At 39.3% G+C, this 69,546-nt stretch overlaps 1 protein-coding gene across 2 annotated transcripts; it reads right to left on the bottom strand.

Annotated features, from left to right (window-relative positions):
• Window positions 1–11,207: 11,207 nt before the first annotated feature.
• On the bottom strand, window positions 11,208–69,308 carry LOC133564479 (large neutral amino acids transporter small subunit 4-like). 2 transcript variants are annotated; one of them, XM_061918825.1, is made up of 15 exons: window positions 69,142–69,308; window positions 66,092–66,310; window positions 58,866–59,085; window positions 58,740–58,795; window positions 58,575–58,651; window positions 33,428–33,520; window positions 30,646–30,779; window positions 25,104–25,315; window positions 23,561–23,704; window positions 23,346–23,363; window positions 23,032–23,158; window positions 20,573–20,705; window positions 18,539–18,612; window positions 15,318–15,441; window positions 11,208–15,240 (listed from the first exon to the last, which is right to left on the bottom strand). In XM_061918825.1, exons 2-15 carry the CDS (start codon window positions 66,249–66,251, stop codon window positions 15,079–15,081), a joined length of 1,734 nt encoding a protein of 577 aa, XP_061774809.1. In that variant the 5' UTR covers window positions 66,252–66,310; window positions 69,142–69,308; the 3' UTR covers window positions 11,208–15,078. The 2 variants fall into 2 exon arrangements, with proteins under 2 accessions (XP_061774809.1, XP_061774810.1); XM_061918826.1 differs by lacking the exon at window positions 23,346–23,363 and having other exon boundaries at window positions 69,142–69,307.
• Between the last annotated feature and the right edge of the window lie 238 nt (window positions 69,309–69,546).

The following is a 69,546-nucleotide window of genomic DNA, read 5'->3' as shown; positions in this document are numbered from 1 at the left end:
CCACCACCCGGCGGAGGAAACTCTTTTCGGCCACTTGTACCTATGATCTGGTCCTTTCACTCATAACCCAAAGCTCATGACCATAGGTGAGGATGGGAACGTAGATTGACCGGTAAATTGAGAGCTTTGCCTTCCGGCTCAGCTCCTTCTTCACCAAAAAAGATCGATACAGCGTCAACATTACTGAAGACGCCACACCGATCCGCCTGTCGATCTCACGATCCACTCTTCCCTCACTCGTAAACAAGACTCCAAGGTACTTGCACTCCTCCACTTGGGGCAGGGTCTCCTCCACAACCCGGAGATGGAACTCCACCCTTTTCTGGGCGAGAACCATGGACTCTGACTTGGAGGTGCTGGTTCTCATCTGTGTCGCTTTACACTCGGCTGCGAACCAATCCAGTAAGAGCTGAAAATCCTGGCCAGATGAAGCCATCAGGACCACATCATCTGCAAAAAGCAGAGACCTAATCCTGCAGCCACCAAACCGGATCCCCTCAACGCCTTGACTGCACCTAGAAATTCTGTCCATAAAAGTTATTAACTATTAACTCGGGTCCAGACCTCTTCTGTTGGTTTGATATTACCACCACAGGTGGTGGAAAAGTGTATTACAAATGAGGACTGACAGATCTTTTTGGCGGCCCTCAAGGAGCCGATAATGTTTTTCTTTGTCAAAAAGAGAGTCAAAGAACATCTCCGCGACAGCACTCTTGTGTTTGCCCGACTCTGCCGTAAAAATGTGAGTATTACACAAGTTTGGTTTTTTTTAAACTGAACTCGCAGGCCACCAGTTTAAAAGCCCAAATGATAAAAAAAGAGAGGACCTAAAACCGATAGCCTGATGCGACAATACACGGGCACCTCGGTCTACGAGCTTAGCTGATTCTGTGACGGAGCTCTTACCTCAAAACAACATATTCCACTGAATCAATTGAATTAGAACTTGGCTCCCCAAAACCTCCAAATTGTAACACGATAACACGCCTTTCAAAGAAAAACTAACTGTTCGATAATATTTGTTGTTTAAAAACTATACAATAGAATGTACTACTACTGAAGTGAATAATATTTATATAGCGCTTTTCTCTAGTGATTCAAAGCACTTATACATAGTGAAACCCAATATCTAAGCTACATTTAAACCAGTGTGGGTGGCACTGGGAGCAGGTGGGTGAAGTGTCATGCCCAAGGACACAACGGCAGAGACTAGGATGGCGGAAGCGGGGATCGAACCTGGAACCCTCCAGTTCCCGGTACGGCCACTCTGCCAAATCTAGACTCCAAACATCCCAGAACAAGCTAGTCCGGTTACTTTTAGACCTCCATCCCAGATCACACCCCACTCCAACCCACTTCTCAAAAGTGGGCTGGCTCAGGGTGGAGGACAGAGTCCAACAACTTGCACTGAGCCTAGTCTATAAAATCCACTACAACTCCCTGATACCGAAGTACATGTCAAACTACTTCCTTAACGTAAATGACCGCCATAACTACAACACCAGGGGGAGCTCCACAAACCACGTTAAACCCAGATTCCGATCCAACAAAGGTCTTAACTCATTTGCTTTCTATGCCACATCAATGTGGAATGCACTCCCAACAGGTATAAAAGTAAGTGCATCTCTATATTCCTTCAAACCCGCTCTAAAACAACACCTCCAGGCAACTTCAACCTTTTACTAATACCCTCCTCCATTCACATGCCATCTACCAAGATTGTAAATAACCTAATGTAAATAATCAAATGTACTTCTAATGTATTTACTTGCTCTTATGCTATCTGAACCCACTCGCTGTACATATCCTACCAAGTAAGACCTACACTGTTTCAATGTCCATCTCTCTGTTGATGCAATTGTTGATGACTGAAGTACTGATATCAACCAAAGCTCCTCATCCCACCCCTCGGATTGTAAATAATGTAAATAATTCAATGTATTTACTATGATGATTAACCTGTGTGATGACTGTATTATCATTATCCATGCGTTTGTTACGTCTCGTCTCGTCTCGTCTGTAACGTATTATTTTCGGGTCTCCCCATGTCTAGCTTTAAAAGATTACTGTTGGTACAAAATGCGGCTGCTAGACTTTTGACAAGAACAAGAAAGTTTGATCATATTACGCCTATACTGGCTCACCTGCACTGGCTTCCTGTGCACTTAAGATGTGACTTTAAGGTTTTACTACTTACGTATAAAATACTACACGGTCTAGCTCCATCCTATCTTGCCGATTGTATTGTACCATATGTCCCGGCAAGAAATCTGCGTTCAAAAGGCTCCGGCTTATTAGTGATTCCTAAAGCCCAAAAAAAGTCTGCGAGCTATAGAGCCTTTTCCGTTCGGGCTCCAGTACTCTGGAATGCCCTCCCGGTAACAGTTCGAGATGCTACCTCAGTAGAAGAATTTAAGTCTCACCTTAAAACTCATTTGTATACTCTAGCCTTTAAATAGACCTCATTTTTAGACCAGTTGATCTGCCGCTTCTTTTCTTTTTCTCCTATGTCCCCCCCTCCCTTGTGGAGGGGGTCCGGTCCGATGACCATGGATGAAGTACTGGCTGTCCAGAGTCGAGACCCAGGATGGACCGCTCGTCGGGACCCAGGATGGACCGCTCGCCTGTGTATCGGGGACATCTCTACGCTGCTGATCCGCCTCCGCTTGGGATGGTTTCCTGTAGACGGGACTCTCGCTGCTGTCTTGGATCCGCTTTGAACTGAACTCTCGCGGCTGTGTTGGAGCCACTATGGATTGAACTTTCACAGTATCATGTTAGACCCGCTCGACATCCATTGCTTTCGGTCCCCTAAGGGGGGGGGTTGAGGTCCTCTCCAAGGTTTTTCATAGTCAGCATTGTCACTGGCGTCCCACTGGGTGTGAGTTTTCCTTACCCTTATGTGGGTTCTTCCGAGGATGTCGTAGTCGTAATGGTTTGTACAGTCCTTTGAGACATTTGTGATTTAGGGCTATATAAATAAACATTGATTGATTGATTGATTGATTGATTGATATTATGCTGATAGTATATATTTGTTCCATGAATTGATTAACATGGACCACGACTTAAACAAGTTGAAAAACTTGTTCGGGTGTTACCATTTAGTGGTCAATTGTACGGAATATGTACTGTACTGTGCAATCTACTACTAATAAAAGTATCAATCAATCAATTGAAAAAAAAACGCCCATAACAAATACAGTAGTTTTATGAAGTAATGTAATGATATGCAATTATTATTCACGGTATTGTCATGTCTGATCATGTGTTTGTATGGCCATACTACCCTGAGCATCCCCAATCTCGTTAAGTTCTCGGAGCTAAGCTGGGTCTGACCTGGTGAGTACTTGGATGGGAGACTGCCTAGGAATACCAGGTGCTGTTTGACCTTTGGACTCTTTAAGTTCCTGTTTTTTTCACTCCCTTGTTTTGTTTCCATGGTTACCCGTTGGTTTCACCTGATGCTCATTTTGACACACGCACCTGTGTAATCATGTCACTGTTACTTAAGCATGTCTTTTTCTGTTGGTCGGCCTGGCGTCATTGTGACCTTTTCTTTCTCTGTGCTGACTTTATTCCTGCCTTGCCATAGTTTCCTCCTTCATACCATGCCAAGTACGTTTTGTTTGATTTATGTTCATAGTCTGTTTATGCCTTAGTTTTGTTCCTTAGCCCAAGTTGTGCCTCCGCATTCATGTTTTTACCAAAACGCCATGTCCCGAGTAGTCCGTCTGCCTTCCTGGGAGAACAACCCCGCAGTAAGCTGCGACCCACCCATCCTGACAGGTATTTATTTCCAGCTGCTTCTCCCGTCAAACACACCATCAGGAGCTTCTCCATCTTTTTTTGATAAATGTCCACCGTTTAGACATCATTTTAACAACCATGGCTGCCGTCAAACTCATTCTGCTTCGGTAAGGTACAGACAAGCAGGGCTATGCTCAAACTGCCTGTTTTTGATTATTAATTTTTTTAATTGAAGGAATATCATCCGCTTATTCTTCTCATCACTGTCCTTAAAGGGGAACATTATCACCAGACCTATATAAGCGTCAATATATACCTTGATGTTGCAGAAAAAAGACCATATATTTTTTTAACCGATTTCCGAACTCTAAATTGGTGAATTCTGGCGAATTAAACGCCTTTCTATTATTTGCTCTTGGAGCGATGACGTCAAAACGTGACATCACCTAGGTAGTCAATCCGCCATTTTCTCAAACACATTAACATAAAGTCAAATCAGCTCTGTTATTTTCCGTTTTTTCGACTGTTTTCCGTACCTTGGAGACATCATGCCTCGTCAGTGTGTTGTCGGAGGGTGTAACAACACGATCAGGGACGGACTCAAGTTGATTTACGTAGAGTGTGCAACAATTAGCACGGCGTGCTAATCGATGCTAACATGCTATTTAGGCTAGCTGTATGTACATTTGTAGCTTTATTTGCATCCAGCCTTTCCATCCACCCACATTTAATGCCAAACAAACACTTACCAATCGACAGATTTAAGTTGCTCCAGTGTCACAAGATGCAAAAGTCCTGATCGTTTGGTCTGCACATTTTACCGGCAATGCTAACTAAGGCAGACATGGCACAGAGATGTATGGATATCCTGCAGATGCGTTTTCAACGATAAAGTCAACAAAATCACAAAGCTGAGTTTTGTTGATGTTATTGACTTATGTGCTAATCAGACATATTTGGTCGCGGCATGACTGCCAGCTAATTGACGTGTACATGCTATTTAGGCTAGCTGTATGTACATTTGTAGCTATATTTGCATTCAGTGTTTCCTTCCACCCACATTTAATGCCTAACAAACACTTACCAATCGACGGATTTGAGTTGCTCCAGTGTTACAAGATGCAAAAGTCCCGATTGTTTGGTCTGCACATTTTACCGGCGATGCTAAACAAGGCAGACATGGCACAGAGATGTATGGATATCCTGCAGATGCATTTCCAACGATAAAGTCAACGAAATCACAAAGGTCAGTTTTGTTGATGTTATTGACTTATGTGCTAATCAGACATATTTGGCCGCGGCATGACTGCCAGCTAATCGATGCTAACATGCTATTTAGGCTAGCTGGATGTACATTTGTAGCTATATTTGCATCCAGCGTTTCCTTCCACCCACATTTAATGCCAAACAAACACTTACCAATCGACGAATTTAAGTTGCTCCAGTGTCACAAAATGCAAAAGTCCCGATCTATGGTCTGCACATTTTACCGGCGATGATAAGGCAGACATGGCCAAATAGCGTCAATAGCTATTCGCTCACAGTTTCTTCTTCAATTTCGTTTTCGCCATCTGCCTCCATACCCCAACCATCCGTTTCAATACATGCGTAATCTGCTTAATCGCTTTAGCCGCTGAAATACGAGTCTGAATCCGAGCTAATGTCGCTATTTCTTGCTGTGCTATCAGCCATGTTTGTTTGTATTGGCATCGGTGGATGACGTCACAGGAAAATGGACGGTGGCTTCACAGATGGCGAAAATCAGGCACTTTAAAGCCTTTTTTCGGGATATTCCATGATGTGTAAAATTTTGAAAAAAACTTCGAAAAATTAAAAAAGCCACTGGGAACTGATTTTTATTGGTTTTAACCCATCTGAAATTGTGATATTGTTCCCCTTTAAAACTCACTTTTTTTCCTTCTCGTGGTCGGAAAAGCAAAGTTATGTCAATCTCTACCTAAGAGACCAGATGCTTTGGGCGAAACTTCACCAACTAATGCTGGGAATGCTCGTCGCTCCATTTTTTTTTTTTTTTTTTTGGACTTAAAGCATAACAATTACTCGAGAAACAGCTCTTATCTCGAAACACTCTTAAGTTGGTGCACTCTTAAGTTGAGGTACCACTGTATGTTGCGTAAAAGTAAGCATGAATGGTTGTTTGTTTACATGTGCTCTGTAAACTGGCAACCAGTCCGGGGCGTACCATGCCTCCTGCACAATGAAAAACCGGAATAGGCTCCAGGTTAGAACGTGGACGGATGGATGGATAAGTTCTGGTTCTCCGAGAAAGTGGTGTGACTAACTGAAACAGTTAAGACCAATGTGACCCGACTGGTTGGGGAACGGTAGGATCAGGCCCAACCTGTCGATGATGTCACCGTCACTTTGGAGGTTGTTACTCTGTGACCTAAGCCGTGTTGACCTGTGCGACTTCTATTCTATTGAGGCAAGGGCCTGTGTCAACCCTTTTGATACTTTTTATTTGTTATGCTGTCGGCACAGCGAGGCAGTTGCTTGAATTAATGATGAGAGCTATTATTAGATATTAAACTAATTTGCCTGTAAGAAAAAGCTTACATCGCTTAGCATTTATCGACCTACATTCGTTTTAGCATCTTGATTGGACAAAATTGCAGACAAAAATAAAAGTCCCCAAATACAGCATTACTTTTTCTGCATTGTGTTATGTTACAGCCTCATTCCAAAATGGAATAAGTTCATGTTTGTCCTCAAAATTCTACACACAATATCCCCATGATAACAATCTAAAAGGTTTTTATTTAAAAACTTTTTTTTTTTTAAATAGCCATTGTTTAATTATTTTGTTAATGCACCTTTGGCAGCAATTACAGCCCTTGAGTATTTTTGAATACGATGCTGCCACAAGCTTGGCACACCTACATTTGGGCAGTTTCGTCCATTCTTCCTTACAGCACCTCTCAAGCTCCGTCAGGTTGAATGGGAAGTGTTTTTTTGTTTTTTTAAATCACTTTGTACAACAGTTTTTTTATTTGTAATAAATTTGAAGCAAACCTTTTTACATTGTCAATTATGGGGTATTGTGTGTAGAATTTTGAGGACTCAAATGAATGTATTGTATTGTAGAAAATGGAAGCGCTGTGAATACTTGACAGACTACAGATGCACTGTAATATACAGGTATTTTACAAAAAAAGTTGGGTTAAAAAATAAAAAACAAATACATGAAATCATATTTAAATAATAATTTCATTATAACAAATTAATTTTCATAGATTAATATACAAATGAATTATATATATATATATATATATATATCTCTGTGATGTGGTGGTGACTTGTCCAGGGTGTAACCTGCCTTCCGCCCGATTGTAGCTGAGATAGGCAATAGCGCCCCCCGAAACCCCAAAGGGAATAAGCAGTATAAAATATAAATAAATATATATATTTATATATATATTTTGTATAGTTATCATACATCAATTTTCTACCGCTGGTCCCTTTTGGTGTTGCGAGGGGCGCTGGAGCCTATCTCAGCTGCATTCTGGCGGAAGGCGGAGTACACCCTGGACAAATCGCCACCTCATCACAGGGCATGTTTTGTATATAAATATAAATTACATTTGAAATGTTTACATAATTGTATAACACAGTGTTTGTCAACCACTTTTGAGCTAAGGCACATTTGTTGTGTTGAAATAAGCCAGAGGCACACTAGCCAGCAGAAATGATTAAAAAACAAAAGTCAGTTGACAGTAAAAAGTCGTCGCTATTGTTTGATATGACTTTAAACCATAACCAACCATGCATCAATTTAGTTCTTGTCTCAAAGTAGGTGTACTGTCACCAACTGTCACATCACACCCTGACTTATTTTGAAGTTTTTTAATGTTTTCCTGTGTGTAGTGTTTTAGTTTCTTGTCTTGCGCTCCTACTTTGGTGGCTTTTTCTCTTTTTTCTGTATTTTCCTGTAGCAGTTTCATGTCTTCATTTGAGCGATATTTTCCGCATTTACTTTGTTTTAGCAATCAATAATAGTTCAGTTGTTTTTATCCTTCTTTGTGGGGACATTGTTGATTGTCATGTCATGTTTGGATGTACATTGTGGACGCTGTCTCTGCTCCACAGTAAGCCTTTGCTGTTGTCCAGCATTCTGTTTTGGTTTACTTTGTCGCCAGTACAGTTTTAGTTTCGTTCTCCATAGCCTTCCCTAAGCTTCTATGCCTTTTCTTAGGGGCACTCACCTTTTGTTTATTTTTGGTTGAAACATCAGACACCTTTTTACCTGCATACTGCCTGCCGCTGTTTCCGACGTCTACAAAGCAATTAGTTAACGGCTGCCACCTACTGTAATGGAAGAGAATTACACGGTTACTCTGCCAAGCTCTAGACAGCACCGACACTCAACAACAACACATCATTTGCAGACTATAATTACTGGTTTGCAAAAATATTTCAACACTAAATTGGCCCTAGTATGTGAGTGTGAATGTTGTCTATCTGTGTTGGCCCTGCGATGAGGTGGTGACTTGTCCAGGGTGTACACCGCCTTCCGCCCGAATGTAGCTGAGCTAGGCTCCAGCACCCCCCGCCACCTCGAAGGGAATAAGCGGTAGAAAGATGGATGGATGGATTTTTAACCCAAATAGGTGAAATTAGATAATCTCCCACGACACACCAGGCGGTATCTCACGGCACACTAGTGTGCCGCGACACTGTGGTTTAAAAACACTGGTACAACACATGCATTTTTATGTCCAAACTTTAGGGACCGTCCTGTTAAATATTGCAGAAATGTGCATCTTTTTTTTTTTTTTTAATAATACACACGTCAGATACAAATAATGTTTTATTGTTTTCCTATATTCATAATGTTTCTCAAAACATGATTTTGAAAAAAAACAACAATGTCTCAGACCGCGATACAAGAATAAAACAAAATATACAACAATAAGATAAAAATACATTTTCGTAAACAAGTGAGGAAAAATCCCAACGAAACAGACACAAATGCTTCCATGTCAGCGGATGAACTGAAATCCCCATTTCCTGTCACATGGTTAGACAAGAAGCTGTGGAGAGATGGCACCTTGATCTATGCATCAATCAATCAGTTTGACTACAGAGTCATCAGGCTCAGTTAAATACATCAGACCGGGACATAATGGTATAGACCTGGGTGAGTGGTTTGGGATATACAGTGGGGCAAAAAAGTATTTAGTAAGCCACCGATTTGTGCAAGTTCTCCCACTTAAAATGATGACAGAGGTCTGTAATATTCATCATAGGTACACTTCAACTGTGAGAGACAGAATGTGAAAACAAAATCCAGGGATTGACATTGTAGGAATTTTAACTCGTCGTATTTGGAGGAAGAAGAATACTGAGTTGCATCCCAAGAACACCATACCTACTGTGAAGCATGGGGGTGGAAACATCATGCTTTGGGGCTGTTTTTCTGCTAAGGGGACAGGACGATTGATTCGTGTTAAGGAAAGAATGAATGGGGCCATGTATCATGAGATTTTGAGCCAAAACCACCTTCCATCAGTGAGAGCTTTGAATGGTTGACCAAATACTTATTTTCCACCATAATTTACAAATACATTATTCAAAATCCCTATAATGTGAATTCCTGGATTTTTTTTTTCACATTCTGTCTCTCACAGTTGAATCGTACCTATGATGAAAATTACAGACCTCTGTCATCATTTTAAGTGGGAGAACTTGCACGGTGGCTGACTAAATACTTTTTTGCCCCACTGTAACCTGACAACACATCACGTTTCAAGGCAAATTAAATAAAGAACAGTTTTGCCGTATAAAAACATGACTATCATAATAACCAACATGTTTCTGTGAAGTGTGGCGTGCATGTGACTGCTTTCCACACGTGATGTATGATACTCCTTAGCAGAGTACACGTCGGTTTGATGTGAATAACAGTGTAAAAATGACCCGTTGCTCCTTGTAGATGTAGATCTCGCACAACAAACAAGTGGAATTTCTCCGTAATCCAACTCTTTTTCTGCCAAGAATGAACAGCCTATGAATAAAAAGTGTACTAACTTATTCCATGCAGTTTCAGCATGGTATTAGTCCCATTCACTCCAAAAAAATTGATTTGTCTTTCATGGACATTCTTGAGCTGAGAGACAAGACTCACATTGTGTCCTGCACACAAACACAATGTAATGAGACATATGTTGTAAAAAAAAAAAAAAAAAAAAAAAAAAAAAGGATTTCTCTCTGCTGACATTCTAGTACAGCATCAGCATTGGTCTTTACAACTCAGAAATACATGAGTCGGGTCTAAAGTGCATCGCGTGCCATTCATTTCTAACAGAGTCATTTGTCAGAAGCATCCAAAAAAGGCCGAGATGTGTCTCTCAGCTCAGTAACCTGTCCTTTTTTTTTTATTTGCAGATGCACTTGGGTGGATGGAAAAGGAAGATAGACAATGTCTAGATCCACGTTTTCCATCATTTGGACACAGGAGGCACTCTTAGGATGGTGGCTGCCTTTGGAAGTGCCTGTGTGAGTTACTGGGTACTCATTTTTATCTCGACTATTCAGCCTTATTATATACGTATCCTACAGATTTATTAAAGTGTTCCCTTTTTTTTTTAATCACTGGAAAGGGGCTAAATCACATTGAGCAGAAATAAATGTCTGTGCTCACACTGTAAAAATGCTCATTGTCTATTCACCGCAAATAATTGCATTACTTTTACAGTATTTACTGTGAACTATCATTACAGCAATTTACTGTAACTCCAGAGCTATGATTTTTACAGTTAATTACAAGAAAGTTACAAATAGATGCTGTACCTTCACAATTGTAATGTCTAACCGTTTGAATTTATACTCATGCGTTGTGATATTATGGAACAGGGGTCCCCAAACTACAGCCCGCGGGCCGGATACGACCCTCCAGCGTTTAAAATCCGGCCCACAGGAAGTCCCAAGTTAAAAAAAAAAAAAAAGAAAAGTTTTTTTGTTAATTATTATTTTTTAAATCTGTCCTTTCTACTGTCTCCTAGCCACTCAGGCAAATCGTATTGTCTAAAAATTCATTTTACCATCAATAACATGTGCGCTATTTAAGTAAATTAGTGCGCGAGGAATATATATGTGTGTGTGTGTGTATGTATATAAATACATATATATATATATATATATATATATATATATATATATATATATATATATAATCTCTTGATTGGATTATCCAGAGAATAGTGCTCAATACCGTGGTAGAGCGCAATATGTATGTGTGGGAAAAATCACAAGACTACTTCATCTCTACAGAACTGTTTCATGAGGGGTTCCCTCAATCATCAGGAGATGATTGAGGGAACCCTTCATGAAGCAGTTATATATATATATATATATATATATATATATATATATATATATATATATATATATATATATATATATATATATATATATATATATATATATATATATATATATATATATATATATGGCCCCGTAGTCAAAAAGTTTAGGGATCCCTGTTATAGAGGGTTCTGATTGCAGTATTTTACTGTGAAATATAAAGGTATGTAATCTTCAGTCATTTGTTGTAATGTTGCAGTACATTTTAATTACCGGTACAACAAAGCTGTTGAATTTAAAACAGTCAAATTAGTGAGTGTGCAGTGTGTGGAAATGTTTAAAAACTACTCAAGAAAATGACATTTCTTTTTACTTCTCTCCATCTTAATTATTTCTCTAGCATGTTTTCTTACACCTACAATATTGCTCCCCAATGGATAATAATGAAAATGTTACAGTTACTGATCTGGAAGAGAGCATTATTTTGTTACTAAAACAAATGGACAGTCAAAGCGGAAGAGGAAGGGCTAACTCGAGTGGTTGCAATTCACATTGAAAAGGATTTGGGAGAATAAGAGGACTTGGGTAAACAATAAGCTGTGTCTCAAATCAGTCCTCTTTGGTGTGGTGTTCCAAATTCATCAGTGTCGTCGCACTTTCTACAGGAGATGAGAATTTTCAAGCTGATTACGATTCTTGGGGTTACAATTTGATCCAGAATCGATTCCCGATAAAAAGTGATCATCGCAATGTATTATTTGCTATAATAATCCAAATAAAACCTTTCAGTTTAAAAAACTTCCTTTTTCGTTGTTGACTTATGATATAGAATTGATTCAGAATTTTAAAAACACTTTTTTGTTTTGTTTTTATATCCATTTTTGAAAATTATCAATCGGAATGAATACAAATAACAATTTGGAAGTGACTAACATTTTTTTTTTTGGGAGCACGCCTACTATTTACCCGCTTTTCCGTCTTATGCTCCATTCCATTTGCACTGGAATGTCGGAATTTCCCAGTTCCTGGTCCGAAGTCAGCACACCACTTTCAAGAAGGGCTGCTCTGAGTGTCAATCGTAAAAAAAAAGCACCTGTCATCGCTGTTATTACCACGTTTGACTAGTTTTTGTTGCACAACATCAGGTGTATGCGTTACAATGTGGGAAATTTTTCTGGAAACAAAATTTTGCCATTTTGGTATGTGTACACTACATGGCAAACACTGACATATTTGTGTTTATTTTTACAACTTTCGTGAGGCCATCTCGATTTCTGACTTTCGTAACTTTGCTGTGACTTCATTCCCAGCTCCAACTTGCAAGGTAAATGGAACGCAGCATTAAAGTTAAGTTAAAAGTCAAGTCCCAATGATAGTCACACACACGAAGTGCGGTGAAATTATCCTCTGCATTTGACCCATCCCCATGTTCCCCCCCTGGGAGGTGAGGGGAGCAGTGAGCAGCAGCAGTGGTCCCGCTCTGGAATCATTTTGGTGATTTAACCCCAAATTGCAACCCTTGATGCTGAGTGCTAAGCAGGGGGGCAATGGGCCCCATTTTTATAGTCTTTGGTATGGGTTTGAACTCACGACCTTCCAGTCTCAGGACGGACACTCTAACCACAAGGCCACTGAGCAGGTCCTTATTTAGGTTACTGTATTTCCTTGAATTGCTGCAGAGGTCACCAACGCGGTGCCCGCGGGCACCAGCTAGTCCGTAAGGACCAGATGAGTCGCCCGCTGGCCTGTTCTAAAATAACTCAAATAGCAGCACTTACCAGTGAGCTGCCTCTATTTTTTAAATTGTATTTATTTACTAGCAAACTGGTCTCGCTTTGCTCGACATTTTTAATTCTAAGAGAGACAAAACTCAAATAGAATTTGAAAATCCAAGAAAATATTTTAAAGATTTTGTCTTCACTTGTTTAATTAAATGAATTCATTTTTTTTTTTACTTTGCTTCTTATAACTTTCAGACAATTTTAGAGAAAAAATACAACCTTAAAAAGGTTTTTAGCGTTTTTAAACACATATACCTTTTTACCTTTTAAATTCCTTCCTCTTCTTTCCAGACAATTTAAATCAATGTTCAAGTAAATTTATTTGTTTTATTGTAAAGAATAATAAATACATTTTAATTAAATTCTTCATTATAGCTTCTGTTTTTTCGACAAAGAATATTTGTGAAATATTTCTTCAAACTTATTATGATTAAAATTCGCAAAAAATATTTGTCTCTGTTAGAAATATAGCTTGGTCCAATTTGTTATATATTTTAACAAAGTGCAGATTGGATTTTAAACTATTTAAAACATGTCATCAAAATTCTGAAATGAATCTTAATCAGGAAAAATTACTAATGGTGTTCCATAAATAATTGTTTTTAATTTTTTCATAAAGATTCGAATTAGCTAGTTTTTCTCTTCTTTTTTTCGGTTGAATTTTAAAGAGTCGAAATATATTTCTAAAAATATTTATCTGTTTCTATATATATTTATTGTGAGAAATCATTAAGATTATCAGTGTTTCCACAAAGATAGATATCATTAATTATTAATAATACCATAGAGTTAAAGGTAAATTGAGCAAATTGGCTCTTTCTGGCAATTTATTTAAGTATGTCTCAAACTGGCAGCCCTTCGCATTAATCAGTACCCTAGAAGTAGCTCTTGGTTTCAAAAAGGTTGGTGACCCCTGCTGCATATAGTATGCGCCTGCCTTGAATTACTGCCGGGTCAAACTCGTGACGTCACGAGTGACACTTCCCCTGTCATCACTTTCAAAATGGAGGAGGCTGATTTCACTACCAATAATTTGAAATTGCATAAAGGGAAGAAGATTAAGAGCTATTCAGTAGGATTCAAGGTCCAAGCTTACATCACACTCAAATTTCTACTGCATGCCTTTGGTAAGTGCCGGAGTGAAAAGAGGTTTTAAAATAATTAGCGCATGCTTACTTTTACCGCATGCCTTTGGTAAGCGCAGGAGTGAGAAGAGGTTCTAAATTATTTAGCGCCCCGGCGGCAATTCAAGGAAATACGGTATTCTGGATTATGAATTGCAACCACCCGAGTTAGTCCCTCACATTACCCATGATGCCGACTATTGAGGATGGCTAAGCGTCTATCACTGCACACTCACCATACTTCTCCGTGTGAACGTACTTATGCACCCACAATGCCGAGTGGAAGTGCACAGTGTACTTATGACGTAAGTACTCGCTTTAAGCCTGATTGTGTCTGGCATCTCACAGAGGCACTTATTGCTACGGCTGAGCCTGCACGCTTCCAAATGACCTCCAGCGTCCACTTCTCTCAAAAGCCACCACATAGAAGCAGCATGTGTAAAAAGACATGTAGCACATACTAAGCGGATCTGGTGACGTTGAACAACTCACACACACACGCACACAGACAGAGAGGGCGTGCTGTGTCTATTCCAGCAGAGTGTATGAGCGGCATGCAGTGAAACCAGTTTCATACCCTCACACTGGACTAAGCCATCTTTGCTGATTTTCGCCACTGAATTGCTACTGATACTGACTTTATAATGCCCCTTCAGCACAAGCCACTACATCACTTGACGTCACCACTTGAGGAGAATGAACTCTTTGTGCTTGAAGTTCTGTACGAAAAGCACCGGTCCCGGACCTGAAGCGACAAAGTCTGTAACACACCTCGTGGTTTTTAGTCAGGCGGGACAATAAGGATGCAAAGCAGAATGTGATGGTGCAAAGAGTTCGGAGAAGGAAGTTGGCACTGTTGCTCTCTCGGTACTGCTCAGGTCAGTGACTCATTCGTTCCGGCAGAGGGCTCAAAATGTGTCTTAGCGTGTCCCTTAGTCACACAGTGGTGCAGGAAATCCTGATGGCAGTAACAAGTGTCGGTGAAGAAAGTGTGCGTGTCCAAGATGGAATGGAGTGACCTCTTCGACTCCTAACTACCATCTTGTCTTCTCTTTATCAAGTTTATGTAACGCATCCTCCTTCCTTGTCACGTTCTTGCTCTACACAAAGGCCTCGGTCTTGGTACCGTTGTCCATCTGGACATAGATCTTTGGGTCTTCGTCCATCTCATCTCTGAGGCGTTGGAGGGTGCGGCTGTGGCACAGCAAGTACAAGGGCAGGCAAAATCCCAGCATGCTCAGCACCAAAAGGCCCACGTTCACCTGAAGACAGGGTCAAGGTCACACTCGCGAACACACCACGCAGTTTTGTTCTTTTGCAAATATTTTGTCTTGCTTACCCATAAAGGGTCTCCCTCCAGGGGTCCCACCATAGCCATGAAGAGAGGCTGCTGGAGCAGGGCAAACAGAGCGCTGATCAGAGACTGCATGCCTGTCAGGCTGCCGAACTGAGAGGACGGGTACCTGCAGGAAGAGAACAAAGTGCATATTTACCACCGACACAAACTAACACCTTGTCTCAATTCCAGCACCTCCGTACGGATACTGTTTGACTGTATAACTTTATTACATTATTATATTTATATTTTTTATTTTCCTGAAGGAACTCTCCTGAAGGCATTAATAAAGTACTATCTAGCTACAGTGGGGCAAAAAAGTATTTAGTCAGCCACCGATTGTGCAAGTTCTCCCACTTAAAATGATGACAGAGGTCTGTAATTTTCATCATAGGTACACATCAACTGTGAGAGACAGATGGGGGAAAAAAATCCAGGAATTCACATTGTAGGAATTTTAAAGAAATTGTTTGTAAATTATGGTGGAAAATAAGTATTTGGTCAACCATTCAAAGCTTTCACTGAAGAAAGGAGGTTTTGGCTCAAAATCTCACGATACAAGGCCCCATTCATTCTTTCCTTAACACAGATCAATCGTCCTGTCCGCTTAGCAGAAAAACAGCCCCAAAGCATGAGGTTTCCACCACCATGCTTCACAGTAGGTATGGTGTTCTTGGGATGCAACTCAGTATTCTTCTTCCTCCAAATGCACTAACCCCTGTTCCACCGTGCAGTGAGTACCTTAATCCCACCCTCAATAATCACCATCTTGGCTTGGAAGGGGAGGGAACACTAAACAAAGTTGAGTATCATTTTAAGCAGGGGGTACACGCAGAAGTGAGAAAGGCATAAGAAATAGATTTTTAATTATTGTAAAGTGGCGTAAAAAGCTAGGCGGTATCATATCAGTGGATACACATGAGTGGTTGCGATTCACAATTAGAAGCAGGTAATGACAGAACTGGATTTGGAACGGCACCATATTGTCAAAATTAATTCCCTCAGGAACTAAGTACACTGTGTGTATACTATACTTATTGATGCTTACACATGGAAGTCTTTGATTTTAGATCCAGCATTTTGAGTGTGTTCAGAAGTACAGCAAAATGCACTACACTGTCAGTGCCCAAGTCACCATTGGAAAAGTAGAGCTCAGTGGATGTTTTGGTCTTTGAAATGTATTTTCAGGAATGGGAATTGAAAAACAAAAAAAACCTAAGCATTTTTCTTTTTTGGTATCAAAGACAAATAAATAAAACAATTTAAAAACAGTAAAATCAGTTTTATTTTCATTTGATATTTCCATCCATCCATTTCTATCGCTTGTCCCTTTTGGGGTGGTGCTGGAGCCTATCTCAGCTGCATTCGGGCGGAAGGTGGTGTACACCCTGGACAAGTCGCCAACTCATCGCAGGGCCAACATAGATAGACAGACAACATTCACACTCACATTCACACACTAGGGCCAATTTTTAGTGTTGCCAATCAACCTATCCCCAGTTGCAGGTTTTTGGAAGTGGGAGAAAGCTGTAGTACCCGGAAGGAACCTACGCAGTCGCGGGGAGAACATGCAAACTCCACACAGAAAGATCCCGAGCCCGGGATTGAACTCAGGACTACTCAGGACCTTTGTATTGTGAGGCACATGCACTAACCCCTGTTCTGCCGCGCTGCCCCTCATTTGATATTTGATATAGCAAAACTTAAATCACCAGTCAGTATGAATGAAAAAACACTAACTGATAAGGTCTGAGTACCATTTCGAATTCTTAAATGCAAATCAAAAAACTAATTTAAGGCAATTTTTTCTATTTTCATTTCTGAAAAAAGAGTTGGACAACTATTTAATGCCACTTTTTTTAAATGAAAAAAGGACTCCTGCTGAACAAAGATGTCATTATGATAAAAAGTTCTGTGTACCCTCCGTTCATTGTATTTCCAATTCTGAAAACGCAAATGAAAAAACAAAATATAGGGCCGTTTTTCAATTTTCATTATTTATGGCAGATTTTAAAAATAAAAGAAAGGGTTGATTTTCATAAAAATATTGCCATAAAATTGGATTTTGTGCTGTTTTCCCTTAATTAATTCAAATTTTTCCAGATAAACACAAAAATCGAATGTAAATTCATCCTGTATACAAAAATGTATGTTTATCTGTGTGATGACAAATTGAACCAGAAGCAGTATTTTAGCTTTTCCTTTGTGTTTAGCATGTTTTTAGCATAACGGTAACATCATAGTGTCATTAAATATTTGTCCAATTTTTCTTTCAAAAATGAAAATAGAAAAGATGGCCCGAAATTAGTTTTTTGATTTACTAAAAACATGCTAAACGCAAAGGAAAAGCTAAAATACTGCTTCCGGTTAAATTTGTCATCACACAGATAAACAAGCATTTTTGCATATATTCGATGTTTGTGTTTATCTGGAGAAATAAAAATCCATAAAAGGAAAACAGCACAACATCCAATTTTATGGCAATATTTTAATGAAAATCAACCCCTTTTTGTTTGTTTTTAAATCTGACATGTACAATAAAAATCGAAAATTGGCCTTAACTTTGTTGTTTTCATTTGCCTTTCACAATTGGAAATAGAATGAACGAAAGGTACACAAATCCGATAACTGACGTTTTTTCATATTTCAACAGGAGAACTGGGAGTTAATAGTTAAAAACAAGAGTATGGACTGGCCTGGAGGAAAAATTATAACCTTGTATCGTCCGTTAGAAAGATCTTAGATCAATATCCATCCATTTTTTACCGCTTGTCCCTTTTGGGATGGAGGTGCTGGAGCCTATCTCAGCTGCATTCGTGCGGAAGGCGGGGTGTATCTTTGTTATACAAACGCAGAATACAATGCTGTTATTGACTTTTCATATTTAGTTTTTAATTTTCCTTTGATGAAACGAAAATTCAATGACCAAAACATACACTGACTGACACATATATTGTGATTGTTATTTCTGGTAAGTGCGCAATGTCAGTAATAAATGTTCGGTGAGAGCATATATGCGAGTGACTCGCTGTGCTGACCCATGACAGGGAAAGTGAAAAACGTTAAAAAAAAAACCTACACTGCCAAAACACACCCAGGAAATAATTTTGCAGTGTAAATTGACATAAGTATTTGATTTGAGACACATTCATTTAAGTAGGTCTTAAAAGATGGTAAAAATACATTGTATATGTAACAAAACACACACTATATCATACACTTACACAGCAGCATAGAGGCCTCCAACAGCAGAGTGGATGAAGCCCCTCACAATTGTATGCAGTACGAAGGACAGAATCTGAAAATAAACAAACAAAATAACAATTACATACTAATAAATTAAAATAATATAGTATGGAAAGCAGTATAGTTAGAATACAATACACAAATATGAAGTGGCTCCCCTATTTAAGACATGGCTCTTGTTAGATCTTAGTTTAGATTTCAATGTGTGCTTATGCCACTAGGTGTCACTGAAATACAATGAAAAGTCAGAAACTCCCACGCATGCTAAGAGTAAAAGCTCTTTGTCTGAACAGTGACTGCAGTTTTGTCCATTCAACGTATAGAATGGCCAAAACTATTGGGACACCTGGAAATTACAAGAAACAAATGGAAAAAAGTAAAGTAAAGTTGGCTTTCTGGGAAGACTTTCTTCAAGATCTTGGAAAGTGTCTGTGGGACGTTTTGTCCATGTATGAGGTCTGTTCTACTTCCAGGCAAGAGGGAGACTATCAAATTGTTTCAAACCAAATAAATTAAAGCATGCTTCCTCAGTGTCTTTCTGAATAATGGAGATGTGTAGAGGAATACATTCGGACAGACAATTAATTAATCACCTTATTTAATTTTCATGTGAGCAGTGTCGCGTGTATCGGTGCCAACTGCAGTGCATCCGGAAAGTATTCACAGTGCTACCTTTTCCACATTTTCTTATGTTACAGCCATATTCCAAAATGAAATTAATACATTTTTGTCCTCCAAATTCTACAGAAAATACATGCGCAGAAGTATTAAAATAATTTGCCCAATACTTTGTTGATGCACCTTTGGCAACAATTACAGCTGCAATTAATTTGGCTATAACATAACAAAATGTAGAAAATATATTCCAACTGCACTGTAAGCGCTGAGCATAAAAAAATAGTATCATTTTTCTCCTTCAACCTTGCGGTGCCCCCTAGAGCAGACCTGGGCCAATTATGGCTCATCTAATTAGTTACTATGCTCACCTAATTAGTTACTATGCTCAACTAATTAGTTACTATGCTCATCTAATTAGTTACTATGCTTAACTAATTAGTTACTATGTTCATCTAATTAGTTACTATGCTCATGTACTTAGTTACTATGCTCATGTACTTAGTTACTATGCTCATTTAATTAGTTACTATGCTCATCTAATTAGTTACTATGCTCAACTAATTAGTTGCTATGCTCAACTAATTAGTTACTCTGATAAACTAATTAGTTACTATGCTCATGTAAATGGTTTCTATGCTTATCTAATTAGTAACTATGCTCATCTAATTAGTTACGATGGTCATGTAATTAGGTACTATGGTCATGTGATTAGTTACTATGGTCATGTAATTAGTTACTATGGTCATGTAATTAGTTACTATGGTCATGTAATTAGTTACTGTGGTAATGTAAGTCACAGCAGCTCAGACGAGGCACCGAGCAGTATGGGTGGGGAGTGTTTCCACAGAATCTGAAATGCGGGTGTCAGGGACAGACGTGGAAGGAGGTTTTTACAACAAAGTTCTACAGCATAGTGATATATCACATATATCAGATTGTGGTGGGGTTTTTTTTTTACCCTTGGCGTTTATATTTTGCTGTGTTTGTTGCATTTTAGTTGATTGTAAAATATGTGGATGGATAGGTGTAACGTTCTGATGTTGTTAATACTTTGTGTTTTATCCTTCATAGTTAATATTGCAACATTCTTTATTTTCATGTACATTCTGGGTGTCTCATTCAGTTAAAAAATGTGAAATTCCATTCTGTTTTTAAAGGCGGTCTGTTGTAACGTTTTTAGCATTCAGACATTTTTGTGAGGTTTTGTATTAGTGTTCCTAAAAATAATACCAGCCCCCAGACACATTTTTTTCTGTAAATTTGGCCCCCTAGTTAAAATAATTGCCCAGGCCTACCCTAGAGAATGCCGCCTGGGGCAATTGTGAATGTGGCCCCTCGCTAAATGTTGACCAAAAAAGGACTACCAGTATATCTACATGTGTGTAGGTGTGTACCTGAAGGGGAAGGTTGGGGACAATGCAAGTGCATCCAAAGACAACCAACAGTAGGTTAGTAAAGATGAAAGCTCGGGTGGAGTTGACGATTTTCTGAATCTTTTTGTCTGGGCGGCGAGGCTGACCAGGCTCCCTGATGGGAAAGAATAAAGTTGATTACACTTTTGATGGATCGATTGTTTTTCTGAAAATAACATTGATGTACAGCATCTGACAAAAGTGAGCATGCTTAATTATATCTTCTCTGCAAGCATCGTCTCTTGAGAATATACAATGTAATAGCAATGGGTTTTATTGATACCTTCAACATGGATATCCTGAAAGTATGCACAAATGTTGCAATGTGATTCATTTGAGCAAAACCAATCTCCCTTAGAGTCCCTTACCTTTTGACAAACCACCAACTAACGCACTTAAATGTTTTTATCAAGCTTTAAAATTAGATTATACATATATATATATATATATATATATATATATATATATATATATATATATATATATATATATATATATATATGGGAATGATAACTATTGACAATAATTCCAAATTGCACGGTATGTTTGATGTACCCCTTTCTTTGAGGCAAGCTAACCACGAGCTGGGGTACAGCACAGTGGAACCCCACTGACAGTGACATAAGCGGTTGTCGACTCAGCCCAAATCAAAACCAAAACTTGGAGACTGGGCAAAAGGAATCTTGAACAAGTTTGTTAAAATTGTTTTCTTCCATTTGTGCATATTTTTATTTAGATTCTTGTTTTTTCATATATTTTATACTCTTTAACAGACCTGCTGTGGTTATTTCGTTGTATTTCTTGACTATGATGATAAACACTCAGAAAGTGCAGACCTCTTCCAGGCCCCATCTTCTAATTGTAAACTATAATTAATAACATTTTTATGAATCAAGACGGCGATTCGAATCACCCCCAAAATTGGAAATCTTTTTTCTTATCCCACTTCTTGAAAGCTTAGTTAATATCTGTCCATAACCTTTGGAGCAATTTTGCTAACTAACAAACTAATTACTAAATAACTTACATAACAAAATAAGGTGGGCTTTTTCGATGGAGTAGACCATCCATCCATCCATTTTCTACCGCTTATTCCCTTTCGGGGTCGCGGGGGGCGCTGGCGCCTATCTCAGCTACAATCGGGCGGAAGGCGGGGTACACCCTGGACAAGTCGCCACCTCATCGCAGGGCCAACACAGATAGACAGACAACATTCACACTCACATTCACACACTAGGGCCAATTTTAGTGTTGCCAATCAACTTATCCCCAGGTGCATGTCTTTAGAAGTGGGAGGAAGCCGGAGTACCCGGAGGGAACCCACGCATTCACGGGGAGAACATGCAAACTCCACACAGAAAGATCCTGAGCCTGGATTTGAACCCAGGACTGCAGGACCTTCGTATTGTGAGGCAGACGCACTAACCCCCCTGCCACCGTGAAGCCCTGGAGTAGACCAGTGGTTCTCAAATGAGGGTACGCGTACCCCTGGGGGTACTTGAAGGTAGCCAAGGGGTACGTGAGATTTTTTAAAATATTCTAATAATAATAACAATTCAAAAATCTTTTATAAATATATTTATTGAATAATAATTCAAGAAAATATGAATGTAAGTTCATAAACTGTGAAAAAAAAAATGCAACAATGCAATATTCAGTGTTGACAGCTTGATTTTTTTGTGGATGTTCCATAAATATTGATGTTAAAGATTTCTTTTTTGTGAAGAAATGTTTAGAATTAAGTTCATGAATCCAGCTGGATCTCTATTACAATCCCCAAAGAGGGCACTTTAAGTAGATGATGACTTCTATGTGTTGAAATCTTTATTGATAATTGAATCACTTGTTTATTTTTCAACACGTTTTTAGTTAATTATATATCTATTTTTCCAAATAGTTCAAGAAAGACCACTACAAATTAACAATATTTTGCACCGTTATACTAGTTAATAAATCAGAAACTGATGACATAGTGCTTCTTTATCTCTTTTTTTCAACCAAAAATGCTTTGCTCTGATTAGGGGGTACTTGAATCAAAAAAATGTTTACAGGGGGTATATCACTGAAAAAAGTTTGAGAACCACTGGAGTTGACTCCAGGTAATAATACTGCACCATGCTTTTATTTTGAAGCCTACTGACCAGGAAGTCACTGTGCACATTTAAATGCTCTTTAACTAAAGAGTAGTACTATCCCTATTGTTGTTTTACACTGCTTTGTGATAATGATTAAATTAGAAATACTACAACAACACATGTCGACATAAATGGGCTTATTGTCCATTTAAATGTCCCCTTTGAGTCCCAAATAAGCGGTCGACCATGTATGTTAAAGTCGACCTAAGCAGGATCTTTTTAGCAATTAGAAGAACGCGGTGGATCAGCATCTGATGACTCGGTTGACTTAAACGGTGGCGGACATAAGCTTCAACTGTATCTCACCTCACAATACTCTTGTCCTTTTCATCCTCACAGTCTTTGAGCCTCCAGTCCATGACGTAGCCAATCACAGGGGAAGTTGCCAGACACAGTAGCTGCAGTACGCCAAAGATGGATGTGTATGTGCTGACTGAGACACAAATGGGGATAGCAAAGTATAATTATTTTGTGCTGTTGAAGCATATTTTGCTGCATTAGTGACTCTGTCATAAGGACTTTTAGGTTCACATTGTACTTTTTTAGTAAGACAGCCAAGGAAGGGGAGTGAAAATCAGTTGTATTAAAAAGTTTCGAATGGTTAGTTAAAGGTCCCTTACCCACTTGCATCCTTTCCACTGCAACAGCATGACAGCACAAAGAGGAAAGAGTCAGAGAGAAAAAGGAATCATGAAGGGTTGTTAACAAGAAGCAATAGGACAGTCCAGCTGAGAGAAAGAGAAGATTGTTGCATGCGAAGCGGTTAAATAGAATATTAAAAGTGGTTAGAAGCTAAAGCAGGAACACAACCACGAAGCGAGCTGGGTGCACACACCTGTTGTGAGGTCTCCCTCCGTCAGGGACTCTAGGATGGTGTTCATAGCACCCATATAGAAGATGAGGCGCAGCTGGGTCACACACATGGTGATAAGGCTCAAGAGGAAGATGGGGCTCAGCACGCTCTTCATGAATGATTGAGCTGCCGACAGGAAATGACAGGAGATCAAATCTTTGCTTTCTCTTCTTTACGTTTCTGATTACGGCCGGCACAGGACTGGAGTCGCATGTTTGACTAGAGTGCGTGAGGTTGTGTCCTGACTGGTGAATGGATGAAAGCTCGGAAGACAAGAAAACAACAACAATTTAAAATGTGTCTTTTTTTTTTTTAATATGAATTCAGCATTTTTCAAATAAAGTATTTTGAAGTATGCCTAAATAGGCACACTTTGCATATGCACTCAGTTTGTGTTTATTTATCCAAAATGATCATTCAGCTCTAACAAGAGCCATGACAATAAAAACACTTATCAGAATGTGTGGTAATACACAAAATTAAAATCTGAAACTTATGTCGGTAAAGAGACTATCATCCAAATATTCCTGCTGTCCTTTGGTTACCATGGTAACACTCTTCAACCTGCATGTTAAACCAATTGTCTTTCTTAGAGGGTTGAAGGGGAAAGTTGATCATTAATCTAATTTGTGAATATAGATGGAAAATGGACTGCATTTGCACTGCAGCCCATATGGTGAAGCACTAGACACACCAATTAAAGGTTAGTGCACAGATGGAGTTGGATTTTATTGCCCAGAAGGATCCATTTGAAGCTTAGTTACAGGATGCGTTTGGAAGTTGGTCATGCTTGCCAGGATATTTATACATTGCTTGGTTACTTAAGGCAACACGTCTCAAAATAATACTTTTGTCATTTTCACAATGTGAAGTAGAACTGCACACTAGTTTGATTAGTTCCTAGCTCAACAAAACTGTAAGCTACAACTACAAAAACTGCATACCGTACTGTACTTTTAGACAACAATAATGTGTATGTTTAACAAGGCATATTCATGTGGAGCACTTATAATATGTGTTTATAAGTAAAAAAGATGTCAATATGACCTTGTAAATACTTGTTTGCAGAAACATACAACACTTTCTAAATAATCTGAATAATGACTGGACTTGTTTGCACAATGATGTATATGTATATATATTCATGATGCTCAACATTTGACCCACAACCCTGCTCAACTTGTAACCAGAGCCTGGGTCCATTTGGTAGCAAAGAAGCCGAGTAGGAAAAGAACGTGTCCTACTAAGCTAAGTACGTAACCCCCACTGGAAGACCCTTCCACTCGTAACCTTAGGTATGTGCTTGTGCCCGATTTGGTGTCTATCTCGGCCAGGTTTCAAATATTTATAATCAGAGGAAAATCTTTGTTGTCAGAAAACTGTGGCATAAACCGACATCTTTGAAAGTCGTATTAGTATTCACACTAAACTGGCACACAATGAACACTTATGTCTTTTGCCAACACAGACACTACTCTGTTTAGTCTTAAGTGGCTCTAATTATGCCATTTCTGAGTTGACTCACTTTGCTGCGGGGACTTGCATGTCACCTCCAGGTCGACGGTGGACAGGCACACCTTGCTGGCGTCTTGAGAGGCGAGGGTTTTGGGCGGCAAGTATTGCTGCTTTTGCGAGTTGCCCACACTCAGACGACGCCCCACAGTCGTCACCTGCCGGTAAAACTGCTTCCCTGTGATCTTGTGGTCGAATCCCAACCAGCTGAACTTGATCTTTACTCTGAGGGGCAGATGGTCAAATAACAAAAGTGATTTAACCGTATTAAGGAGATAAAGTCAACAAGAAAGTGGAAACAAAAGATCAAGGTGAATGAAAGCAAATCCGAACAGCTTTCCTGTTTTTTTAAGTATTTCCTGTACCCCGAAAGGGAATAAGCGGTAGAAAATGGATGGATGGATGTCTTCAGGCCTTGGCAGAGTTGCACTGACATTAGTGTGCAGATGTGTGTGAGCATGAATATCTACATTTGTCATGTTGTGTATGTGTGTGGCGGATTGGGCAGCCTCATCAGAAGCTGGCAACGTAGTCATAACATACAGTATTTTCAACGGTTGAAATATGATAGCTACAGACTGGAAAACAGATATTTAGATCTAGTCTCATGTGTTAAGACCAGGGATTTGATTGCACCATTCATCTAATCCAGGGGTCTTAAAGTCAATTTACCTAGGGGGCCGCTAGAGAGGGATACTGGGCCACACAAAGTATTCAGTTGAGAATCACAATTTTAACCACGTGTCTAAATGTGCTAACTACTTCTACAAAGAGCTATAGTGACACTGAATTAGGGCAGGCCTAGTTAGCCATTCTAAATGTTAAATGGAATTCAGAACTTTTCACACTGTTTAGTTCCCTAGGCCAGTGGTTCTCAAATGGGGGTACGTGTATCCCTGGGGGTAATTGAAGGTATGCCAAGGGGTACGTGAGATTTTTTTAGAAATATTCTAAAAATAGCAACAATTCAAAAATCCTTTATAAATATATTTATTGAACATTACTTCAACAAAATATGAATTTCAGTTCATAAACAGTGAAAAGAAATGCAACAATGCAATATTCAGTGTTGACAGCTAGATTTTTTGTGGACATGTTCCATAAATATTGATGTTAAAGATTTATTTTTTTTTCGTGAAGAAATGTTTAGAATTACATTCATGAATCCTGATGGATCTCTATTACAATCCCCAAAGAGGGCACTTTAAATTGATGTTTACTTCTATGTGTACAAATCTTTATTTATAACTGAATCACTTGTTTATTTTTCAACGAGTTTTGAGTTATTTTTATATATATTTTTCCAAACAGTTCAAGAAAGACCACTACAAATGAGCAATATTTTGCCATGTTATACAATTTAAAAAATCAGAAACTGACGACTCCTCTCTGAGCTGCTACCTTACCGTGGTAGAGGAGTTTGCGTGTCCCAATGATCCTAGGAGCTATGTTGTCTGGGGGTTTTCATACCCCCTGGTAGGGTCTCCCAAGACAAACAGGTCCTAGGTGAGTGATCAGACAAAGAGCAGCTCAAAGACTTCCATGGAATTACAACGAAATGAACCCAGATTTCCCTCGCCCGGACGTGGGTCACCGGGGCCCCGCTCTGGAGCCAGGCCCGGAGTTGGGGCACGATGGCGAGCGCCTGGTGGTCGGGCCTGTTCCCATGGGGCCCGGCCGGGCACAGCCCGAAGAGGCAACGTGGGTCATCCCTCCAATGGGCTCACCACTCATAGGAGGGGCCATAGAGGTCGGGTGCATTGTGAGCTGGGCGGCAGCCGAAGGCAGGGCACTTGGCGGTCCGATCCTCGGCTACAGAAGCTAGCTCTTGGGACGTGGAACGTCACCTCACTGGGGGGGAAGGAGCCTGAGCTAGTGCGCGAGGTAGAGAAGTTCCGGCTGGATATAGTCGGACTCACCTCGACGCACAGCAAGGGCTCTGGAACCAGTTCTCTCGAGAGGGACTGGACCCTCTTCCACTCTGGCGTTGCCGGCAGTGAGAGGCGACGGGCTGGGGTGGCAATTCTGGTTGCCCCCCGGCTCAAAGCCTGTACGTTTGAGTTCAACCCAGTGGACGAGAGGGTAGCTTCCCTTCGCCTTCGGGTGGGGGGGCGGGTCCTGACTGTTGTTTGCGCTTACGCACCAAACAGCAGTTCAGAATACCCACCCTTTTTGGGTACACTCGAGGGAGTACTGGAAAGTGCTCCTCCGGGTGATTCCCTTGTCCTACTGGGAGACTTCAACGCTCATGTTGGCAACGACAGTGAAACCTGGAGAGGCGTGATTGGGAAGAATGGTCGCCCGGATCTAAACCCGAGTGGTGTTTTGTTATTGGACTTTTGTGCTCGTCACAGTTTGTCGATAACAAACACCATGTTCAAACATAAGGGTGTCCATATGTGCACTTGGCACCAGGACACCCTAGGCCGCAGTTCCATGATCGACTTTGTAGTTGTGTCATCGGATTTGCGGCCTTATGTTTTGGACACTCGGGTGAAGAGAGGGGCGGAGCTTTCTACCGATCACCACCTGGTGGTGAGTTGGCTGCGATGGTGGGGGAGGATGCCGGACAGACCTGGCAGGCCCAAGCGCATTGTGAGGGTCTGCTGGGAACGTCTGGCAGAGTCTCCTGTCAGAGAGAGTTTCAATTCACACCTCCGGGAGAACTTTGAACATGTCACGAAGGAGGTGCGGGACATTGAGTCCGAGTGGACCATGTTCCGAACCTCTATTGTCGAGGCGGCTGATTGGAGCTGTGGCCGCAAGGTTGTTGGTGCCTGTCGTGGCGGTAATCCCAGAACCCGTTGGTGGACACCAGCAGTGAGGGATGCCGTCAAGCTGAAGAAGGAGTCCTATCGGGTTCTTTTGGCTCATAGGACTCCGGAGGCAGTGGACGGGTACCGACGGGCCAAGCGGTGTGCAGCTTTAGCGGTCGCGGAGGCAAAAACTCGGACATGGGAAGAGTTCGGGGAAGCCATGGAAAACGACTTCCGGACGGCTTCGAAGCGATTCTGGACGACCATACGGCGCCTCAGGAAGGGGAAGCAGTGCACTATCAACACCGTGTATGGTGCGGATGGTGTTCTGCTGACTTCGACTGCGGATGTTGTGGATCGGTGGAGGGAATACTTCGAAGACCTCCTCAATCCCACCAACACGTCTTTCTTTGAGGAAGCGGTGCCTGGGGAATCTGTAGTGGACTCTCCTATTTCTGGGGCTGAGGTCGCTGAGGTAGTTAAAAAGCTCCTCGGCGGCAAGGCCCCGGGGGTGGATGAGATCCGCCCGGAGTTCCTTAAGGCTCTGGATGCTGTGGGGCTGTCTTGGTTGACAAGACTCTGCAGCATCGCGTGGACATCGGGGGCGGTACCTCTGGATTGGCAGACCGGGGTGGTGGTCCCTCTCTTTAAGAAGGGGGACCGGAGGGTGTGCTCCAACTATCGTGGGATCACACTCCTCAGCCTTCCCGGTAAGGTTTATTCAGGTGTACTGGAGAGGAGGCTTCGCCGGATAGTCGAACCTCGGATTCAGGAGGAACAGTGTGGTTTTCGTCCTGGTCGTGGAACTGTGGACCAGCTCTATACTCTCGGCAGGGTTCTTGAGGGTGCATGGGAGTTTGCCCAACCAGTCTACATGTGCTTTGTGGACTTGGAGAAGGCATTCGACCGTGTCCCTCGGGAAGTCCTGTGGAGAGTGCTCAGAGAGTATGGGGTATCGGAATGTCTTATTGTGGCAGTCCGCTCCCTGTATGATCAGTGTCAGAGCTTGGTCCGCATTGCTGGCAGTAAGTCGGACACGTTTCCAGTGAAGGTTGGACTCCGCCAAGGCTGTCCTTTGTCACCGATTCTGTTCATAACTTTTATGGACAGAATTTCTAGGCGCAGCCAAGGCGTTGAGGGGTTCCGGTTTGGTGGCCACGGGATTAGGTCTCTGCTTTTTGCAGATGATGTAGTCCTGATGGCTTCATCTGGCCGGGATCTTCAGCTCTCACTGGATCGGTTCGCAGCCGAGTGTGAAGCGACCGGAATGAGAATCAGCACCTCCAAGTCCGAGTCCATGGTTCTCGCCCGGAAAAGGGTGGAATGCCATCTCCGGGTTGGGGAGGAGACCCTGCCCCAAGTGGAGGAGTTCAAGTACCTAGGAGTCTTGTTCACGAGTGGGGGAAGAGTGGATCGTGAGATCGACAGGCGGATCGGTGCGGCGTCTTCAGTAATGCGGACGTTGTATCGATCCGTTGTGGTGAAGAAGGAGCTGAGCCGGAAGGCAAAGCTCTCAATTTACCGGTCGATCTACGTTCCCATCCTCACTTATGGTCATGAGCTTTGGGTCATGACCGAAAGGATAAGATCACGGGTACAAGCGGCCGAAATGAGTTTCCTCCGCCGGGTGGCGGGGCTCTCCCTTAGAGATAGGGTGAGAAGCTCTGCCATCCGGGAGGAGCTCAACGTAAAGCCGCTGCTCCTCCACATCGAGAGGAGCCAGATGAGGTGGTTCGGGCATCTGGTCAGGATGCCACCCGAACGCCTCCCTAGGGATGTGTTTAGGGCACGTCCAGCTGGTAGGAGGCCACGGGGAAGACCCAGGACACGTTGGAAAGACTATGTCTCCCGGCTGGCCTGGGAACGCCTCGGGATCCCCCGGGAAGAGCTAGACGAAGTGGCTGGAGATAGGGAAGTCTGGGCTTCCCTGCTTAGGCTGCTGCCCCCGCGACCCGACCTCGGATAAGCGGAAGATGATGGATGGATGGATGGATGGATGGAGAAACTGACGACATAGTGCTGTATTTTACTTCTTTATCTCTTTTTGTCAACCAAAAATGCTTTGCTCTGATTAGGGGGTACTTGAATTAAAAATCTGTTCACAGGGGGTACATCACTGAAAAAAGTTTGAGAACCACTGCCCTAGGTGAGGGCCAGAGACACCTCCGCTTGCTTACAAAATGTTGCTGTTTGTAATGCCCAATGTGTGTTTGTTGAGTATTGTTTGTGTTTGAACCATGATTGCAGTTAGTATTCTTTTTAGTGGAAATCAAGATTCCCATATTATTGGTAACTATCAGCAAGATGCAATTACACTCAACAATGAAGTTAAGTAAAGGGCCACGAAATATGGTCCGTGGGCCCCAAGTTTTAAGACACTGTAATGTACAGTCAAACCTGTGTATAGCACAAAAAGCAAGCGTGTCCAATATAGGCATCTGGCAACTATACACAGGTTGCCATGACAATCTCAAATGTTGAACACTATAAAAGAAAGCACCAAAAAATTTAGATTTAAAAATTTAGAGTAAACTAATAAATAACAACACGTAAATTTCACCAAGTGTGCTTGCATTGCGCCTACATTACGGCTGTGGAGTGGATATAATTTCCACCCTAATCATGAGTCAACTTCCATTCCATTACTCAGGGATGCCAAATATGTGCCCGCTGCAAACAAGGTTTTTCACACTACTTTTCGCAGCAGGGAAAACTTCAGTGGCTGCTAACACAGGTTTGACTGTATTTCAGAGGACAGCTGGAAGCATCTGCCTTTGAGTGTGTGTCAAGTTTTCTTACGTGAAGTCCATGTCCTCTGGGCCGGGGAAGGGCTCCAGAGGCCAGTTTACAAAACAGTTGAAGAAGACCAGGCAGGCACACCCAGCCCAAACCAACAAGATGGAGATGAAGGTGGCCCCCAGGTCATAGATCACCTAAAAGGCAATTTAATGATTACTTCGATGTTCTAGCACTACTGTTACTTGTGCTGCCAAATTATTATTTTTATCAGATTATTCACACTTTTGAATTTGGATTCATTGTGGTCTATCACAGTAAATTACTTGCTTACATAATTTTAAAAAAGACACCAAAATATTTTGACACAAATGCAAAAGAATGTCATGCACAAACCTTTTTTTTTTTTTATGTTTTACTTGAATGTACGTATAATTAATTTGCCCAAAACCTAGTAAAACTTTCATTTAAAGTCTGTCTGGGTTTATTTTGAAAAAAAATTGTGTGCGCGTATGCATTGAACTGACCATTTGTGGTTACTGTTAAAGAGCTCAAAATAAATTGACATAAAAATGATTTCAGAAAACTCAAAATATATTGCATGATTAATCTGCAACTATTCATACATATTGCAATATTTTTTGTGATTAATCACATGAGTTAACTTGTTATTCGGTCAGAATTAGTACTAATAAAAGCAGTTATATTCAAAACGTATAATGAGAAGCAAAACAAAATAAATATTTATGTTGTATAGTTTTGACTGACACTGTCTGAACACAGAACTGCTAAAAAAAAAGAAAAAAATACATTTTAGAACGTCATGTTTGTTTTCATCCATGTGTATTGTTGAGTATTATTACTTGGCCGCCTCCAGGTACATGGAGGACTGGGTAATACGCCAAGTACTACTTTTATAGTTAAAGTTAAAAGTAAAAGTACCAATAATTGTCACACACACACTAGGTGTGGTGAAATTTGTCCTCTGCATTTGACCCATCCCCTTGTTCACACTCTCGGAGGTGAGGGGAGCAGTGGGCAGCAGCAGTGGGCAGCAGCAGTGCCGCGCCCGGGAATCATTTTTGGTGTTTTAACCCCCAATTTCAACCCTTGATGCTGAGTGCCAAGCAGGGATATAATGGGTGCCATTTTTATAGTCTTTGGTATGACTCGGCCGGGGTTAGAACTCACAACCTACCGATCTCAGGGCGGACACTCTAACCACTAGGCCACTGAGTTGTAGTAGTTTATGGAATCGATGGTGGCCAGATCAATATCATTATGACTCAATGGCTAAAATCTGTCTTGCAAAGCTGGAAAAAGTTGCACTTGCCCATCAGTAAACTGCTTACTTCCTTATTTAAGACTTATTTAGACAGACATGACTTATAAACAGTGCCTAAGATGGCTTGAAAAAGATGCATTTTATCTGCATTTGACCCAAATTGAATAGATTTTGCTTTGTACCATGTACAACTCCTAGTAAGTAGTTTTTGCAAAATTCAACACCATACTTTTATGCTTTCTTGCTTGGGGATGATAATATACAGCAGGGGTCACCAACATTTTTGAAACCAAGAGCTACTTCTTAGGTACTGATTAATGCAAAGGGCTACCAGTTTGATACACACTTAAATAAATGGCCGGAAATAGCCAATTTGCTCAATTTACCTTTAACTCTATGTTATTATTAATAATTAATGATATTTATCTTTATGGAAACACTGATCATCTTAATGATTATTCACAATAAATATATACAGAAACAGATATAGATCAATATGCAACACTTTATTTTTATATTTTCTCTAAGTGCTCATTCTTCAAATTGAACATTTTCAAATGATCACTTCTAAGACAGTCTTGTGAAATCACAATATCCCATTTTAACTAGCTAGCCACTAACATTTTTTTAAAAAATCATGAATTACTTTGCACCATGTTTGTACAAATAATAACTCATGTAAAATACAAAAGTCAACCCTCAAATTTTTAAATAAATCATGTCACACTTTGAACTGGACACCAAATCTGTTATCTGTTTCTTTGTCAGTTAGTGGGAAGCCTGGCATTGCATGCTGTTAACTAGTGTGTTGTACACTGGTACCCTGACACTGCAACTCTGAGTGAGTCTTGCAGATGTGCATCAGTGAGGCGTGTTCTGTGTTTGTTCTTGATGAAGTTCATGTCAGAAAAGGCTGATTCACAACGATAAGTTGAACCAAACAGGCTTGCAACCTTCATAGCTGCTGTGCACACACCACTGTACTTTTCTGTGTCAACAAGGCACCAAAAGTTTGGTGGAGCCTGGTGGGCTTTGAGTTTTAAATTGTCAGAAAGAAGAGGAAGGAATTTAAAAAGGTTAAAAGGTATATGTGTTAAAAAATCCTAAATTCATTTTTAAGGTTGTATTTTTTCTCAAAAATTGTCTTTCTGAAACCTATAAGAAGCAAAGTGAATAAATGAATTTATTTAAACAAGTGAAGACGGGGTCTTTAAAATATTTTCTTGGATTTTCAAATTCTATTTGAGTTTTGTCTCTCTTAGTTAGAATTAAAAATGTTGAGCAAAGCGAGACCAGCTTGCCAGTAAATAAATAAAATAAGAAAAAATAGAGGCAGCTCACGGGTAAGTGTTGCTATTTGAGCTATTTTTAGAACAGTCCAGCGGGCTACTCATCTGTTCCTTACGGGCTACCTGTTGCCCGCTGGCACCACGTTGGTGACCCCTGATATACAGTCATATTCTTATAGCGTTCCATTCACAACTCAGATGACTCTGTTGATATTGCTGGTTTAGTGGTTAATACATTGCACAGGTATACATAAGGCAGTGTCCTGATTACCTTGATGCCGGGGAAAGTGACTGCAGAAGAGGCATAGGACCCGATCATCAGCGCAATGAAAGTCGACCTCAGGTCTCCAAACATGTTGGGAAGCTGACAAGAAAAGAAGACGACTCGATTAACAACATAATTCAGCGCTTGAAGGTGCAAAAAGTTAAATGTTTGTGTCACAATCGTGAATGTGTGGGTACCAATGTAATGGAGTATACGGGTGTGGTATCGATGCCATACAAAATAGATATAGGACCGGTATCGTTGATCCTGATACCACAAACGTTTCAAGCTCATTTAATGATCATGCTAACCACTGTTGGACACCATAATTTGTCTCTTTGCAATGTCTGTTGGATAAATTAGTTGCGTTTTTGACAGCCTTAGTGATATCAACAATATTAATAACAAACCCCTAAAAAAATGTATTTCTAAAAATAAACAGAAATGAGCTAGCATCAATCAGTTAATGATACTACTCACTATTTGGATGGATCCATCCACCCCTAATTAAGATAAATGAGGAGGTAAGTTGATTATAATTCATGGACAAATCATCAGATGAAACTGATACACTTTGATTTCTCCTTTCTCAGAACTGGTATCAGAATATTCTCGTGGATCAAAGTAAAGAACTGCCGTTCTAGCGTCCTTCCACTGCTTTAATTGCAGCATGAAGGGAAATATCTGCTTTTGAAACTCCTGGATAGAGACTCACCTGGCGTAACCCGCGTATCATTTCTTCAACAAACTATACTCAAACACAAACACAATTAAATCCCACTGCTCTACAATATAAACCAGTTGAGGGAAGATCCTTATTTAACGCATAAGAACCCAGACATATTTGTGTGTAAAGAGAAATGGTTGTGGATTTACATTACTTCAAGAGACCAAGTAGAACACACAACACGCACTGGAAAAAAGAGCTGTCCAAATAAAAGATCAAAAGACCAGATTTTAGAAAAAAATTAAAAAATATATAAAATCGAACTATAGCTGCATGAACAGATAATTTTACCTGATAAGACATCTTAAATGAAGATTTGTATATCTGGAAATTAGCAAGACTTTTACAATACAAAAACAAGCATTATTCAACTTGCAGTTCTTAAGTTAAACATCCTTTAGATGTTGCAGAATCTTTAAACAAGATTTTATATGGCGGTGGAGACCAAAATATCTTATTTAAATAGTTATGTTCTCAATTCTAACATTTTTAAACTTGAATAGAAAAAAAAAGAATTATTCATGCTAAAATTAAGATTATTCAATGACTAAAATCAGGTAATAAAAATAGGTAAACAGCTCTTATAACTTGGGACATTTCCAGAAATAAAATGTAAAATCTTGGCAAGTGGCAAAAAATTTGCAGTGCATTTGTGATGTTTAAAACAACAATTAAATATAAGCCCTAATAGTTCATGTCATAGATCTGTGCAAAATAACTTAATGTCCTTGTACTTTAATTGAACAAATATTTATTTATTCAAAATAATTGGACTTCATTGAGTGGCTTTTCATCATTTGTCAAATACGCAACATCAGGCTTTCCCCTAAGTATATATATTAGCAATATTTTCCTAGCTTGTTTAATATCAATTTATTGAACAAATATAGAAAGAACAGTTTAATTTAATGTTTGACAACCTTTTGAAGCATTAGAACAGGGGTAGGGAACCTATGGCTCTGGAGCCAGATGTGGCTCTTTTGATGACTGCACCTGGCTCTCAGATAAATCTTAGCTGATATTGCTTAACACGATAAGTAATGAATAATTCCGCTGGTAATCCCAGTGTCAAAAATAATGTTCAAAATATAAACATTCTCATGCATTTTCATCCATCCATCCGGTTTCTACCGTACCTGTTCAAGAAGTCGCAATAATGGTAAGAAGTGTTTTATTTATTGTTGGTTAGCCTTAGAATAACAATGTTATTAAAAATAATAAGAGACTTAATATACTCTAAAAATGTAGGTCATTCTTAAAAATGCATGCATATAGTTGAATTCAGTGTAAAAAAAAAAAAAAATTATCTGGCTCTCACGGAAATACTTTTAAAAATATTTGGCTTGTATGGCTCTCTCAGCCAAAAAAGTTCCCGACCCCTGCATTAGAATGTAATGCCATTGTTTGAAAATGACCTTTTAATGTACAAAAATTAAACTTTGGGAAATAGGACAGCTTACCTGACAAGCTGCCATTTGGGGAAGCCATACCCTAATCACATGACAACCACTTAATGAGTTCAAGTCAAACATCATTATGTATCGGACACATTTTAGGACATTAACAATGTGTTTAGGGGCACTTTAAATGTTTTTCACAAAGCGGTAGAAAATGAATGGATGGATAGTTTATCAAGTTGGGCACTATTTTGCAAGATAAGAGTGTTCCGGCATTTGAAGCACAACAGAGAAGGAATCTGGAGAGTCTTGCACAACGATCCTAAGGAGTGCACACACTGTTCTTATCCAAACCCTTGGAACTGTAAACAGTCATCATCACTGGAAAGCAAATGAGTCAATAGGTGGCCACACATTCCAGCTCGCAAAGGAGGACGGACGGTCCTGCCAGGCACACTGGTACTATAACATGTTATTAAGTGAAGGACCTTTAGCAAAATACCAACATAAGTGGGTGGATCCAAACCTCAAAAGCACTGACCCCAATTGTAATATCACATATAACAATATAGTAGTATAACAAAAGCACAAAAACATTTCAAGCAGAAAGTGTTTGTGTCAGTATTGTGGTCAGCGATACCAACCATGAATTTGCTTAGTATCAGCTCGATACCAATGTTGGCGGTATTGCCCATCCCTCCTAACCACTCACATGACCTTCAAATTTAAACTCCCGTCCTGATAGTTTACAGGATGAGGAACAACACGCTCAAACTGTGAAAAGATACACAACCTTTGTCCCAGTTGGTGGGGAGGACACACAAAGGAGCTGCTCAGCATGTGTCCAACTCAGCATAATCCATGTCGTCAGCATGATTAATCAAGGCCAACACATGAAGTCAACAAGTTTACATTTCACCACTGAGGCGCTCTCGCTTCCTCATTTTTATCCATTCTGCTTGGCTTGACACTAATTATTTTCTTATGTTTGTTGCATTTCCTTATGTAGTCCCCGCCAGACCACAGTACAGTGCAATTGTCAGCATTAGAAAAAGTGTGTATTATGAATAAAAAAACTGTCCACTTGGTAAAGGTTTCATCAAGGCATAAGTCTGAATAGATGGTTTCTATCACTGCTAGTGTGTGTTTATGTCGACGCCCGGTAGGCTTGCTGACAAACGTCGACATAAACGTTTTTCAACAAAATAGGTCATATTAAAACCTATATTGTGAATTATAGTCGAGGTTAAAGTTAAAGTACCAATGCTTGTCACACACACACTAGGTGTGTTGAAATGTGTCCTCTGCATTTGAGCCATCCACTTGTTCACCCCCTGGGAGGTGAGGGGAGCAGTGGGCAGCAGTGGTGGCCGCGCCCAGGAATCATTTTTGGTGATTTAACCCCCAATTCCGACCCTTGATGCTGAGTGCCAAACAGGGAGTTAATGGGTCCCATTTTTATAGTCTTTGGTATGACTCGTCTGTGGTTTATCCGTTATACAGTGCTCAATACCGGGGTAGAGAGGCTATTTCATCCCATGAAATAGCCTCTGTGTTTTTGTCCTGACCTAACGTATATATATTGTGAATTATATTTATATAGCGCTTTTTCTCTCGTGACTCTAAACGCTTTACAGTGAGAAACCTATTATTGACATTTAAACTTAATTTACACCAGTGTGGGTGGCACTGGTAGCAAGGTGGGTGAAGTATCATGCCCAAGGACACAACGGCAGTGGCAAGGGATGGCGGAAGCTGGATTCATACCAGGAACTCTCCAGTTTCAGGTTGGGCACTCTACCATCTGAGCCAGGCAGCCCTACTATAGCAATTTGTTTACATGGTTGACATACAGTATTGCCTTATTCAGAAGTTTAGTTTCTTTTTCACACTGTGTTCCCGTAAATGATTTACAATATCTCACATAACTAATGTGTTTAAAAGTATCGATATTTTAATTTAGAATCGATATAACACTATATCTGGTATCGATAGTTCAGTATCATGTGCACTAATGATAATTATGATGTTAATCAATCAATCAATCAATCAATGACTATTTATATAGCCCTACATCACTAGTGTCTCAAAGGGCTGCACAAACCACAACACAAACCCCGACATCCTCGGTAGAGCCCACATAAAGGCAAGGAAAACTCACACCCAGTGGGACGTCGGTGACAATGATGACTATGAGAAACCTTGGAGAGGACCGCATATGTAGGCAACTCCCCCACCCTCTAGGGCAGGAGTGTCAAACTCAAATACAGAGTGGGCCAAAATTTAAAACTGAACAAAGGTTGAACAAATCAACCTTTTAACAGGGACCCTAACAAGTTTTGCATTGAATATTGAACAAGCAAGGCTTGTATAACTTTATAGTGACAAGCAAAATAGAGTTTCAAATTATAATAATAATAATTAAAAAATATCAATGGCATATCAAATAAAATGTAAATAAAAGTGGGGGGGGGGTTAGAGTTTGGTGGTAGTGGGGGTTTATATTGTAGCGTCCTGGAAGAGTTAGTGCTGCAAGGGGTTCTGGGTATTTCTTCTGTTGTGTTTATGTTCTGTTACGGTGCGGATGTTCTCCCAAAATGTGTTTGTCATTCTTGTTTGGTGTGGGTTCACAGTGTGGCGCATATTTGTAACAGTGTTAAAGTTGTTTATGCGGCCACCCTCAGTGTGACCTGTATGGCTGTTGACCAAGTATGCCTTGCATTTACTTGTGTGTGTTAAAGCCGCATGTATTATGTAACTGTGCTGGCACGTTGTTTGTATGGCGGAAAAGCGGGCGTGACGGTAGGCTGTAGAGGACGCTAAAAGCAGTGCCTTCAAGACACACCCCCAATATTGTTGTCCGGGTGAACTTTAACTCCTCCCACTGGATCTTTCCTAGTTACCGATCAACCTGACTAGGATTTAAACCCTGTCCTCTTTGATTGGGAGATACCTGTTTTGACCACTCAGCCATCCTTGGTCTTCTTAAAGGGAAATTTCGTGCCCCAATGAAATTTTTAATTGAGAACCTGTCTCAGTAAACTATGATATAGAAGCTTTCCTAGTTACCGATTGATCTGACTGGGATTTGAACCCAGTCCCTTTTGATTGGGAGCGAGCACTGAACTTCGGGAGTCTCCCGGGAAAATCCTGAGGGTTAGCAAATACGAGTATCAGCGGTGAATGCGGGGTTACAAAGGCACCGCCGCTGAATATTACCAGCGGGCCAGCTCTAACCTTCATTTGATATTACCTCAAGGGCCAAATGAAATTACACGGCGGGCCAAATTTGGCCCGCGGGCGAGAGGGGAACCGAAAGGAATGGATGTCGAGCGGGTCTAACATGATACTGTGAAAGTTCAATCCATAGTAGATCCAACAAAACCGTGAGAGTTAACAACACCACAACACATATACGGACACATTACAAGCACTTTTCAGTAAAAACACCAACAGTGTGAACTGGGACTTGATGAGTTAGTCGCCATAGACCAGTGGTTCTCAAATGTGGGTACGTGTACCCCTGGGGTTACTTGACGGAATGCCAAGGGGTACGTGAGATTTTTGTAAAATATTCTGAAAAATAGCAACAACTCAAAAATCCTGTATAAATATATTTATTGAATGATACTTCAACAATATATGAATGTAAGTTCATAAACTGTGAAAAGAAATGCAACAATGCAATATTGTTGACAGCTAGATTTTTTGTGGACATGTTCCATAAATATTGATATTAAAGATTTATTTTTTTTGTGAAGAAATGTTTAGAATTAAGTTCATGAATCCAGCTGGATCTCTATTACAATTCCCAAAGAGGGCACTTTAAGTTGATGATTACTACTATGTGTAGAAATCTTTATTTATAATTGAATCACTTGTTTACTTTTCAACAAGTTTTTTAGTTATTTTTATATCTTTTTTTCCAAATAGTTCAAGAAAGACCACTACAAATGAGCAATATTTTGCACTGTTATACAATTTAATAAATCAGAAACTGATGACATAGTGCTGTATTTTACTTCTTTATCTCTTTTTTTCAACCAAAAATGCTTTGCTCTGATTAGGGGTACTTGAATTAAAAAAATCTTCACAGGGTGTACATCACTGAAAAAGGGTTGAGAACCACTGCCATAGACGGACGGGTTGTTGACATAAGCAGGTTGTAAGAATTTCCTCTGGGAAAACTTTTTGGGAATTCAAAACAAACTAGGAGTAGTTCGTTAAAGTACTGTCAAAAAATGGCCAACGGAAACCAAGATGGCCAACTTCCTGTTTGTTTTAAGGCATGGCTTCTTGAGACATTTACATGTGTCCCGTCACGATAGACGTTTTTGTGTTGATACGAAAAATCGGTAGATGGGGCGCATTTTTTAATCAATTTAAAGGTGGCGTTAGAGAGCCAATTGAAAAAGTTAATGTTCAGGAACTCTGTGCTTTCTGCGTCGCACCTGTGAAAAACAACGTAGCAGAAATGTTCACAAGTGACACGGCCCTCTCGACTGATGATAACAATATTGTTCCTCCGGTTTGTTTTGGTTATGGTAAATGACTCAAGTCTAGTTGTTGCTGTTTGGTGGCCACTGGCAGTAATTTCTCAGAATGCACGAGAGTTAGTGGGCGAACTCAGTCAACAAAGTCACATGAGTGTCGCAATGACCGAGTATTAAAAAAAAAGGGTTTGTGTTGCAGCATGTCCAGACAAGATTTCATTCTTTGTGATGGAGCAAAATGTTTGCAGAGTCTCTGGGTTAGTGGGTCTGAGTCATAGTCAGGCGCTGATACATAAACTCAATCAAACAGGCTGAATGTGTTAATCATCAAAGACGAAGCTTAGCATGAGAATAGTGTGTGTAATACTAATACATGAGTGTTTTTGTTGCTAAGACACATAGTTAAACAGCACTGAAAAATGTGCGGGATGTTTCAAGTAAGTCCCGAGGGCCGTTTAGGGGTTGTGGTTATTTTTTTATTGTCTTGTGACACAGCCTGCAAATAAAACATTTTGAAGGAAGAGTTAGGCCGCTCAGAAAACAACTACCGTATTTTTCGGACTATAAGTCGCAGTTTTTTTCATAGTTTGGCTGGGGGTGCGACTTATACTCAGGAGCGACTAATGTGTGAAATTATTAACACATTACTGTAAAATATCAAATAATATTATTTAGCTCATTCACGTAAGAGATTAGACGTATAAGATCTCATCGGATTTAGCAAATAGGAGTGACAGATTGTTTGGTAAACGTATAGCATGTTCTATATGTTATAGTTATTTGAATGACTCTTACCATAATATGTTACGTTAACATACCAGGCACCTTCTCAGTTGGTTATTTATGCGTCATATAACGTACACTTATTCAGCCTGTTGTTCACTATTCTTTATTTATTTTAAATTGCCTTTCAAATGACTATTCTTGGTGTTGGGTTTTATCAAATAAATTTCCCCCAAAAATGCGACTTATATGTTTTTTTTCCTTCTTTATTATGCATTTTCAGCAGGTGCGACCTATACTCTGGAGCGACTCATACTTCGAAAAATACGGTAAATTAAAATTGGCCCAAACAAAAATGGCCGACCACCACTTTTGTGCATTCTGTCTTGATCAACATATCTGCTGGATTTTGGGTCAATCCAACGCCGCAGTTGCGTGTGCTATAATTAGTAATTGGTGGCCATGCCAGCAATCTGAGGGTTACTGGTTCAATCCCCACCTTCTACCATCCTAGTCACGTCCGTTGTGTCCTTGAGCAAGACAATTCACCCTTGCTCCTGATGGGTCCTGGTTAGCGCCTTGCATGGCAGCTCCCGCCATCAGTGTGTGAATCTGTGTGTGAATGGGTGAATGTGGAAATACTCTCAATGCGCTTTGGGCTCCTTAAAAAGGGGTACAAAAGCGCTATACAAGTACAACCATTTTACCATTTAACTATAGCATGTCTTGAACCGATATTGATATCGCATATCGATGTTATAGCACCAACAACAAAAACACAGGCATTGGATTATATCGACTATGGAACTAAAATCTCTGATAGCAGCATATTTAGCTAAATGTCCTCCAATAAACACACAAGGTCTATTCTTGTGTTTTAGTGAAGTATAATACAGAAGCTAAGCAGGGTCGACTACAGGGGCTCGCAGCTACGCAACAGTTAAACACAAAATAGCACCTAAGCTTAACATATGTAATACATTTCACTGTAGATAGAATATAATAGAATAGAAAGTACTTTATTGATCCCTGGGGGGAATTCAGATACGTTGTACAAGTGACAATAAGGATTAAGTCTCCTTAGTTCAGGGGTGTCAAACTCAAATACAGAGCGGGCCAAAATTTAAAACTGAACGAAGCCGCGGGCCGAGGTTGAACAAATTAATCCTTTAATAGGGACCTAAACAAGTTTTGCATTGAATATTGACCAAGCAAGGCTTATATAACTTTATAGTGACATGCAAAATCGAGTTTAAAATAATAATAATTAAAAAATATCAATGGCATATCAAATAAAATAAAAATACAAATTGAATGACTCTTTTCGGCGGCGGGTTTGAGTTGGGGCGGGGTTTGGTGGTAGTAGGGGTGTATATTGTAGCGTCCCGGAAGAGTTAGTGATGCAAGGGGTTCTGGGTATTTGTTCGGTTGTGTTTATGTTGTGTTACGGTGCGGATGTTCTCCCGAAATGTGTTTGTCATTCTTGTTTGCCGGTGGTTCACTGTGTGGCGTATATTTGTAACAGTGTTAAAGTTGTTTATACGTCCACCCTCAGTGTGACCTGTATGGCTGTTGACCAAGTATGCCTTGCATACACTTGTGTGTGTGTATGAGCCGCATATATTATGTGAGTGGGCCGGCACGCTGTTTGAATGGAGGAAAAGCGGACGTGGCGACATGTAGAGAACGCCAAAGGCAGTGCTTTCAGTGCCCGCCTCCAACATTATTGTCCAGGTGGAAATCGGGAGAAATTCGGGAGGGGCACTGAACTTCGTGAGTCTCCTGGGAAAATCTGGAGGGTTGACGAGTATGAGTATTAGTGGTGAATGCGGTGTTACAGCGGCGGGCCAGCTCTAATGTTAATTTGATATTGCCTCAAGGGCCAAATGAATTTACACGGCGGGCCAAACTTGGCCCGTGGGCCAGAGTTTGACACCCATGCCTTAGTTGAACAATAATGCAGTCTAAAACACAACATGTGTCAATGGCCCAGTGGTTAGAGTGTCCGCCCTGAGATGAGTAAGTCGTGAGTTCAGACCCCGGCTGAGTCATACCAATGACTATAAAAATGGGACCCATTACCTCCCTGCTTGGCACTCAGCATTAAGGGTTGGAATTGGAGGTTAAATCACCAAAAATTATTCCCGGGCGCGGCACCGCTGCTGCCGACTGCTCCCCTCACCTCCCAGGGGGTGATCAAGGGGATGGGTCAAATGCAGAGAATAATTTCGCCACACCTAGTGTGTGTGTGACAATCATTGGTACTTTAACTTTAAACAAAGTATCCAGCAACAAACATGTCCGTATCATTCAACTTACTGCGTCTTGAATTTAACTTAATAAATTATTGTGGTCATCATTATGAGTCACAAAAACAAAATAATTAGCACTCCACTTCTACTTAAACACAACGTAAGTCCATTCCAGACAGTTAATAATTAATACTATAATATATAAAGAATTTGGACACCCCTGTTCTAAACAGAACCATCTCTTGTCTTTGATGTGCACATTTCATACATTTGTATGACCAACAACTTGGGAAGAATGTGCATATCTTACATGTAAATGGTGACGGCAAAGACAATCAGCCATACCAGCCGATATACGAATGCTGTTACTTCGTCCCTGAATAGCGCTTTTGTTCACGCTGTGCTCACAGCGTATCCAAGGAAGGACTGGAAGTGTACACACTGATGCACTCTGTGTTTGGACAGCCATGTCAGCTCTATTTTAGGTCCCACAAAGTCACATGTAGATAAGAGATCACGGTCCCATGGATGGGTTGGATTGCGAACACGTGCAGACAGGCACCGGATGTTGCGAGAATCTTAACAGACGTCCCTGTGTATGTAGGTATTTCAAAAATGCTGTTGCAGCAAGCACATGTCTATAACAAGTAGCCATAAAAGGGGTAGTTTACCATTTTTTTAATTGTCTAAGTAAGAAAGTTTGGTATACGCTTATGCAAGGTAGAGAGTCAGTGGATCGATCCATATACCGGTAGTATCGATATCAAGAGTAGTATCTAATTGGATCAATGCTAACATGATGAAATGGATGTTTTTCAGTTGTCATCTATGTTTATCTTTACACATGTTTTTGTTGTGTTGTACATATTGTATAATGTTCATATTGTTATCTTTGTATACAGTTTTCAAACACAGGGAATAAGTTATTTGGCAAAAAGGATTTGAATGAGAGCCAATAGGAGTTTTTGCTTTTGTTTACTTATTTTTGCAAAAATGACTTTATTTTGTCTGTTTAATTGTAGGTAATACAAATATTTGTTTTAAATAATTGTATCAATAATGTTACATTGTTGTTTTTATGCATTGTTGAATTGTTCACGTATTTGCCTAAAATATTTGTTAGACTTGATCAAGAAACTAAAGGAAAAAAAACATAATCATTCACTGATCTTCATATATATATATATATATATATATATATATATATATATATATATATATATATATATATAGTCCTATTTGATTTATTTATTGTTAGAAAAGGAATAGAATAGAATGGACTTTATTGTCATTATATTTGCATATAAAGAGATTAAAGACTCCAACTTAACGTGCGGTAGTGGGAACAAATATGGGGTGAAATAAATAACACAAGAGGTAATAAAGGAAAAAACTAACAATTTAAAAAAACAGACTACTATCCAATAAAAATAATAAGCAATCCTGTACAATATACAAATCACTATAGAAATACAAAATACTGTACAATATACAGAACAAGGCAAGAGTACCGAAGTAATAAATAAAATAATAAGGATACGATGTTATGCAGAGGTGTACTCACAACAATTTTACAGACAAATTATACTATTTATAGTCAGGGGGGATGTTTTTTTCTTCGGGGGGGTAATTGAGAAGCACTGCTGAACTGACACTACCCTCAGCATCAATATTAAAATTCGGAGGGAATAAGCGGTAAAAAATGGTTATCTGCTGAAATCTGACCAAGCATAATCTTACAGAAGTTGCTGCAAAAATGTCCTCAAAGGCATCATGTGTGATTGTGTCACTCTGTGGGTGGACTGCATTTGTTGTAAAATTGGGATCTGGTCAAGACATGACCCACAGTCTGCAGACAACTGGACATGTTTTGCAACTCTAGATGTGAGTGTGCTGAGTTTCAAAAAAGAAAAGTGCAGAGTGTGTGCCACAAAAGGGACGATGGAATGACTAAATATGCTGAGCAGGTCTAGATAAGGACGGGGAAAGAGGAAACAGGAGAGGGGCCTTTTTGAGAGGAAATGAAAGAAGGAAGAGGGGTTGCAGCAGCGAATGGAAATTCTGTCCCCTGCCAATGAATGCAGCAAGGAGAACCAGCTCGGACTGGTCCTGTCCACTCCATCTATCATAAAGTGCAGCCAAGTGAGCTGTAAGATTAGCAAACAGTGGCTGACAAACACCAGGATGCTGTTGTCCTGACATCACATTTGGCATGGTTTGTGTTTTTCCATAGTCTTAAAAAGGCGGGTATGTCCCCGAGTGGGACTGAAGGCCACTCTGGAGCTCTTTGCGCAAATCCACTAATAATGTCCTCCAGCTTTGCATGCATGTCAAAATAGCACTCCTAAACCAAATAACAACCACATGATATCAGTGACGCCTGCTCTCGTCTCAAATGCCTTTTGTGTATGTTTCCTTTCATCTGAGGCAGTGAGGACACAAAGCACAAAGTGTTCTCTCTGAGCACCCACAGCAAAAGACACACACCAGCATGAGCGCAAGACCGGGACTGATTTCAAAAATGAGATATAGGCGGCGAAATCCCTCAGCGTGGCGAGAACAAACTCAGGAAGCAAGAAGCGCTTCACACGTGTTGAGCGTTAGCACAAAAACATAGGCGTGCCATGCTATAGGGACTGTGTGCACTGGATACTGTATGTATTGTGTGTGTGTGCGTGTTTGTGTGTGTGTGTGCGTGCGGGCGTGTGTTTGGGGTGCTATGAACACGTGTAACACGATTCTTCCAAGTGTGTTTACAGGCAAACGAGAAGTGGAGCAAAAGGGGGCAAATCCGTTCCAAGTTTTTCCCAGCCAGGATATTTGTGCTGAATGCGAACTCAGAGGAAACGGCCAAAACACGTGACATGAAATTCATAAAAGTAACGGGAAAAACATGATAAAAGAAGTTTCACTTAGAAAATCATTGAAAATACCCACAAAATTTAGAGACCCAAATCTTAACATCTGGAAAAGCCACCATGAATACATGTAGGACTCAACAAATATATTTGCCTTTTGCCGATAAACACTTTATATAGGTACTGTGAATGTAGGTTGCCATTACTACTTTGTACTGTAGACCAGTGGTCCCCAACCACCGGGCCGTGGCCCGATTGGTACCGGGCCGTGGCCCAATTGGTACCGTGCCGTGGCCCGATTGGTACCGGGACGCAGAAGAATTTTTTATTCCATCCATCCATCCATTTTCTACCGCTTATTCCCTTTTGGGGTCGTGGGGGGCGCTGGCGCCTATCTCTTATAAAAAAAAATATATGTACTGTATATATATTTTTTTTATTAAATCAACATAAAAAACACAATATACACTTACAATTAGTGCACCAACCACAAAACAAAAACCTCCCTTTTTGATGACAATAATGTCCCTTTTACATGATTAATTAAAAAAAAAAAAAAAAAGGATTCCCCCACTCCCCCCACCCCTGGGCCGCGGGACAAATTATTAAGCGTTGACCGGTCGGCGGATACACAAAGGTTGGGGACCACTGCTGTAGACGGTAGGGTTGTACGGTATACCGGTATTAGTATAGTACAGTGGGGGTACTTGAAGGTATGCCAAGGGATACGTGAGATTTTTAAAAAAAAACCTCTAAAAATAGCAACAATTTAAAAATCCTTTATAAATATATTTATTGAATAATACTTCAAAAAAATATGAATGTAAGTTCATAAACTGTGAAAAGAAATGCAACAATGCAATATTCATTGTCGACAGCTGGATTTTTTGTGGACATGTTCTATAAATATTGATGTTAAAGATTTCTTTTTTTGTGAAGAAATGTTTAGAATTAAGTTGATGAATCCAGATGGATCTCTATTACAATCTCCAAAGAGGACACTTTAAGTTGATGATTACTTCTATGTGTACAAATCTTTTCTTTATGATTGAATCACTTGTTTATTTTTCAACAAGTATTTAGTTATGTTTATATCTTTTTTTCCAAATAGTTCAAGAAAGACCACTACAAATGAACAATGTTTTGCACTGTTATACAATCTAATAAATCAGAAACTGATGACATAGTGCTGTATTTTACTTCTTTATCTTTTTTTCAACCAAAAATGCTTTGCTCTGATTAGGGGGTACTTGAATTAAAAAAATGTTCACAGGGGGTACATCACTGAAAAAAGATTGAAAACCACTGGTATAGTACTGTGATACTAATTAATCATATTCGGTACTATACCGCTTCAGAAAAGTACCGGCAATAAAGTAAGTTTCTTACAAGTATCATCCCTGCAAGACGAGGAATAGCTAAACATGCTTCACTGCACACCGTAGCTCACCTGCGTCAAAATGTAAACAAACGCCATTGTTTGCAAGTTGTCTAGTATGTTCACTATTTTATTTAAGGACAAACTTGCAATAAGAAACATATGTTAATTGTACCCTAAGATTTTTTGTTAAAATAAAGCCAATAATGCAATTTTTTGTGGTCCCCTTTATTTAGAAAAGTACCGAAAAGTATCAAAATAATTTTGGTAACAGTACCAAAATATTGGTATCGGGACAACACAGGTAGACAGACGGCATCCTAACGCTGCTTTTTAACGCACCTCACACAAATAAGAAGAGAATAACAAAACATAGCAGGAGTGATCAATTTTGCAAACTTATTGATTTTTATATTTCACGAGTATTTAGACCAGTGGTTCTTAACCTGGGTTCGATCGAACCCTAGGGGTTCGGTGAGTTGGCCTCAGGGGTTCGGCGGAGGTCAAAACACACCCAACTCATTGCGTAAATACAAACTTCTCCCTATCGGCGTATTATAGATACGGCAACAGCTGACTGATTTTTGCAGGTGTGTGATTGGTTGTGGGTTTATGCACTGTGTGGGTTTTGTTCTTTGAACAAGGTTCATGCACGCTTCATTTTGTGCACCAGTAAAAAAAACTTTGGTATGGGGAACATATTCACTATTCATTAGTTGCTTATTAACATGCAAATTAATAACATATTGGCTCTTAACTAGTCATTATTAAGTACTTATTAATGCAATACTTGGCATGGCCTTATTGTAACCCTAACCCTGATCATAACCCTAATCCAATAACTCTAGTCTTTGTTACTTAGAATATGTTCCCAATACTAAAGTGTTACCAAAAACATATAACTTTGTCTTAAGGATGCACCGATTAATCGGTAACCGAATATATTCGGCCGAATATGGCAAAAAAAGCCCCATTCAGCCTTCGGTGGAATGAGTTAAAAGCAAGGCCGAATAGTGGCGTGTGACGCAAAGACGCAATTTTTTTGACGCGGTGACGCAATCAACCAACGTGCAGTGTTAAATTTAAATTGTTTTATACATAGTTAGTTTCCTTCTTTTTATTCTGAAGCTGAAGTACTGTTATTGACAAATCTGTTCTGGCCTGGGATATGTTGTGTACCTGTATAAGTGTATGAGGTTACAAGCACACATTTATTGAGATTTAGTGGGGCCTCTGTTTACATTATTAGCCTGTTGTGTAGGCTACCTGTATGAGGTTACAAGCACACACTTAATTGAGATTTACTTGAGCCTTCTGTTTACATTATTAGCATATCTACTGTGGCTAAGCAGACTTTTGCCAAAAGGACAATAATTCATTTGTTGTGGGTTTATCCACTTTAATGCACTTTATTTTTTTTTTGGAATGCATGTTATGTTTGAAGGCCTAGTATAAATGAAAAACTGTGCTTTTTTTTTGAAAAGCAAAGGCTACTGGAATATTAAAAAATGTCAATATTCAATAAACATTTACTTTATTTGAAAAACATGTCTAAAAAATTATTCTAGGCTATTTATGCAACATAAAAAAGTTGTGAAAAACTGCATTTATTATTCGGTATTTGGTATTCGGCCTTCGGCCAAGCGCTCAAATTTTATTCGGTTTCGGCTTCGGCCACAAATTTTCATTTCGGTGCATCCCTACTTTGTCTTGAATTTAAAAAAACCAAAAAAACATTTTATATTTCACTAAAGTAGGGTTCGGTGAATGCGTATATGAAACTGGTGGGGTTCGGTACCTCCAACAAGGTTAAGAACCACTGATTTAGACACCATCAGTAAAGCGACAAACTTAGTGACCTCTTTTCTTGTGGACCTAAAAACACTCACAAGAGGCTCCGTCGTGATAGAAAGTTCATTTGTGTTTCTTAAAGTATTTGTTTTGCTTTTCGTGTGGTTTTTCTTTGCTCCCTTTTTGTCCCTCCCACAATGTAAAAATGATGTGCACTGTGGGCAGTTTTACAAATACGAAGATGACGTCTACATGCAGTACATAACACGGGTTCCACTGGAGTTGTTTTTCCTGGAAACAATAAACGGCCTGTTGATCCACACCCACCCACACACTCCTATATGTACATGAGGACGTTCTGACATTTGTGAGCAGGTCCAGCCCTGCCGCTGAAACTGGAGATGAACAAAAACAACCTCGGACTGAAGACAAGTGAGGAGGGGGCTGTAACCTGCTGAGCAACTTGTGTCTGTTTGCGTCAGGGTCCCAGTGGGCGCCACGAATAGGAAACAGCGAAGAGTGGGTGGAGTTGGGGGGGATGCATACAAACAGACAACACATGCGCCGCTTCCTGTTTGTGTCCTTTGTGACAAAGTGCCACATTACAGCCTGCTGCAAAGATTGGGTTTGTGTCGCTTTTTACAGCGTCACATTTGCACAGTCAGGACCAGTACGGACAACAGTGATGCATGTTGCTCCTGCGGAGATTAAATAGTGATGAGGAGAGGCCTTTTTTTGGCCACCAGACAGAGCAGCTGTGAATAATAGATGTTAGTTGCTTCTTTCTACTCTCACACTCTCACGTGGTCCTCTCTTCTGATGCAGCACTTTCATCTCGCTACGTCCTGAACACTCTCTGCCTATTTTCTTACCCACTCCCGGCTCTCCATTTGCAGACTTTACTCTTGTTTCTGTTGTATAGAGACACTTTTTTTTTTTTTTTTTTTCAAAAGCCCACCAACAACTAAGAAAGTTCCACCATAGCTACAATATTCATTATATGCATACAGTACTCAGACACCTCTAGATTGTGTTTTTCAAAAAGAGCGACAAATCTAGTGACCTTTTCTGGTCTTATTGGACATTTTCGGAGACTCTAACACAGTGGTACTCGAACTTTTTTCAGTGATGTACCCCCTGTGAACATTTGTTTTAATTCAAATACCCCCTAATCAGAGCAACGCATTTTTGGTTGAAAATAAGAGATAAATAAGTAAACTACAGCACTATGTTATCAGTTTCTGATTTATTAAATTGTATAACAATGCAAACTATTGCTAATTTGAAGTGGTCTTAATTGAACTATTTGGAAAAAAGATATACAAATAACTAAAAACTTGTTGAAAAATAAACAAGTGATTCAAGTATAAATTAAAAGTCTTTCATCAACTTTTAATCAGAAGGGTTCCATCCCTCTCCTGTGCTTATTTGAAGCTGACACGACAAAAGGCCTCAGAGGAGATAATTGAGAAAAAAAAGCGACATTTTTTACCCAACTTTTGTATTGAAGGGGGAATTGCAAACATTCTGTTGATTTTAGCTGGGGGGTGTCACTGTATGAAATATAGGTATACACAGATGTTTTTGTTTCATGTGTCTACAACATTCCTATTCAGTGTTAGTGGCAGTTTTGTCTGTGTTTTCTTCCTAGGGGGCGCGAGAGCACAATTTTGAGTTTTGGGGTTTGGTTTTTTTGATTAGATCGCAATGTTCGCCAGTTCTGATGTGTGTGTCCAATTTGGTGAGTTTTGAAGCATGTTAAGGGGGTCAAATTACAGCTCAAAGAGGCGGCGGTATAATAATAACGAATAATGATAATAAAACGCTAGAAATTCAATAGGGTCCTCTGTCCCAAAGGGACATCAGTCCCTAATAAAGATTTCTACACATAGAAGTAATCATCAACTTAAAGTGTCCTCTTTGGGGATTGTAATAGAGATCCATCTGGATTCATGAACTTAGTTCTAAACATTTCTTCACAAAAAAAGAAATCTTTAGCATCAATATTTATGGAACATGTCCACAAAAAATCCAGCTGTCGACAATGAATATTGCATTGTTGCATTTCTTTTCACAGTTTATGAACTTACATTCATATTTTGTTGAAATATTATTCAATAAATATATTTATAAAAGATTTTTGAATTGTTGCTATTTTTAGAATTTAAAAAAAAAATCCCAAGTACCCCTTGGCATACCTTCAAGTACCCCCAGCGGTACGCGTACCCCCATTTGAGAACCACTGCTCTAACAAACACAAGAAAGAAACAACAAGTTGCAGGTCCTGCTGCCACACCGCCCAGCTAAAAGCACATCTTGCTAGCATAAAGTTGTTGCATAATTTTTTATATTTGAAATTCTATGAAATTCATACATTGTTTTAGTAAGTAAGCAGTCCAAAATGTGAGATCTTGTTAAAATGTGTTTCGTTTTTTGTATAAACTGCTTTTTTCCAGTATATGATGTATTGAAATATATCAATTAGGGCTGTCAGAATGAACCAGTTAACTCATGTGATTATTCACAAAACATTATCGCATTAATCATGTCCCAAACTTTTTCCACTGAGGGCAACAGACTGACAAATCAAAAAATGTGGGGGCCATTTTGACAGTTTTCACCTTTAAAACCAGAGCAACATGTACATTCTTTTTTTAAGAACTACAAGATGCAACTTTGGTGGAAATTTTGTGTAAGCGGTAGAAAATGGATGGATGGATGGGCTGAAGAGCCAAAGCCGAACTGAAATGCTAACAGTTAGCACCCTGGCCAGATACTGTCAAGTAACAAAAGATATGAGCAAAATGAACCAAAAAATCTACCATGATTAACAGTACTGTAGTTACATTTACCTTGAATTGATTAACGTGGACCCGGACTTAAACAAGTTAAAAAACTTATTCGGATGTTACCATTTGGTGGTCAATTGTACGGAATATGTACTGTACTGTGCAATCTACTAATACTATTCTCAATCAATAAATCAATACATGCTAACAATAGCATGCTAAGAGTAAGCATTAGTGAAATATATGTCACTGAGGTGTATACCTGCTAAATTAACTAAAACAATCTAGCACGCATAGGTTGATTGGCAACACTAAATTGGTACTAGTGTGTGAATGTGAGTGTGAATGCTGTCTGTCTATCTGTGTTGGCCCTACGATGAGGTGGTGACTTGTCCAGGGTGTACCCCGCCTTCCGCCCGATTGTAGCTGAGATAGGCGTCAGCGCCCCCCACGACCCCAAAAGGGAATAAGCGGTAGAAATGGATGGAATCTAGCACGCTAATGTTAGCAAGCTAAAATGCTAAGTGGCAAAACATATTACTCCGTGGTGTGTACTTGAAAAATGTGCTTAAAATGCTAACATTAGCATACAACAAGTACCAAAATATACCAATATATAAGTGAGGTGTATACCAAAAAAATTAGCTAAAAAAAAAAAGCTAGGATGCTAATATTAGAATTCTACTGATTGTGCCCTGGGCCAAAACAAAATTATCTATGGGCCTTAGATGGCCCCGAGGCCGCACTTTGAACACCACAATCTGCACACTTAAATCAATCATGCAATTTATTTAGACCCTACCAGCTCTTTTACCTCAGCGGCTATCAGCCAGTGATCAGGTCAATGCATACTTTAGTACAAAAGGAGTGAGGAAACACCGACTGATGGACTCGCTGGCAAATTTCAGTCCAAATTACAGCCTGAAAGAACTTTTGATCAAACTATAGCCGTTTTTCGTGGAAACAAATGATATGCATTCTAGTAAAATGTTTGAAAACTTAATATTGTAACCTATGTATATATGTAACCTAATATTCTGACAATAAAATTGCTAAATTTATTACAAAATGTGATTAATCTGTAACAATAACATGACGGCCGACACTTACTCTCCAAAGCGAGGTTGGTTCCACTGCCCTGGCCGGCCTATCATTCACTAACTTACAGGAGAAGCAACCGCATTATTTTTTATATTTTTTGTCTTTATATGGAGCATGAATGTACCATCAACTTTGTGACTTTGTGATCATTTTCAAAGTTTTTACAAATGTCTGTCTAGAACACAGGTGTCAAATTCAAGGCCCGGGGGCCAGATCTGGCCCGCGACATAATTTTACCTGGCCGGCAAACACCTGGAAATGATATGTGTCAATAAACTACTTAATATTTTCTCACTAAATGTTATGGATTTTGTTTTATTTTGACAGAAAAAATATATGTACTGCTTGAAAGTCCATGCCTTTTAAACTTAAATAATATCCAATATTGCAACAAATATTACAGTATACAATCATACTTTCCAAACATGTTTTTGTCTAAATAAAAACACTTAACTTTACAGCAAACTACCCATCAACCATAAAATCTACGGTAGTTTTTTTTAACGGTGTGAATGGAAAAACGGTACATTTGTTTTTACGGTAGAAAAACTGGCAGCGAAGTTGCCGGAATAAAAAAATAATATGATGTTGTAAAAACAAATGTAAATTTAATACAAACATTCTGGCAACTAAGCTGCCATATTTTTCCGTAAACACCCACCTTGCTCAAAAAAACAGTGGTACTGTTTTTCCATAAACTAAAAAAATGTGTAAAAAATAATTAAAAAAACACTATTTTGCAGAATTTTTTTGTAAATATAAAGATTTTACTGTAAAATCGACAGTCTACTTAAAACAGTTTATATAATTAATAATGAAATCCAGAGGCAAATTCATACATTATTTCTGTTACAAGTGGCCCTCTGACGGCAGCCATTACTGCCGTGTGGCCCTCAATGAAAACGAGTTTGACATCCCTAGTCTAGAAAGTCTGTCGACTGTATATGGGACCTCCCGTGAAGAACAGCAGGAATACCTTTGAAAGTTTATTTGAAGCAGAAAAAGACAATGAGGAGTCTAATAATAACGGCAATAATAATAATAAAAAAATACAAGCACACGGCCCTGAACATGGTGTGTGTGCATATGTGTGTTTTGCAGTAATGCAAAGCATAACTACTTAGCCGTGGTGTAAACAGTTTGAACTTATTTAAGGTTGCCCCGACCTGATACTGATACAGGATGTTGATCAAAGTGGCCTCCACTTTGTTTTGTATTTTGTTCTTTTACTGTACCAGTAATCAACAAGTTTTCTTAAAGGGGAACATTATCACCAGACCTATGTAAGCGTCAATATATACCTTGATGTTGCAGAAAAAAGACCAAATGTTTTTTTAACCGATTTCCGAACTCTAAAAGCGTGAATTTGGCGATTGAAACGCCTTTCAATTGTTCGCTGTCGGAGCAATGACCTTTCACCCGTGACGTCACAACAGGAAGCAATCCGCCATTTTCTCAAACACATTACACACACCAAGTCAAATCAGCTCTGTTATTTTCCGTTTTTTCGACTTTTTTCCGTACCTTGGAGACATTATGCCTCGTCGGTGTGTTGTCGGAGGGTGTAACAACACGAACAGGGACGGATTCAAGTTGACCTACGTGGAGTGTGCTAATCAGACATATCAATGGTCACGGCATGCTAATCGATGCTAACATGCTATTTAGGCTAGCTGTATGTACATATTGCATCATTATGCCTCATTTGTAGCTATATTTGCATCCAGCCTTTCCCTCCACCCACATTTACTGCCAAACAAACACATACCAATCGACAGATTCAAGTTGCACCAGTGGTCAAAAGATGCAATCGTTGGTTAGAAGGCGATCGTCGAATTTGTCCTTGTTGACGTTGTCTGTTGTGATATGGCTCAATAGCTTCAGTTTCTTCCTTAATTTCGTTTTCGCTATCTGCCTCCACTCTCCAACCATCCGTTTCAATACATGCGTAATCTGTTGACTCGCTTAAGCCGCTGAAATCCGAGTCTGAATCCGAGCTAATGTCGCAACATCTTTCTGTTCTGTCCGCCAATTTTGTTAGTATTGGCATCACGCAGTGACGTCACAGGAAAATGGACGGGTGGATATAGCGATGGGGAAAATCCGGCACTTTCAAGCAGTTTTTCCGGATATTGGGTGACGGGTAAAATTTTGAAAAAAACTTTGGGAAAAAAATAAGCCACTGGGAACTGATTTTTATTGGTTTTAACCCTTCGGAAATTGTGATAATGTTCCTCTTTAATGTATTTGTACTTTTTTGCCAGTATGTTTGGGAAATGGATCCTAAATTTGATTCATCATGGTCTTAAAGGTGATGTACAAAACACTTCAATTTGACTTGTTGTAAGAGACCCTGACTACAAAATAAGTAATGCAAGTATGATTGTGCTAATATCGTATCGAATTGATATGGGCATCAGACAATACCCAAGGCTGCAAAATAGTGATGCTCCAAACATGAAACACCGCTATAATTCTCAAACAAACGTCTAAGTAGAAGGGTTTATTTTACATTTACAATATTCCAGGGGCTTAATAAAAAAAACGAGCTGTGCGCTGAAATTAGCCCCTAAGCAGCACTTAAGGAATGTGCAACAGTAAGAATTTGAAGAGTATGAAGTATTAGAATATTTTAAGTAAATGAATGATTCCTACAGTCTGACGAGCAGCATTAGAGGGGCTTTTTGCAACCAAACTTTCCAATTCGTTTTAAACATTAATTATATCCAACCCTCTTACAGATTTTGGTACTTAATGACATAACTACGCCTGTACATAACACGTGCAATAACATGAGCTGAATGAGAGCTGAACTGCATTTGTTTACCCAGTAGACTTGTAACCACAAGACTCACTTCCTGTCTCCACCTTCTGATGTGTTCTTTGTGAGAGATCAGTATGCATCTGGTTATCACACAATCAAATATGAACCCTGAGACCCCTAACCTGGTTATCTGACTACAACTGTTTTCTCTGATTACCGATCAGATGGTTTGTCTAACTTCGTCAAAAAGTAACTATGCCCCTAATCCGACACATGGACAGTTTCATCAATCATTTTAAGCAAGTTCTGTTTCTGCTGTTAGACCAGACCTGGGCAATTATTTTAACTCGGGGGCCACATTGAGATAAAAAAATGTGCCTGGGCGGCCAAGGTGTATGTGTGTATGAATTATAAGTACACATTTAGTTCTGCTGTACAGTATGTGTGTCCTATTTTTTCATGAACACTAATACCACTAAAAACGTAATGTCAGACCACCTCAAAAAAGGGGAATGGAATTTTACAGTTTTTTACTGAACGGGACACCCAAAATGTATATTAAAATAAAGACAGTGGGATTTACAATATTAACTATGAACAATAAAACACTGAATATTAAAAACATATGAACATAGCTCTTATTTTAATTCTCAGACCAGCTCTTCGTTAGACATCTTTCACAATCAAGCAAAACACAACAAAAATTTAAAAAACAGCAAAATATAAATGCAATGTATAAGAAACACCAACAATGTGATATATTATCACTTTATGCAAAAATTGGTTTGTAGAAATCTGCACTGAAAACAAACCCCGCCCTCTCTGCTTTGTTCCACGTCTGAGCTGCTGTGACGTAGATTACCGTAATAACTCGCATAACACCCAAAATCACAGATTTCAACCATCGAAATACTTTCTGTAGTTCAAGACTTTATGGCAGGGGTCCCCAAACTTTTTGACCCGGGGGCCGTATTGGGTTAAAAAATTTGACCGGGGGCCGCGCTACATACATACATACATACATACATACATATATATATATAAATAAATAAATACAATCTAAACTGTCTTTTCCTAAACTGAACAAAAGTCATATGTCCACTGATGTTTAAAAACTCTACACTCTATTTTATGTTTCCCCACCGATTTTGCCATTTTTCCCCCTCGTGCACTAATTTACTGAAAGATCGCGCACTTGCCGCCTTTGTGGCGCAAGCGTGATGACGTCCCATTACCGCTGGGAAAATGCATTTTTTGACAAAATGATTTGCTTGAGTGGCTAGGAGACCCAATAACAAGCGATAGAAAATGGATTGATGGATGGGCGAAAAAGGACAGATTAAATTCTTTTTATAAATACCATTTTTTTTTAGTCGGGACTACCCGCGGGCCGGATTTTGGAAGCTGGCGGGCCGTATCTGGCCCGCGGGCCTTAGTTTGGGGCCCCCTGCTTTACGGTCATGTAAAAACAGCACTACACATCATAATGGCGGCTAAAGTTTTGATGTTAAAGGTCCAAAAAAAATTATGTCGAAAATCTTAATGGGCCGCAAGTGGCCCACGGGCCGTATCTTGCCCACGTCTGTGTTAGACACATTAAACCAGGGGTCACCAACCTTTTTGAAACCAAGGGCTACTTCTTGGGTACTGATTAATGCGAAGGGCTACCAGTTTGATACACACTTAAATAAATTGCCAGGAATAGATAATTTGCTCAATTTACCTTTAATAAATAAATGTACAGATATATATATATATAAATGGGTATTTCTATCTGTCATTCTGTTGTACATTTTTTTTTCCTTTTACGGAAGGTTTTTTGTAGAGAATAAATGATGAAAAAAACACTTAATTGAACGGTTTAAAGGAGGAGAAAACAGGAAAAAATGAAAATTTAATTTTGAAACAGAGACTATCTTCAATTTCGACTGTTTAAAATTTAAAATTCAACCGAAAAAAAAGAAGACAAAAACTAGCTAAGTCATATCTTTTTGAAAAAATTAAAAAAATAATTTATGTAACATCATTAGTAATTTTTCCTGATTAAGATTCGTTTTAGAATTTTGATGACATGTTTTAAATAGGTTAAAATACAATCTGCATTTTATTAGAATATACAACAAATTGGACCAAACTATATTTCTAACAAAGACAAATCATTATTTCTTCTAAATTTTCTAGAACAAATTTTTTTAAAGAAATTCAAAAGACTTTGAAATAAGATTTAAATTTGATTCTAAAGATTTTCTAGATTTGCCAGAATAATTTTTTTGAATTTTAATTATGATTAGTTCAAAGAAATATTTCACAAATATTCTTCGTCTAAAAAACAGAGGCTAACATGAAGAATTACATTAATATGTATTTATTATTCTTTACAATAAAAAAATGGTTTTACTTGAACATTGATTTAAATTGTCAGGAAAGAAGAGGAAGGAATTTAAAAGGTAAAAGGGTATATGTGTTTAAAAATCCGAAAAATCGTTTTTAAGGTTGTATTTTTTCTCTAAAATTGTCTTTCTGAAAGTTATAGGAAGCAAAGTAAAAAAATTAATTAATTTATTTAAACAAGTGAAGACTAAGTCTTTAAAATATTTTCTTGGATTTTCAAATTTTATTTGAGTTTTGTCTCTCTTAGAATTAAAAATGTCGAGCAAAGCGAGACCGGCTTGCTAGGAAATAAATAAAATTTAAAAAATAGAAGCAGCTCACTGGTAAGTGCTGCTATTTGAGCTATTTTTAGAACAGGCGAGCGGGCGACTCATCTGGTCCTTACGGGCGACTTGGTGCCTGCAGGCACCGCGTTGGTGACCCCTGCATTAAACAGTTAAACCACGCCAGTTGTTACATCTTATGTAGAAAAAATAGTCCTGCTCTTACTGTTAGAGAGGTGAACGTCATGCACATGCCTCCGAATCCATTCATGGCCAAGGCGAAAAAGATCAGGATGGACAGATCTGAGGGACAAAGCAATGCATACAAAAAGACAATGAGAGTATGAAGCACAGTGAATGTGTACAGGATGGTGTGAGCAGATGTACGTACTGTTGGGATCACTTGCTCCGTAGGCGATGAGGAGACAGGAAAAGGCAAAGCAGCCACTGGAAACACAAAAGTATTATTATAGTATAAAGCACACTCAGTGAGTGTCATGGTCACTGCTCCGCTCACCTGCCCAGAAGTCGCAGCTTCCGCGGGCCGTACTTGTCCATGACAATGCCCATGGGCAGAGTGATGGCAGACAGCAGGAAGGAGCCAACAGTGAAGGCCAAGTTCAGCATCTCGTCTTGGTCCTTGCAGATTTGCCAGCCGTTCATCTCAAGGTACTCCTCAGCGTCAGACGTTTCAACAATGGACGAGTTGGACAGACTGACGTTGGAGCTGTTGCTGTCTGTTTGATAAGAACACAAGAGAGTCAATAAAAGGGATACTCTGTCGGTACATTTTAGTAGGTATTAGGGGTGCCTTGATCCGATATTGACCAAATAAACAAGTGTCAGATAATATCGGCTTATTGGCATCTAAAATCTCCATCCTGCAGCGTGTTTACTTGTACAAACCTGGACAGACAATTAACATCTAAATGTCCTCTGATAAGCACACGTTTGGTGTTTTCTTGTGTTTTAGTCAAGTCCTTAACAAGAGGTAAACATGGTAAGCAATAGGCTGCTAAGAGCTAGCAGCTACACAACCTAATAAATTACCTTAATTAAACAATATTGCAGTTTAAAACATAAAATTTTGCAATATAAAAAAGTATCAAATAATTATAGTTGCATACTACTTTACCGATACAAATTCTCAATGACAGAAGCATATTAGAAAGTATCCAGCATAAAAAAAAAATGTCCGCATCATTCAACTTACTGCATCATGAGCTTGATTTAACATGTTATAGAGACTACAAGGTGGTGCTAAAAAACTAATTAACACTCCACTTCAAAATCTAAAATCTTTCCTAAGATAAATGTTTGTCATACTTTCCATTGTTCTCTGAGTAATTTCACTTGGTCAAGTATTTTCTAACATTTCACACTACAAAATAATACAAGGATGTACTGTGATATTTTGCAAATTAATATTAACTGAATTTGAGAGCGCCTTGTTCTGTTTTTTTGCAGTTTTGTAGAGTTTCTGTCCCTATCCAAGAGCACACAATATGTATATGCTTCTTCTTCTTCTCTCCTTTCTTTTAAATGTGAATTCAAACCACGTGGAGAATTGTGCGGTTCCCCAATCCACTCTGGCCGCAATCCACTTTAGCTGCCACATAGCTATCATTGAATCTCAGTAAAACAAAAATAATGCTATTTGGTAACAGTAGAAGAGAAAGTCAAACACAAATAAAAATAGATGGAATGGAAATTGAAAGAGTAAATGAAACCAAATTTCTAGGTATAATGATTGATGAAAAATTGAACTGGAAATCTCATGTAAAAAATATACAACATAAAGTTGCAAGAAACACGTCAATAATGAATAGAGCTAAATATGTTCTAGACAAAAAAATCACTTCATATTCTCTACTGCTCACTAGTGTTACCATATCTGAGTTACTGTGTAGAAATATGGGGAAATAATTACAAAAGTACACTTCATTCACTAACAGTGTTACAAAAAAGATCAGTTAGAATAATGCATAATGTTGGATATAGAGAACATACAAACCCTTTATTTATTGAATCAAAGATACTGAAATTCCACGACATAGTGGATTTGCATACAGCTACAATTATACACAAAGCAAACTACAACCTGCTTCCCAAGAATATACAATTCTTCTCAACAAAAGAGGAGGAATATCATCTTAAGAGAAAAATGTAACTTAAAACATTTGTACGCACGTACAACACTTAAGACCTTCAGTATATCAGTATGTGGAATTAAACTATGGAATGGATTAAGCAAAGCAATCAAACAATGTACTATGATCCACTTCAAGAAACTCTTCAAACTTAAAGTGTTTACAAAGTACAAAAAAGAAGAATCATGATAAACATTCTGAATTTATTCACCCATTCATTCTTTCATTCTCAAAATAATCTTACTTATCTCATTGCATGGAATAAAACTTTATTTAATTACTTATGGAGTATATTGTGAAGACATTGAGAAGAGGAAGTGAACAAAGGTTTTAGCAACTGTTATGTAAAAGAAAAGGGGTATGATTAAATAAGCTCTGCTTCTTCCTACTCCTTTTTGAACATGTTGAAAAGAGAAACTGGAAATTGTGATGTATCATGTTGTATGCTTGCATGTTCAAAATAAACTCATACTCATAGCAGTAGAGTGTTGAATAACTTAAAATGTGTTTTATGGCAATTCCACAGTAACAGTTGCCATGTAGAGTGGCGCTTTCCATCATTTTCAGCAGCCTGGATTGCAAAATGATAACCCCCCACCTTTCTCTCAGGCGAGATACACCCAGGAATGAGGCCATGTGAATCCCTTCCCTGCATGAGTCCCTCCCCTTCAACTACAAAGCCAAGATAGCAACTGTCCATCTTTGTGCACTCACTATTTTGGCAATTTTGGGTGTACATCTGCGCACTGCATGCAGTATGAGCACACTTGTCCACGGAAGTATGAGACTGTGCGAACTGAGATGCAACAGACAAGGACCATGTCATTTATGTACATTACGCGGTCACCAAAGCAGACAGCCGGGTTATCAACACGACGAGTAAACAAGCTGTTGAAATAGTGAACCCTCGCACTGTGGTATAGGATCTCAGGCTGTCTGCACACCGGCCACCGCACCCCTCCCTGCTGCATCGACACGTGCGCTCTATTTCGGTACATCTGCCTTACTGGTTCGCATCAACAACACAGGAAGGCTGACTGAGGCAAAACAACTTGTTTGCGTCAATCTGTTTTGGCTTAAACTGTGGGGGAAACAAAACAAAGACTTTGCAATTTATTCACCTTTTAAAAAAACTACTGAGTCATCAGACTGTTTTCTTAATTTCAGCGCTGACGGCAAGCTGTCAAAGGTGGCTACTGTCAGTCTAGCTGGTGCCGTCTTTGTTGAAGGACAGACTATTTGTCCGAAATGCGGCCATTTTCACATCCTCTCCCCATTTTGTCAAAATACATTCATTATAAAAATATATATTATCAGATAACAAATTAATTTGCTTGTCACAAAACTAAAATGTGCTTTACTTTTTCCACATTTAGTTAATTTACTCCCTTATTTCAAAATGGTATGAGTTAATTTTTGTCCTCAAAATTCTACAGACAATACCCCATAATAACAATGTAAAACGTTTTTTTTTTGCGAATGTATTAAAACTACAAATATTACATGTGCATAAGTATTCACAGCCTTTGCTCAGTCCTTTTGTTGATGCGCCTTTGGCAGGAGATACAGCCTTGAGTCTTTTTAAATACGATGCCAGAACCTTGGGACACCAATCTTTGGGCAGTTTTGTCCATTCCTTTCTGCAGTACCTCTCAAGCTCCATTGGATGGGCAGTGGTGGTTTACATCCAGGATGTCTCTGTACATTGCTGCATTCTTCTTCCCCTCTATCCTGACTAGTCTCCCAGTTTTTGCTGCTGGAAAACAACCCCACAGCATGATGCTGCCACCACCATGCTTCACTGTAGGGATGGTACTGGCCTGGTGATGATTTCCTCTAAACATAATGCCTGGCATTCATTCCAAAGAGTTCAATTTTATGTTTCATCAGACCAGATACTTTTGTTTTTCATTGTTTGAGAATCTTTCAGGTGCATGTTGGCAAACTTCTTGACTAAGAAATGGCTTCTGTCTGACCACTCTACCATACTAACTTGATCTGTGGTTTGCTAGAGAGATGGTTGTCCTTTTGGAAGGTTCTCTTCTCTTTACAGAGCTGTAAATTTGGCCTAGTGATCATCAGGTGCTTGGTCACCCCCTGACTAGACTAAGGTGAATGCAGCAATGTACAGAGACATCCTGGATATAAACCGAAGCTTCCTTTCCAACCGGATATAGCTTGAGAAGTGCTGCAAAGAGAAATGGGCAAAACTGCCTAAAGACAGTTGTGCCAAGGTTGTAGCGTTGTATTCAAAAAGACTTGAGGCTGTAATTGCGGCTGCCAAAATTGCATCAATAAAGTATTGAGCAAAGGCTGTGAATAATTACAGGTTATGTATATGTGATTTTTTTTTAATAATTGAAATAAAATTGGGATAGGCTCCAGCACCCCTGCGACTCAGAGAGGGACAACCGGTAGAAAAATGGATGGATGGAAAACAACTTTTAACGTTGTCATTATAGGGCAGGGGTAGGGAACCTATGGCTCTAGAGCCAGATGTGGCTCTTTTGATGACTGCACCTGGCTCTCAGATAAATCTTAGCTGACATTGCTTAACACGGCAAGTAATGAATAATTCCGCTGGTAATCACAGTGTCAAAAATAATGTTCAAAATATAAAAAATTCTCATGCATTTTAATCCATCCATCCGGTTTCTACCGCACCTGCTCAAGAAGTCGCATTAATGGTAAGAAGTATTTTATTTATTGTTGGTTAGCTTCGGAATAACAATGTTATTAAAAAGAATAAGAGACCTATTATTCTCAAAAAATGTTGGTCATACTTAAAAATACACGAATTTAGTTGTAATCAGTCTTAAAAAAAAAATTATGTGGCTCACATGGAAATACTTTTAAAAATATTTGGATTGTATGGCTCGCTCAGCTAAAAAGGTTCCCGACCCCTGTTATAGGGTATATTTATTGTCTGTAGAATTTTGAGGACAAAAATACATTTATTCAATTTTGGAATAAGACTGTAACATAACAAAATGGGAATAAGAGTGAAGCGCTGTGAATACTTTCCGGATGCACTGTAGTTGTTGAGGGGAGCCTCTTATCAAAAAAGATACAAATTTGATTCAACAATTCCTCTAATACGCCTCAATATGACGCACAATTGACCTACTTTGCGGCTATAAATCAGCAGTTTTCTGGTCAGGAAGAAGCACGTATTTGTCTGTAAAATCCCACACGGTGAGCATGTGTGTCTTTTAGAGGAACTTGCAACTCATTGTGCCTCGTCTAGAATGTTTGAAGACTAGGCGACAAGGGGAAGCGAGAGTGATCATGTTGCCAGATAGACTATTCATTACTGATCGTTCCTTTGATACTATTTGCACATCAACGTCTGAATCCTAAAATGATCAAACGGTAATCAGACGCCCTCTTGCAGGGGTGTACAATAGGGGGCCATTTTAAGTCTCAAATATACATGTGTAAATCAGGGGTGTCCAATTCCTTACAGATGGCTACACTCAGAAACTTTGATACACACTGTGCTAAAACCAATCAAATGTAAGTCTATATATTCTTTGTACAATCTATTTGTGGTGGTAATTTGAGGGGGTTACCTTGTGGCGCTCTTAAAAGCTGCTTATTAACATCATCATCTCATTTGCATGTGTACAGCAAAGCATGATAAGCAAAACTAATATGTTTAGGACTTAGGAATGGGTATCAAATTCTGTGATCTTATATGTGCTGGACGAATGGAGTATCAAGTCCCGTAAAATCCAACAGTAGCATATTTTCATACGTTTATTGCAAGTGACGTCATGTTGGGTTGCAGACTCAGAACCGGCTCATGCAAATAGTGGGCAAACAGGTCTATTCATGGCGGATTGTCTATAGGTAATGTTGTAATTTTTTCCATGCCAACAAAGCAAGCATGCTTGATAGATACCGCTCAAAAGTAGACCTCCATTTTTCAAAATGCGTTAGCTGTATGCTAACATACATTGGATATCCTATATACATGCTACTGATTAGCATCGGCAGTTGTACATTGAGATTTTAACTAGAGATGTCCGATAATGGCTTTTTTGCCGATATCCGATATTGTCCAAATCTTAATTACCGATTCCGATATCAACCGATACCGATATATACAGTCGTGGAATAAACACATTATTATGCCTAATTTTGTTGCGATGCTCCGCTGGATGCATTAAACAATGTAACAATGTTTCCCAAAATAAATCAACTTAAGTTATGGAAAAAAATGCCAACATGGCACTGCCATATTTATTATTGAAGTCACAAAGTGCTTAATTTTTTTTAACATGCCTCAAAACAGCAGCTTGGAATTTGGGACATGCTCTCCCTGAGAGAGCATGCGGAAGTTGAGGTGGGCAGGGTTGGGGGAGCGGGTGTATATTATAGCGTCCCGGAAGATTAAGTGCTCCAAGGTGATCAAATACCCAGATCACCTTTTAACACTTCATCCTCTGGGTATTTGTTCTGTTTTGTTTATATTGTGTTACGGTGCGGATGTTCTCCCGAAATGTGTTTGTCATTCTTGTTTGGTGTGGGTTCACTGTGTGGCGCATATATGTTACAGTGTTAAACTGGTTTATACGGCCACCCTCAGTGTGACCTATACGGCTGTTGACCAAGTATGAATTGCATTCACTTGTGTGTGTGAAAAGCCGTAGATATTATGTGATTGGGCCAACACGCAAAGGCAGTGCTTTGAGGTTTTTGACACTCTGTACATCTCCCTACGTCCGTGTACCACTCCGTACAGCGTCAGTTTAAAAAGTTATACATTTTACTTTTTGAAACCGGTACTGATAATTTTCGATATTACATTTTAAAGCATTTATCGGCCGATAATACCAGCAGTCCGATATTATCGGACATCTCTAGATGTAATGCTTGAAGTACATTGGAAAGTTAGCGCTCTCTAGACATCTGTGTAAATCTTGCAAACAGCCCCTATAAGTATTTGGCAACTTTGACACTTCTTAAAGTTGTTATATACTACATTTAGATAAATATGCCAATAATAAGTGAGTCGTGGGCCAACACTTTTGACATTTTTTCTGTAGAGGGACAATTATTAAAGTTAATTAATACCATACCCAATAATACATATTATTAAATTGTATTAATTTTATTAGAGGGCAAACAGAAAAAAAGGGGTCAAAAATGTCTCTGTGCCACACATTGGGCACCCCCTGGAATAGATCGTAAAAGAAAATGTATTATGGGTCACATGAGCTAAAAAAGTCTCACAATATTGACTTGTTTTTCTTAAAAACGTATTCAGTGTCATTGAGACTGGTGTGTTTCCTTAAAAAGGCCAGTGTGCGTTCTTTAAAGACACATTCGGTGGGTTTAGTTTCTTGGCTTTAAAAGACTAAAGGTGCATCAATAGTATCTAAATCGAGAGTGCAAAAGGGTCTTTTAGCACTTTAGCACCAACCTTTGTCTCGTTTCTTTGCATGAAAAACAAGCTCAGATAACACTGACTCAAGTCATCACGTGGAGGATGACACAATTAACAATTCCTCTGTCTGCAGGAATACTTCTTATAGAAAAATGCATTTTCTATCATGCTATGGTCTCCTGAAATGCAACAAAAGCTCACCAGGTGCTTTGCAGAGGTAGGAATAGAAGCCCTCCGACTTGAGCATGATGAGCAGAGAGCCCCAGCCCAGCAGCACGGCGGAGAAAAGCAGGTTCTCAATGACCGCCGTCACCGCCATCCACCAGCGGCGTGCGAAAGCCGTGGCCAATGTGGGAGCCATCGCAGCTGGGTGGATTTTTATGAGTCTGGCGAGAAAAGACGAAGGGTCGTCGTCGTCACCTGGATGATGAACGGGAGCACAGTTAGGATGGATGTGATATCAAGGATGGATCATTGTGGTGGAGAACTTGCTTGATATTACACTCAAAATATTACTTTCTCAGGCTAAAAAAAATATTTGAAAAGTAGTTGAGTTTGTCCTGAGTCGTCCTTTCTTTGCTCAAGATGATGATGACAGTGACTAACACCGTATAAAAACAGAGATCGATCCAAATATCAATCATATCGGAATCAAGGGTAGTATCAATATCACATCATAGCTAGCTTAATGAGATCAAAAGTTTTCAGTAGTGTTCTACGCTTATTCTCATAAATATCTGTTTTTGTTTGCTTTTGACAGAGATGGGCTTAGCAGGGCGTTTGAGGTAACAAGTCAAAGTTTACTATTTTGTTTGCTCTGTTTTGCTCAAACAATTGAGGACTGTTTGTATCATTCTATTGATATTGTTACGTTGTCCTTTTTTATGTTGTTTGAAATGTAATATTATTAAGTTTATAACAATGTTCAGCAAGTTAAACACAAAATCTACACATAATATAACCTCTATTCCATTTGCCATCGCTATCCGTATCGGCAATACTAGTCCTATATCTACTTGGCATCGGAGTGATACCACAATGACCAGTATCGCGCTTATTTACCTCAATCTGTTGGCAGTGAAGAACAGAGGAAACAAACACAAAACAGCTGAAAGCTATATGACTATACTCCGCCCACATATATAAAAAGACGAAATCTGATTGGTGCGTAGGTAAAACTGGCCTTCTCCTATTGGCTGTTAGAAAATGCATCCCCAAGACTGTATTGTTTAGCACAGTGGTTCTCAAATGGGGGTATGTGTACCCCTTGGGGTACTTGAAGGTATGCCAAGGGGTACGTGGGGTTTTTGGAAAATATTCTAAAAATAGCAACAAAAAAATCCTTTATAAATATATTTATTGAATAGTACTTAAACAAAATATGAATGTAAGCTCATAAACTGAGAAAAGAAATGCAACCTAATATTCAGTGTTGACAGCTAGATTTTTTTGTGGACATGTTCCATAAATATTGAGGTAAAAGATTTCTTTTTTTGTGAAGAAATGTTTAGAATTAAGTTTATGAATCTCTATTACAATCCCCGAAGAGGGCACTTTAAGTTGATGAATACTTCTATGTGTAGAAATCTTCATTTATAATTGAATCACTTGTTTATTTTTCGACAAGTTTTTTGTTATTTTTGTATCTTTTTTTCCAAATAGTTCAAGAAAGACCACTACAAATGAGCAATATTTTGCACTGTTATACAATTTAATAAATCAGAAACTGATGACATAGTGCTGTATTTTACTTCTTTATCTCCTTTTTTCAACCAAAAATGCTTTGCCCTGATTAGGGGGTACTTGAATTAAAAACATGTTCACAGGGGGTACATTACTGAAAAAAGGTTGAGAACCACTGCTCTATTTCATTCACCATCGCTATCTGTATCGGCATTACTAGTCCTGTATCTACTTGGTATCGGCGCAATACCACAATGAGCAGTATCGCCCTTATTTACCTCAATCTGGCAGTGAAGAACAGAGGAAACAAACACAAAACAGCTGAACGCTATATGACTATACGCCGCCCACAAAAGGCAAAATCTGATTGGTGCGTATGTAAAACTGGCCTTCTCCAATTGGCTGTTAGAATATGTATCCCCAAGACTGTATTGTTTAGCAGTTTGTGGTCATCCGAAATAATCGGATGCAAACATGAATTTGGATACGTGGGCGGAGTATAGTCATCAAGTTCATTTTGAAAAAAAAACAAAAAACACATTGAATGTTTTATTCTTACGTTGCGCAAAAACTTGATTGGACTGCGTCCAATTTAAAGACACTGATTCCAGAAATTTCCATGGCACGTGAACGCAACGCCAGCTTCATCCGGTTCGAACCAGCACGGCGCGAGACTGTTACGATGATAAATGATGACTCTTTTTCATATTCATAACACATACAAACCAAATAAACGGTATCGAATGGGCCAACACAAATGAAATTTAAAAAAAGGATGACATACATAAGACGTCGTCTGTCAATCTTATGTACCAGTGTGTAACAAACTAACGGTTGCCCAATGACAACAAATGATATTAAGACACTGAATTCTGTAAAAAAATTAATTAAAAAAAAGACCTTCCGGTTTAGTCGACATGTCTTAATTTAGCTGCGTGCGTTTTTCATCACCACGTCGACAAAACAAAGTAATATCAGTGCGCTAATGGAAGTAGGAAGCTCAAACTGGTCTGCGCTGGACTGCACATCGCCCCCTCCTTCGTCCGCAATTTGCGTCTATGAGGCGAAAGACCGCGACGCTTTTCCGCTTAGCCATTCAAACTAAACGTCATTTTCGTGTTTATTTCAACATAATACACATACTGGTGCTTTTATTTTGAAGGCAACCACCGGTAAATAAGAGGTATGCGCCACTATAACTTAACGGAGCGCTCATCCGTTCAGTATAAACAACTGTAACAAGTAGCTTACCAAAAAACCAGCCATTGTTCTAATCTCACTTGAACAAATAATTATATTTCGGTTAGACGCAGTGTCTGGAAAAAAAGAAAATCTAAATAAAGAAATTAGTAGATAAAGGAAATTATTTAAAGTGGGAAGATATTCCCGCTTTAAATTTCGAGCAGCCATTTAACATACATTGTCTTTCTTGCTATGACAGTAAATATGATGCAATATACCAGAGCACGTCATTAAAATGTGGTGGATCAAAGTATATTTGCGTCTATACTGCCGTCAAATGCAAGGTGAAAGTATGAGTCAGAGCATCCTTGTTGTGGACGGCCCACCTGAGTCTGCAGCTTGGGAGACAATGGACACCGTCTTCTTCAATCTAGTCCGCCTTTTGTGGGTCCAGACGTCCGTCGACGGGCAGCAGACGCCAAAGTTTTCACGCAGGACGTCCTGGGACTTTGTTTGACTTTCTCCATCTCCTTGTCATTAATGGCATTATATAGCGGCCGAGGAGCGAGGAGCAAAACAAGGTCGCCTTCCTATTGGCGGAGGGCTGTGCTAGGAGACCAGCCTCGGCCAATCAGCGGACGCCGTTTCGCCACGTGTTTTGTGTCTCAACTGAAATTGTGCAGGAATAACATGACACGATCATGAAAATGTTAAATAAAACGCAATATTAATATTTCGATTACATTTGACACATGCACATACAAATATAACCTTGTATAGTGGACATGTCC

The sequence above is a fragment of the Nerophis ophidion genome, linkage group LG13 (genome assembly GCF_033978795.1).
Source record: "Nerophis ophidion isolate RoL-2023_Sa linkage group LG13, RoL_Noph_v1.0, whole genome shotgun sequence".
NCBI lineage: Eukaryota > Metazoa > Chordata > Actinopteri > Syngnathiformes > Syngnathidae > Nerophis > Nerophis ophidion.
The sequence above is the reverse complement of the archived record's forward strand: the minus strand, read 5'-3'. Positions and strand labels throughout refer to the sequence as shown.

Coding starts and splice junctions, on each gene's coding strand:
- LOC133564479 (XM_061918825.1), bottom strand. CDS start 66,251: ATGGCTCCCACATTGGCCACGGCTTTCGCACGCCGCTGGTGGATGGCG. Junction 58,652..58,739: donor CGGAGCAAGTGATCCCAACA/GTACGTACATCT, acceptor TTTGTCCCTCAG/ATCTGTCCATCCTGATCTTT. Junction 25,316..30,645: donor CCAGAGGACATGGACTTCAC/GTAAGAAAACTT, acceptor TCTGCCCCTCAG/AGTAAAGATCAAGTTCAGCT.